At 35.1% G+C, this 71,701-nt stretch overlaps 5 protein-coding genes and 1 pseudogene across 9 annotated transcripts; 3 read left to right on the top strand and 3 right to left on the bottom strand.

Annotated features, from left to right (window-relative positions):
- Nucleotides 1-17,162: 17,162 nt before the first annotated feature.
- Nucleotides 17,163-20,900, bottom strand: LOC115989076 (probable receptor-like protein kinase At1g11050). 3 transcript variants are annotated; one of them, XM_031112741.1, is made up of 3 exons: nt 20,177-20,900; nt 18,801-18,939; nt 17,163-18,038 (listed from the first exon to the last, which is right to left on the bottom strand). In XM_031112741.1, the coding sequence occupies exons 2-3, from the start codon at nt 18,829-18,831 to the stop codon at nt 17,227-17,229; spliced, it is 843 nt and encodes a 280-aa protein (XP_030968601.1). In that variant the 5' UTR covers nt 18,832-18,939; nt 20,177-20,900; the 3' UTR covers nt 17,163-17,226. The 3 variants fall into 3 exon arrangements, with proteins under 3 accessions (XP_030968601.1, XP_030968602.1, XP_030968599.1); XM_031112742.1 differs by having other exon boundaries at nt 18,801-18,980; nt 20,182-20,900; XM_031112739.1 differs by having other exon boundaries at nt 20,182-20,900.
- A 5,547-nt stretch (nt 20,901-26,447) lies between these two features.
- LOC115990747 (uncharacterized protein At3g50808-like) lies at nt 26,448-29,348 on the bottom strand. The gene is made up of 3 exons (XM_031114540.1): nt 29,262-29,348; nt 28,678-28,893; nt 26,448-28,271 (listed from the first exon to the last, which is right to left on the bottom strand). The coding sequence occupies exons 1-3, from the start codon at nt 29,346-29,348 to the stop codon at nt 28,047-28,049; spliced, it is 528 nt and encodes a 175-aa protein (XP_030970400.1). The 3' UTR covers nt 26,448-28,046.
- Nucleotides 29,349-39,170: 9,822 nt separating this feature from the next.
- Nucleotides 39,171-42,376, top strand: LOC115989193. 2 transcript variants are annotated; one of them, XM_031112859.1, is made up of 5 exons: nt 39,171-39,356; nt 40,389-40,481; nt 40,700-40,801; nt 40,903-41,322; nt 42,253-42,376. In XM_031112859.1, the coding sequence occupies exons 1-4, from the start codon at nt 39,261-39,263 to the stop codon at nt 41,122-41,124; spliced, it is 513 nt and encodes a 170-aa protein (XP_030968719.1). In that variant the 5' UTR covers nt 39,171-39,260; the 3' UTR covers nt 41,125-41,322; nt 42,253-42,376. The 2 variants fall into 2 exon arrangements, with proteins under 2 accessions (XP_030968719.1, XP_030968718.1); XM_031112858.1 differs by having other exon boundaries at nt 40,903-41,336.
- A 6,080-nt stretch (nt 42,377-48,456) lies between these two features.
- Nucleotides 48,457-54,549, bottom strand: LOC115990746 (annotated as a pseudogene).
- A 1,194-nt stretch (nt 54,550-55,743) lies between these two features.
- LOC115992781 lies at nt 55,744-59,085 on the top strand. Of its 2 annotated transcripts, XM_031117014.1 has the most exons (6): nt 55,744-55,867; nt 57,122-57,266; nt 57,354-57,595; nt 57,754-58,011; nt 58,250-58,345; nt 58,911-59,085. In XM_031117014.1, the coding sequence occupies exons 3-6, from the start codon at nt 57,509-57,511 to the stop codon at nt 58,953-58,955; spliced, it is 486 nt and encodes a 161-aa protein (XP_030972874.1). In that variant the 5' UTR covers nt 55,744-55,867; nt 57,122-57,266; nt 57,354-57,508; the 3' UTR covers nt 58,956-59,085. The 2 variants fall into 2 exon arrangements, 1 of the variants encoding a protein (XP_030972874.1); XR_004092651.1 differs by lacking the exon at nt 57,754-58,011 and having other exon boundaries at nt 55,744-57,266.
- A 9,509-nt stretch (nt 59,086-68,594) lies between these two features.
- LOC115990745 (serine/threonine-protein kinase SRPK-like) lies at nt 68,595-69,440 on the top strand. The gene is made up of 3 exons (XM_031114537.1): nt 68,595-68,687; nt 68,881-69,140; nt 69,269-69,440. The coding sequence occupies exons 1-3, from the start codon at nt 68,595-68,597 to the stop codon at nt 69,438-69,440; spliced, it is 525 nt and encodes a 174-aa protein (XP_030970397.1).
- The last annotated feature ends 2,261 nt before the right edge of the window (nt 69,441-71,701 follow it).

The following is a 71,701-nucleotide window of genomic DNA, read 5'->3' as shown; positions in this document are numbered from 1 at the left end:
GAAACAACCAATTTTGTCTGTACATGAACTATCAAACCTACGTTACAAGGTTTAAGTGCTGTCAATTTCAAGTATTACTACAAATTGAGTGCACATTACCACAAAAATGCTGTAAACCAAAGCAAATTATGCATATTTAATGACACATTGAAAGGCATCAGTTTTTAGTACCTTTTGTTTACTAACAATATCAAATTTCCTACTATCACTACAACAAGAAATCATGCCCATGGTCTTTAGCTCTTACTATAGCTTTCCAACAAGCTCCATCAAAACCAGCCCGGATTACTACTAGCAAGATCACAACCAACAAATATAAAAGGTAATCATTCCACTAATGCTACATTACCTGTGCACAACAAAATCTACCTTTTCAACTTTGAGAGGTCTCCAATGGAGACCCTCCATCATCAAATCTAATGCCATCTAACTGCAAATGAACACATTAAAGTGCTATATAAATTTAAAACTTCACATTGATGCAAGTTTTGTTATAATGAATTATTTTAATCACCAATAGATTTTGATATGCTTAATCTTCTTTGCAATACCCTACTAAAAAAAAAAAATCAAGTCTCTAAATTGTCCATATATATCACCTATATGTCCAACTTAAGTTAAATAAAGGTATTCATAGTGCCTTTCAAGTTCAACAATGAAGAAGCATTAAAATTCTTTTCAAGTTCATAAATAAATAACCCAACCCATCACACCGCAACAGTGCCTTGTGGGTGGCGCAATGGTGACTGCTTCAAAACTTGGTCCATGTGATGATGGTGGTTTGGCGCAATAGTGGTAGCGGCAACAGTGACTAAGGGATTTTTTGAAAATTCTGAAATTTAGAGAGAAGTAGAGAAGAAAGGAGTGAAGAGTTGCAGAGAGAGATATCAACAGAAAAAAAAAAATTGAGAAAAAGAATGAATGAGAGTGAATTTTTTAAAAAAAATTTCTAAGTCACACGGATTGATGACACGTAGTTGTTTTAGAGCCGTTAGATTAAATGGAAGGCTAGGATTTGAGGTATTGCATCCCGTACAATACCCTAGGTATTGTATGGGATCTCAATCCTGCTATTCCTAGAAGCTTGTTATCAAATGTATCACTTCTAGGGTCTATGTCAATTAATAAGATACACGCCAAGTTCAATCTTTGCCTGTGGTCTATGTAGACCTTAATTCTTAAGTACAATTCCTTGCTAATAGTGAGGTTCTCAGTGCAATAGGTCATCTCATAGGCTTGGCATTTTGGCCAATTTCCTTTAACAAAAAGTCCAGTGGTAACTTGCCCTTTTTGAGTAATTTCTCAACTCTTCCAATTCATAGCAGAAAAGTTTTCCCATCTTAATGTATTTGTGATTCTTCTTTCTTGAAACTTGATTCTCCAATCAGTGGATGTATTTTCTAAGTTTCTCATAGCTCTATCTTCTCCTAGGTTTTTCCCAAACCGTCGTTTATAATTCTTGTAGTAGTGCTAGAATTAGTAGCTTTTTAAGTATTGTTTTGCAACAAACTGACATTGAGTTGGTTTTTGCTATTTCGTTAGGGTTTTAATCTCTTCTAAGTCTTGGGTATAATCTATGATTTTAATACTACAATATTAGTCCCTCAAGTTTATCCTGTGTATGCAATTAGTCCCTCAAGTTTCAAGCGAGTACAATTAGTCCCTCAAAATTTAAAACTAAATTATATTAGTCATTTTCCTAACTATCGTTAGTAGTGCTACTTACGTGGCTAACAGAACAATGATTTGACATTATTTTTAATGATGTGACTTTTTTATTAATAAAAATTAAAAAATAAATTTACACATTAAAAAAAAAAAGTATTTGCAAACCAACCCACAAGAGAAGGGGAGACTGATCGCTACCGGCGACAACCCAAGAACAAAATCAAAATTAAAAAACTCTAAAATTTCTTTTTCCCAAGAAAAGGTCATCACCTCAAAATGTTGTAAGGTTTGGTCAAACACAATCAAACCCGGTTGAGATCACTGAGACACTTTTAAAACTATTGTTCACACTTCCATTGTAGAGATTGAAGACCAAGATGGCATGTTTAGTGACAAGGACAGGGGTCATTGGTTGTTCTCACATAGTACGAGGAGGAGGCTCGTTGTCTTTGAGATTAGAGGCTTTGTTTTTTCCAAATGTACCAGTGGTACGAATGGGTAAGGCTAAAGGTTTGTCGGTGAAAGCAATGGCGGTGGAGCCAAAATTCAGAGGGACACAAAGGAGAGAGAAGCATCTGACGGAGATGATAGAGAAGAAGCCAAATGAATCATCAGCAAAAAAGTTGCCTTAATTTGAAGAAGCTTTGACAGAGAAACGTAGAGGATGAGAGGGAAGAGGAGAATGAGAAATTGAGGATTTGTAAGAGGAAGTGAATGCAGAGAGAGAAGAGGAACGAGAAATCGATGGGATCGAAGCCAAAGGCAAGATGCATAGAGAAGAGGTTTCCACCATTAGAGAGAAAATGAAAGAGATTCCTGAGAGAGAGAGAGAGAGAGAGAGAGAGAGAGAGAGAAATGAAATCACAAAATCAAAGAGGAAAGAAAGTAAAAGAAAGGGAAGTTTGGGAAAGGCGAAAAACTACAAATAAATTAAAATATTGAAGAAAGGAAAAAAAATTTAATAGCAAAATGCTAGTTTAGCAAAAGGACTGACGGCATGACTGATACAGCTTAATTACTACTGAATCAATAATTTGCATGAATCGATAATTTTTTTTTTCAATGTTGTCACTTTCTCAGCTTGCTAAACCAGCATTTTATTTTGAAAATTTATTTTGTAATTTTTATTAAGAAAAAAATGCCACATCATTAAAAAAAATGTCAAGTCATTGTTCCGTTAGCCACGTAAGTCACTCCACTAACGGTAGTTAGTAAAAGGACTAATACAACTTAGTTTTAAAACTTAAGAGACAAATTGTATTCGCTTGAAACTTGAAAAACTAATTGCGCACATAAGATATCAAATTATTATTATTATTGAGCCCAAAACGTATTGACCCCTTGTGATAACTTAATTGATTAATTAGACAAGTTTATTAATTAATCAAATTAACATGCAATTGTACGTGGCAGCACAAACAAATCACCAATTAACTAAAGTATGCAATAGAAAATAAATTGAGACGGTGATTTGTTTACGAATGGGGAAAACCTACTGGCAAAAATCCCACCGGGTGATTTTAAGGTTACCACTCTCGAGAATCCACTATTATCAAAACAAGCGATTACAAGTAAAAAAAATCACAGTACCTTCTACCAACCTACAGTTGAACCCTTACCCCAATACCCAATTGGAATTGTTCTATAGTGACAATCTCTCTTTTTCAATGCACGGCTTCCAGTACGTGACTTACCAATTGTGCGGATACGTACGCAACTTGATCACCAACTTGAGAAGGATGTTGGCTGCAAAATTCTTCAGTTCATCACATGATGAAGATTATGAAGTTGCTTGGTCACAAAACCCTATGATATACAAAACACAGCAGCTTCTTCAAGAGAAAGAAGAACTAAGGTAAACTAGATTTCCGGTCACACTCTTCTTCACACTTGTGGAATTATACTCTTGTGCAACTTGTGTAATCTTTTACTGTCCTCAAAATAATCCTTATATATGTTTAGAGTTGTGTGAAAAGAAAGCCCAAACATATACCCATGGATTGAATTGAAATCAGCTTTGAAAAACTGAATTTCATAAACCTCAATAGATAGCCATCTATCGAGCTAGCTGTTGAGCCATGGGTTTCAGTAGTTTTTAAACCTCGATAGATGCTAGCTGTAGATTTTTAAAATCCTGCACTTTCTTACTTGATTCTTGGACAGACTTGCATGGTTTTAACACTTGAACTTGAAATCTTGTTTCTAGAAGCGTTAAATACATCTTAGATCTACCCAATTACAAGTAAAGTATGTTTTGTCAAAGAATTAGCCAATTGTATAAAATGTTGACATATGTTCCTAACATTGAATCACATATGTCCTAACAATTATTATTATTATTGAGAATGTAAATAGTCAATTCTGTTGTAAAAATTATTTATGATTTTCAAACAACACAAGGTCGGTGAATCTTATTTTTATAGTTTATAAATGAAAATCAGTGTATCAACCAAATAATATAATTTCAACTATAATTTAATTACTAATTATTGGCACAAATTCATGAAGAACTTAAAAATAGCAAGTAATAGGTCTTTGACTAACCAAAATTTATAAAGCACCGTTTTTAATTTGAAAAGCATATCAACGGTAACAAGGGGGATCCCAAAACAAAACCAAAAAAAAAAAAATGTAGTGGGGGGAAACTTTGCCCTACATTTATTTAATGCACACTTTGACCAACATGAACACACTTCAACTACAAAACCTTTCTTTGCTATAATAGTATCTTTGTATCAGTATGACAGATACAACAGTGATAGTAAGACAAGCTTATATGACAATATTAGCTTAGAATCATCCCCTCAGAGACTGTAAAAGAGAAAAGGAAAAATACAAATATACACCTTCTATGAACCCAAGAGAACTGCAAAAGAATTGGGAAAAAATAAAAGTTTTTCATGGTAGACTTACAAAGATTGATCTGTTAAGTCAGCCAAATTGACCATTTACCACTTTTCACGGAAATTATTAGCAACATACCACTGTTTACAAAATAAGTAGCAATATACCAGTTTTTTGAAACTCAAGTCCATGGAACTCGAGTTTGCTGTGTAAATCAAGTTTTAAACACTCAAGATTCGTAAAAATTAAAAAAAAAAAAAAAAAACTTGTTCTAATGTGGATTTTCTTGGTGAGTTGTACCACACCATGTTACTGAGTGACATATCTAAACATGGTGTGCTACAACTCGCCAAGAAAAAAAGTTGCCAAAGCAACTTTCACATCATCAACCAAACATTTAGATGTACAGAAAAAATCTTTCGCATTCCTCTTAGAAACACTGCAAGTCATGAATTTACATATCCAGACGTGGTAAGATGTAAGTTCTTCTTTATATCCGAGTGGTCCACTCTTTCTACAATACTTATCAGTCATATGACCATACAATAATTCGGAACAAGATTGATAAAGTAACAATATGTAGCTTAAACTTCTTTTGGTGTGCCCATGGCTAAAAATGGAGTGAGATTTTTCTTATACATGTTGTTCTAATTTCTCATTGTAACCCCCAATATTTTAACCAATTTGACCATAACGCTTCTGAGAAGTTAGAAATTGATAAGTGTGTTAAAAATGAATGAACAAGGGGTATGAGTGGCCTAAAAATTAATATTTTGAAATTAAAATTTCTATATTTTATAATGCTTCTATTTAAATAAATAAAAACATATGTTTGTGCATTCAAATGAAAAAGAATTACTTATTTTTATGTTTATGTTTATTTGTTGATTATCAAAAAAAAAAAAGGTAGAAGGAACTTGAGTTTACCATATTACAAGGAACTCGAGCTTGTTAAGCTCGAGTACCATAGAAGGGAAAAAAAAAAAAATTAAAGCATTATTCACAAAGAACTCGAGCTTGGTAAGCTTGAGTATTGTGTTGCGTGGAACTCAAGTTTACCAAGCTCTAGTTCCATGTGGCATTTTTCAATACAGAAATCCACATCAGCACGTCTTTTTTTTTTTTAATGAAACTCTAGTGTTCAAAACTCGATTTACACAGCAAACTCGAGTTTTATGAACTTAAGTTTCAAAAAAGTGGTATATTGCTACTTATTTTGTAAACAGTGGTATGTTGCTAATAATTTCTCCGAAAAGTGGTAAATGGCCAATTTGGCCCTGTTAAGTCCACTAAAAATTTAAAATAGTTTTGTGAGAATCACATGAGCTAATGAAATGTCTTATTTTACATAGTGACACCTATCAATCTTGATATTTGTGAGATTAAACTAATACTATGATCAATTGTAATTATTATTTGGTCTTTCACACTCTCTTTCTTTTATTTTTTGATTTAAGTGAAAAAATAATTTTGATCCTTACTGTGGGGCCCAATAATCTATGGGCCAGGCCCATTTGCTCGTGGGGAGTCCGAAGGCCCAAGCCGAGGAGAGCTATGGCCCAAACCCGATAACATAGAGCACAAGACTGTTTTTGGAATACAGCCGAGGACAGTTCAGTCCTCGGCAGATCCAAAATCCCACCGGAATAAAGGGGTAAAACTGGCATAGGACTAAACTTGAAAAGAGACCTAAAATATCTTGGGAAAGTTACCCTTATGACCCTTCCCAGATAAGACTTTGCACCTAGCAGAGCCGTATTCTTCAGCTTTATCAATCATCCCCAACAATTCTGGGATTAGACTGATGGGACAAATATCAGTCTTGTAAAGATTGACCCTACACGTGGACGAAGGACAATTAACGCAGACGAGTATAAAAGAAGGAAGTAAGTAAATCTAAGGGGGAGTCCCATCCCACCTCCAAAAAAGAAAGACTACATGGGTGAGAACACCTCAACAACACCTGACTTCACCGAAAAAGCCCATCGTTGGGTAACTGGGGAAGACCTTAATGGTCCTCGGATCAAGTCCGAGGAGTCCCATCCCATAGGGTGCGACGCCGTAGGGCTTGAATGTTCAAGCCCAACTCCTTTTTCTACAATGAATTCCTCTAAAACCAAGACCGGGCACCGCCCCGTAACCAACGGCTAGTTTTTCAAGCCTACTCTCTACAAATCATATTGTGAGGGATCTTTCATGTGCGAGCCCAACATCATTATTGGGCCGCAAAAGAATTGTGTCCTTACAATTGGCGCCGTCTGTGGGAAGCTTGCGCGTTGGCGTGGGTGGCGTTGGAGTCAACTCTCTAGCAAGCAGAATTTCCTAGGGTTTCCTCCGTCTCCGGCGACATACAGTTGCTGCTCCAGCATAAACTTCTCCTAGGGGCTACGCCTTGCAGTGCCAAGGGCGTGGGCATCTCTAGGGGCTTCCGGCCTCAAGTCAACTTTCCCCGCCCTGGTATAGGGGCTTATGGTCAAAAAATAAACCAAGTAAAAAAAATCTCACAAGTTTTGGACAGAACCAAGACCTTGCATGGTCCTCGGACTCAAGCCTATGGGGAAACCAAGTACAAAAAAGAAAGCTCATAAGTTTTGGATAGAACCAAGGCCTTGCATGGTCCTCGAACTCAAGCCTATGGGGAAACCAAGTACAAAAAAGAAAGCTCATAAGTTTTGGACAGAACCAGGCCTTGCATGGTCCTCGGACTCAAGCCTATGGGGAAACCAAGTACAAAAAAGAAAGCTCATAAGTTTTGGACAGAACCAAGGCCTTGCATGGTCCTCGGACTCAAGCCTATGGGGAAACCAAGTACAAAAAAGAAAGCTCATAAGTTTTGGACAGAACCAAGGCCTTGCATGGTCCTCGGACTCAAGCCTATGGGGAAACCAAGTACAAAAAAGAAAGCTCATAAGTTTTGGACAGAACCAAGGCCTTGCATGGTCCTCGGACTCAAGCCTATGGGAAACCAAGTACAAAAAGAAACTCGTTTTGGACAGAACCAAGCCTTGCATGGTCCTCGGACTCAAGCCTATGGGGAAACCAAGTACAAAAAAGAAAGCTCATAAGTTTTGGACAGAACCAAGGCCTTGCATGGTCTTCGGACTCAAGCCTATGGGGAAACCAAGTACAAAAAAGAAAGCTCATAAGTTTTGGACAGAACCAAGGTCTTGCATGATCCTCGGACTCAAACCTATGGGGAAACCAAGTACAAAAAAGAAAGCTCATAAGTTTTGGGCAGAACCAAGACCTTGCATGGTCCTCGGACTCAAGCCTGTGGGGAAACCAAGTACATATAAAAAATCATAAGTTCTGGACAGAACCAAGGCGTTGCATGGTCCTCGGACTCAAGCCTATGGGGAAACCAAGTACATAAAAAAAATCAATCAAATCACAAGTTTTGGACAGAACCAAGGCCTTGCATGGTCCTCGGACTCAAGCCTTTGGGGAAACCAACTACTTGTAAGGAAAAACTACATTACATGCACTTTAGGATTTATCCGAGGAAAACTCTCCATTAACAATTGGGTTAGTTCCTAAATAGCGAGGATTCTCAACTGCTTTTGGATCTGCAGCGCCAAAGGGACTGATGTGATACGGTGCAATATATTACCCTAAAGCACAATCAAAGTCCCTCGCTACTCGGCTACCCTCTCGGACATTGGTCTAGCATGCATCGCACAGCACTCAGCGACTATCCCGGTTAGTTCCAAGAGTTTAATTTATTGAGGATTACCATTGTTATACTTGATAATATTTGTGAGTTTAAACCAGTAGGAATCTGTGTCAAGGCATTTTTCTGCCCGGAATATCATTAAGGGCAAGCTTACATTTAATATTCATGCACAAAGTAGTTGTTACGGAGAAGAAAAGTATGTATAAAGAAATAGACACATATTTTATTAAGACAAAGGAACAGTACAGTGTACAATGAAAAGCTGAAACAAGCTTACATTGAAGCTAACTACGTAAGTAAAGAAAAATATAAGAAAGTGAAGATAAAACCGAAAAGGTAGCACAGAGGAGAAGTTGGCTACTGCCTCGAGACCTTATTCCTCCTCAATGCTTTTGCACGCCCATAACTCAGGCAGCAAAAGAACCCGACTTAAGCCTCACACCGCTGAGGGAAAGATGCAGGGAGCCGGAAGCTGAGGAGCCTTCACCAAAAATTTGCCTGCGACAAGGCAGAGGCGCTGGGGGCGGAGAATCTTTCTTCTGACACACCAAAATTCTGGCATGAACAGAACCTGCTTCAGATTTTGACTAAAAGAGGGAGAAACACCCTTTCCCCTCTGTCAAACTGGAATATTCTCTTGAATTTATGCCTCCTTTGCCCGTACCTCACTATCTGGAGTCTCAGGAGGACACGGCGCCTTTGTGGCGGAGAGAGTTCCTTTGCCCCAACCCTCGCCTCAAACATGATGTACTAGGAGAGGAGACTGAAGGATTTGTGCGAAAGTAAAGCAACTTTCTCTCCTATTTATTTAAAAGATAAGGTGGAGGCATTTAATTCACACAGCGTCCTAAGGAACGCTATAGACAAAACGTCTCCGGCTCGATTTCCAATGCCGTCTACAACCCTGAGATTAAAGGAGCCTCGTGAAGGCGCACCTCGAACACTGGGACGCCAAAAAGTACCGCATGACCTAAGACTACGGAAATGCCCCCTAATTTGTGGGCCCAGTAAATTCGCGGCCTAGGCCCGTTCAGCATAGGGGGCCCAAGGACAGAACTAAGGCCTTGCATGGTCCTCGGACTCAAGCCTATGGGGAAACCAAGTACAAAAAATAAAAATTACAAGTTTTGGACAGAACCAAGGCCTTGCATGGTCCTCGGACTCAAGCCTATGGGGAAACCAAGTACAAAAAATAAAAATTACAAGTGTTGGACAGTACCAAGGCCTTGCATGGTCCTCGGATTCAAGCCTATGGGGAAACCAACTGCTCGGATAGGGAAAGTCCTCGGCCCAAATACTGTAAAATGTTAAGGCCAATAAGAGTGTTAGGATGATGGCGGGACGCTCCGCTATTCGGCAGCCTAAGGGGGCTGTTCATTTTTGCGGGTGATATAACTTTGAATAATTACTTCCTACACCACGTAGAACATCCAGTTCTAATCTCGGCTTTGTTTCGGGCAAGTATCGCTATTTACAGGTACGCATTACTATGTCAAACAATTCTATTAAAGTTATGGTGACATCTTTTTATTAGCCAGTATTTTGGTTTTAGTTATCATTGATTCAAATGCTATATTATTGTGCCGAGCAGCGTTTGCAAATTTAAAAAAAAAAAAAAAGAAAGCATAGAGACAGAACATGCGAAATAAAATAACAACAATTTTTATTAATACGAAAAGTTATTACAACGTACAAAGAGGGGCTCAAACAAGCCTATACAAAATGTGAACTGCCTAAGCAACAATAACATCCGCAGTACAGATAAGTAAACAGTCAGGCGTCTTTTAACTCGTCTTCAAAGTCTCTCCAATCCCTGCCTCAATACTGCTTGTATTACGATAAAAACCTTCTTTGGAAAGAGATGAAGGAGAAGGAAATAGTAAGGAAGAAATCAATGAAGAAGATGGAGGACATGAGTAAAGAAGGAGGAGAAGAAGAGAGAAGAGATGAAAAGAAAGAAAAGGAGCAAAAGAGGGAGAAGAGAAAGCACCATAATGGATCTGGTGTTGGGAAGACTAAGAGAGAGAGGCGGAGAGGGCCACCAGTGAACGAAGAGAGGAAGAAGCCGAGACACTTAGTCCCTGCCTCGGTCCTGACTCCTAACACGCTGGGGCCATATTAGGTGAGCTCATAAGAGAGCGGTTGGTTATGATGATGGGAGTCCTCGACTCAGTCACGCCGAAAGTTGGACGTGATGAGTCCCTGCTTCGGATTTTGGCTGAAGGGAAGGTGAGACGAATCTTAAGTCTCCGCCACCCTTACCCTGACCGAGCCATTTCGAGCTTTATTAGAACACGGTGCTTTGAGGAGGGGTATGGCTCCTTCATCATTTGTTATGGTAAACGTATTCTGATTGGGTGTATAACAATTGGGTTAAGTAAACGCTAAGGGGGAGGGGCTGAGGATCTCGGATCTCGGAGAGGCAAAAGGGTCTCTGTACGAAAGTGATAGCCTCCTACTTGCTTCTTATAGGGAGGGCAAAATGGAAGGTATTAAATTCGTTCTGGTTTCCAAAAGAATCTGAAAAACAAAAGGTGCGTCCGTTCCACTTCCCCACCTCATCAGATGAGCCGTCAGACGTAAATAAGTCTCGTAAAGGGAAGTTATTAAAGGCGCATCTTGGACAGCCAAACGGCAGGAGCGGGTCACGAGCAAATTAAAGGGAGCGCCTTGTAAGCCGATATATCTTCTGGGCAGGTGGAGAAACCGTCAGCATTAATGGAGGGCTAAATTAAAGGAGCAGTAATAAAGGCTCAGCATTGCCAAAACCCCCCTTTCCAACCGGGAGGTTGGACAACCGGGTTTTGAGGGGCTATTGTGGGGCCCAATAATCTATGGGCTAGGCCCATTTGCTCGTGGGGAGTCCGAAGGCCCAAGCCGAGGAGAGCTATGGCCCAAGCCCAATAACATAGAGCACAAGACTGTTTTTGGAATACAGCCGAGGACAGTTCAGTCCTCGGCAGATCCAAAATCCCACCGGAATAAAGGGGTAAAACTGGTATAGGACTAAACTTGAAAAGAGACCTAAAATATCTTGGGAAAGTTACCCTTATAACCCTTCCCAGATAAGACTTTGCACCTAGCAGAGCCGTATTCTTCAGCTTTATCAATCATCCCCAACAATTCTGGGATTAGATTGATGGGATAAATATCAATCTTGTAAAGATTGACCCTACACGTGGACGAAGGACAGTTAACGCAGACGAGTATAAAAGAAGGAAGTAAGTAAATCTAAGGGGGAGTCCCATCCCACCTCCAAAAAAGAAAGACTACATGGGTGAGAACACCTCAACAACACCTGACTTCACCGAAAAAGCCCATCGTTGGGTAACCGGGGAAGACCTTAATGGTCCTCGGATCAAGTCCGAGGAGTCCCATCCCATAGGGTGCGACGCCGTAGGGCTTGAATGTTCAAGCCCAACTCCTTTTTCTACAATGAATTCCTCTAAAACCAAGACCGGGCACCGTCCCGTGACCAACGGCTAGTTTTTCAAGCCCACTCTCTACAAATCATATTGTGAGGGATTTTTCATGTGCGAGCCCAACATCATTATTGGGCCGCAAAAGAATTGTGTCCTTACACTTACATTTTAAGGTCACAATTGATTTGATTTCTACATTTTGTAAGTAGTAAATTTGATCTTTATTATTTTCAACTCACAATTAATTTGGTCTCTACTGTTAACTTACTAACGGAAAAATGTCTACATGACTGACGGATTGCATAGTTGACGCATTTAAAACTTATGTGGCAAATAAAATAATAATAAAATATTTTAAATGTCCTTTTAAAAAGCACATTTAAATTTAATGATATAAAAAAATTTAAAAATATATAATAAAAAAAGTCTGTATCAACTACCGCCACAAAACCATATGAAGAGATAATTCAAATAACAAGTCAGTACGATAAATTGGATTTCTAATCTAGAATCATCTAAAAATAACATAAGAACACTAGAAAAAAATAAAGGTAAATTGCAAAATGTTGGTGAAATTGCTCATGATATTTATTTGTACATTACCTGCCAATCTAATTGTATTTTTCTATTAAACATGTAATGGTTGCTCGCAAAATGTCAAAGACTAATTTTTGTTGTCCACAAAACAGGGCAGACTGATAGGGCAGTCAAGGCTGTGAAAAAGGACGGGCATGTTGTGACAATAGTAGGCCCTGTAATTCCACCAGCAACTATGTTTGCACTCACTTCTAAAGGGTCTATCTTGAAGAAACTGAAACCTTACCCGGAAAGTGGGAAGGTGAAGCCAGTGATTGACCCCAAAAGCCCATTTCCGTTTTCAAAGACTGTTGAAGCATTTTCCTACCTTAACACTAATAGAGCCACTGGAAAAATGAAATAATAAAACTTTCTAAAAGCTTTGATTCCTTTGAAGTTATTAAGGGTAACAAACTCTAATCTTAATGCTCAAACACATCATGAAATAGATCATTAAAAAAATCAAACCTACTTCTCAAACGGAATCATATCAAAATCTCTTCCAAGACTCCACCAAACCCCCATATCTGTCATGCTTATAATTGGGACCATAGGCACCAATCTGAAAGCTGCCCCAATCTGACATCACTATCCGACGGAATGCGTCGCCTAACCTCTTTACAGTTACAGATGCTGAGAATCTTCAAATGTCCCCAATTAGAGCAAAGATGCGAAGAGGAAAATGGCGAGGATTGGTATAAAATTGCTCACGTCCCATTTTATTCCAATGAAGCATTGGATATGGATGATTTGCTTGGGAATTTTTGGTATGTAATTCAATGTCTTTTTTCAACTTTTTTTTTGCTTTTCTTTTTTGACAACTTTATCTTCTTCAATACTAATGTAATAGTTTAAAAAAGAAACATGAGATAGTTTAGCTTGAATTTTTTTTTTTTTTTTTTTTAAACGTGCGATAGTTTTTCCCCCTTTGTTTTATAACCAGTAGGTTTTTTGAGTTATATTTTTTTTTTTTTTTAATGTTTTTGGACATTGAAACAAATACATTTTTTTTTTTTTTTTTTTTTGACCACATTAGAAATTAGTACAGAGAAAAGTCTATAATTAAAAGGAAAAAAAAATGTAGAGAGATGTGAGGAAAAAAAAAGTTCAAACGCCAAAATAACACAATAAATAAAAATATGAAAAGTAAAAATGATGCACCAATTCTTAATTATAGCAATCATAAACAAATTCTCCCAAAGGTGTGTGAATTAATTTAGATAGAGATAATGTTCTAATTTTTAGCAACTTCCTCTACTTTCTACTACTTTCACACGTTCAAATAAAGAAGGGAAGAAGAAAAACCTAAAATTTAGGTGTTATACATGAGTTGGAAAGTTTTTTTTTTTTTTTTTTTTTTTTTTTATAGTAATGCTAGAAATACAAACCTTTTTATAAAAAAAAATTACAAACTGCTAATGTTGTGAGTAGTGATTGGCAAATGAAAAAATGATATTAATGGTGAGTCTAAATAAAAACCAATAAGAAGCTAGTTACATCTACAGTTTGTAAAAATGTTGTAAAATAGTTTGTGACTATAACATTAATCTTTCTTTTGGATTTTTATTATTGTGTTGTTGTACTTGAGAATATGGCTTTTACACAAATTTTGTTAATTACTTTTATACCGTTGTTTCTTTGTTTGTGAAAAAAAAATTGTCAAGTAAGGAATATTAAGGGTATTTTAGGGAATAAAAAAGCGTGATAATTAATTTTGAATATCCTCTTAATATATAGAGATATAGATTAGGGTACAATACCCACACAAATCTTGATCGTCAACTGTAATAGTTTTAATCTTGGTCGTATATTTAATTTTAGTGAATAGCAATTACCAGTAGAGGAGGTTGCCGAATAAAAGCAACTATCCTCTTAGCACGCGCATGAGGTTCTCCTATTTTTGTATAAAATTTAATAGTATTCGTTTATCATAATTTGGAATTGCTACATTTTTCAATCACAAAAGTATCTAGAGGTGTGATGATATTTATACCAAAAAATATTTCATTCACAAATACATAAATCTCGTCAAAATTCCACATCTTCATAAAAGAAAGGGAAGAGAAAAACTCAAAACATAACTTGTAAGTGAGTAATTTGAGGGAGAGTCCATTTTGTATTAAATAAAGATACAATTGTATAAAGAGAGTTAGTAACATCTTTTCAAAATAATAAACATGTATAAAATAAAGATACACATACAAACATGTGAGCAAGAAAACATTAAAAAAAAGAATGAGTACTAAGAAAAGTACTATGTATATTTGCCTATGTCTTCGTGAAAAAGAGAGGGAGGGGGAGAGAACATTTATTTATGTTTTGTTTTGTTTGGCAACTAGCTTGCCATTCAGAGATAAAAAATAAAGAGACGTGTTACACATTTTTACAACAAATTATGGGTGGTTAGTTATTATTAGTTCAAATTTGAATTTAGCACTCAAATTACTTTTTTAACTCAACAATAACAATCAGTAACAACTTGCCACTTAGGATTTGTTGTAAAAATATTGTAAAATTGTTGTGGGCATATCATTTCTCAAAAATAAAATATAAAATTATGGTAGTGCCTAAATTTAAGGAGATGGATGAGAAGTTATAGTAGTGATTTTATAGTAGGAGCATTTTTTTTTTCCAAAATAAAGAAGAGATTTGGAAAAAAAAAATAACCGTGAGATTAGAGTAAGAAAACTGGAAATTATGAGGATATGTTCTTAAGAGATTCTTCTTGTCAAGCTTTATTTTTATATCTTTGGTTCTTCTTGAAATAGGTTGAGCTTTGCGGTTATGATGAGTTTCTTTGTTCTAGCTTATGATGGGATGGTTAGTTGGTTTTCATCTAGGTTCACTTATTAATGTGTTTTTTCTCTCTAATTTGTGAAATTTACTCTGAATGCTTTAGCTAGGGATAATATTCGAATCTGCATTTGTTAAGTGGCAGTCTGAATCCAAAACTTTGTGAATTTGGTGAAAGTGTAGACGGTCTTATGTGTATGATAATAAAGTAGGCTATAGGTGTTTGCCACTGCTTTATTGGTTTTGTTGGTGCTTACAAATCCTAAGGGCACACCCAGTGAAAAAGAGCATTGGAAATCTGCTTCTTAAATTACACTCGCAGGAATCAGTTTTGATAATTTATTTATGTAATGTTTGATAATGTTGTGAGCATCATTTTAACTTCTAAATTCAATTGGGCCTTCAATTATTTTTAGTTTCAATTGTAAAGAAAAACTGTTATTGGCAATTTGGCACATAATATGAATTAGAATGTCCACCTATGCATTTTATAGTGGTGGAAGGGTTATGCAGGTGGTTGTCACAATTGGACATTAATGTAATGGAGAACATTTTTTCTGGATGCTTTCAAACATAATTAACTTTATGAGAAATTATATGTCCACAATATTTTTACAACAAATCTTAAGTGGCAGGTTGTTATTAATTGTTATTATTGGGGCAAAAAAGTAATCTTAGTATTTGGTTCAAATTTGTACCAATAACAACTAACTACCTATGATTTGTTGTAAAAATGTTATAGACATAGCACCTCTCTTAACTTTATACCATCTCCTGTATAAAACCTTAACATTAAAGGACTTCCAGGAATATCTATTTGAATGTAAAAATGTTGACTTGGTGTATTTGTTGAGGGTTTAGATGATCTAATTATTTTTATTGATTAGTCTATGAGTCTGTGAATTTTAGGGGCAACACCAAGATCTTTGGGTTCCAACATTAAAGTTCAAAGTTGTCAAAACATGACTTGATTATTGATGTTCAATCATACTACTGCGTGAGTACAAAGCAAAAACATTTTTGTGCATGGTATCAAAGAAAGTCTAAATTTTGGAGATACTGTTGCTATGTGTGTTAGGCTTATCCTCTTATTTGATTCTTTTGATTATGTTCTTAACTCTGGTCTTAACAGATTTTGATCATGTTCTTATTTCATAGATTTGGCTGTTTTTACTTGGTTCCTTTTTTTTCCCCTTTTTCAAGAGAGATGTAGAATTGTAGATAATTAATGCACTGGAGCAAAAGTCCAACAACTATAGATCAAAGGGAAGAGAGAATCAAGTTATCTTTGTGTTTATAAAATCCTGTTAAGAGAAAAAACAGTGTGGTCCAAGGAAATTTAGTACTAAACATTATAAAAATTCGTTGGTTTTAGAGTTGGGATTGTCTAAGACTGAAATTTTGTAAACTCCTGTTTACATATGAACGTTGTTATTCCTAATTGGGACATTGATATTATTTAACGTGAAGATGATACCAATGCGACTAAGGAATAGTTTGTTTTATTGTAAAATATTTTCAAAAGAAAAATTCCACTGAAACATAAAAAATATAAATAAAACTTGACTAAACCACCCATGAGATGTCAAAAATAATTTAATTGTCCCTTATACCTCTAGAGAACACAACCAAAATACTCTCGCAATCCCTAAAAAAACCAAAATATCACTCTAATACCATATTGAGTGGCTTTGATGCTATTATGGTACTTTTCAAAGTTTCAAAGTATTTTAGTTTAGGACAGAAGTAAAACCTTTAGTCATGCAGGAAAATTCAATTCAGTTTTTTTTTTTTTTTTTTTAATTTTAAACTTAGTTTAGGTTTCATGGCATACTATGTGGCATTTTTTTTTTTTTTTTTACCGTTAGCCAGGTTAGATGAAATAAATAACCACATGAGTGTTTTTGAAAAATGGTTAGATAAAATAAAAATTAAAAAAAAAAACGTAAATTTCTACAATAAATTTAGCTAAAATTTTTTAAATTAATTATAAAAGTAAAAATGAAACTAGAAATATTGACATTTGATTTGTGTGTATATGGTTATGTGAAATAAAATATGTTTAATAAGTTTTATCCTTTTTTTTTTTTGTTTCTAAACAATAGAAATAAGTCTACTTGCATGCCTCAATCATAATAATAGTAAAATTAAAATGAAAGAAAACCAAACCTAACACGATTGATGAATATTAGTTTGTCCAACTTCATTAAAAAACTTAAGTGTAAGCACACAAGATCCATAGCGTAATTTTTACATAATCTTACACTTCATGATAACCCAATCTCTAAAAGAAATCCAGGCCCCCAACACCAAGAGTATGGCAGAAGGCAAAATTACATATCTACATACATATTTATGTTTAGTAAGAAAGCTATGATAATGCATGTTTACAATTGGACCATTCAATTGAAAAATACAACTTGCAACATCTTTGCTCTCAGGGCCATGGACATTCACCGAACCAGCTGCATAAAGCTGAGCTAATAGTAAGCAAGATTTGGCATTAGAATGGTTAATCGGCATTAAGTCATTTTGATAAGTTATTCTAATTGCTTTCAAACAATTGACACAATGATTATTAGAGAGGTTGAGGTTATCTTTGCAAAAAGAGTCAATTGGTGTTTTCTTGCCTAAAATCCTAAACCAATCATCTAATGACTCAATCCTATCACAAAAGCTAGGACTAGATACAAAATATTCTGGGTCCAAACAAGTAGAAACCCAATGAATTGGGACTTTCAGGGAACCTAACTCTACTTGGAAGTCCTTCAAACAGGACACAGAAGTATGGTTTTCAGGAAGTAAAAACATTGAAGAAACATTTAAGTGTCGTGCTAAACCTAAGGAAAACAATGATTTAATTGTATGACAGCATTGACTTTCATTAGAAACTATAGAGCTTGCATTAAAGCAAGTGGGATCATACCAAGTTATATTCCCCACATATCCAAAATTAATTGGACATGCTAGGATCATGAGGGGGACCATAGAAAGAGAGAATATAAAAACAATATGCATGGTGAAGAAGGAAAAGTTGGAGCTAGGCATGGGCTGGTACAGATCTGCACACAATTAAGTAACAAAAAAAAAACTTAGATATATACCAAAACTAATAAAACCTATCACTTGCAAATTAATAAAATCTATTTTATATATATATATATATATATATATATATGTATATCAAATTAATAAAATCTAATTTATATATATATATATATATATTATTATTATTATATGGAGGGCGTCAATACAATTTTATTTGGGTGTATGTAATTTTTCATTACACTTATTAAATAATTATAAGAGTGGTTCTATATGGTAAAAGTGAATAGCTAAGTATAAAAAATGATATTTGATATCATTTTTTCAAAAAAAAAAAAAAAAGTGATATTTGATGATGAGACAATTCATAGAAGAAAAATGCATAAACAGATGTGAATCGTTGCTCTAAACTTCATGTATACAAGATAATGCCCAAGATATTTCTCTTTTCTTTGGAAGTAGGATTAGGATTTAGGAATATACAACGGTCTAGGTTTATTTCAATAGCGTAGCAGCAAGCAAAGGCTTTTCCTCAAATTAGATGGTCCAAGTTCATTTTTTCAACATTTATTTAAAGTGGCAACAAAGAATAGTAAATATCATTAACAAGGAGATTTGCAAGAAACTACTAAGGGTAAATAATGTATTTGGTCCATAACTTTTAGGATGTATATATGTCTATTAGGTCCATAACTCTCTATTTTGAGATTTTTAATGGCATTCAAAATTTCTAGCAAAGTGCATTTTGAGAGAGAGAGAGAGAGAGAGAGAGATTATACCAATATCAGCGTCACCGTCGAAAATCACCATCGTGCCTCACTGCCACTTAGTGATCTCTCTGTTAGGGGGTTTTTGATCATGAAAGTTGAAGGAGCCCAGGGAATCGTCTAGAGTTTAGAGCTTTTTTATCCCAAATCTCTGCTAATCGTAGGTGTTAGTATTGGGGTATAAACTATAAACTGAAAATGTTAGAGTGAGTTATGAAATTATACGATAAAATAGATGAGAATGATATGTAAAGAGTAATTCTGGTGACAATTATTTGCATAATTTTATGCACGACTCGTCCATATGATGAGTTGTGATTGGTGGAAGGATGACCCACCATCACTCCTTTATCAATTATAACTCACCATACAGACAAATTGTATATAAAATTATACAAATGATTATGTCATTAAAATTTCCCATATGCAAAATGACAAATGTTTGAAGAATGTACTGACTCCCAATTAAAGCAATAGTAATAACATGCCAACCACCACTCAAATATGATAAATAATCCAAATGTAAAATGACAAATGTTTGAAGAATGTACGAATAACATGCCAACAACCACTCAAATATGATAAATAATCCATATGTAAAATGACAAATGTAATACTGGCTCCCAATTAAAGCAATAGTAATAACATGCCAACAACCACTCAAATATGATAAATAAATAAAAAATACAAGTACAAAAAGACCGCCAAAAAGAAGTTCAGACACACAAGCATACGGCAATAAAAGCTATATTAATATCTCTCACAGTGGTTTTTGAGTGATAGAGGACTGCATTGTTAGAGACGTGAGCTTTAAAAATCTTACACGTGTATGTAAGGGTTTCTTCATTATACGTGTGGGCCAAAGAAGAGAAGATAAGGCAGAACTCATCAAATCAAATAATAAGGACATAGAGTAATAGACTATGTAGCTAGCACAGTTTTAGGAGTGTTTTTTTCCAGATAAACAAGGGTAAGACTTATTTTCAGTGGAAAACACTTGAGATGATAGACACGTGTCCACTATTTAATGTGTTTAGTAAAAATTTTCACTAAATACAAACCGTGTTCGATAAACAATATGGTACTAGTGTAGAGTTTAGCTGGTTTTGGGTTATAATTATTGTGGATGAATATATATATATATATATATATATAATATTTTTAAAAAAAATTATTTTGAACACTTTGCAATACAAATTTACACCCCCTCACTATTAACTTGACCACTTTGTTTTTTAAAGTTCAACTTAAACTCCAACAAATAAAAAAGTCCAAAAGAAAATTTTGGTCTTTAATCTAAGAAATAAAAAGCTCATAAGTCAAAATTTGAAAAATCATTAAAAAAAATAAAATAAAGGGTCAAGTAAAACTTGAGAATTTGTAGATACCTAACCTCCAAAATCTCTAATTATCCTTCTTTGCTCTCCAAACTCAAAGGAAAAAGGTTGTTTATACTGCATACACACAAAATCTACCGCCACCTGACTGTCCTTAATCTGCCGCCGCAGCCATTTGGTCTGCCTTCTGTGGCCGCTTGATCTGGTTTTTTAGCTCTCTCTCTCTTTCTTTCACTGTGAGAGTGTGTTTATAGTGTTTTGATATACTATTTCACTAGATCTATGTGCGTGTGTTTATAGTGTTTTGTTCCGCTGCCCCTGTGTGGTGTTATCTTTTGATTTTATGTTGTTGAGTTTTTGAGAGAGAAGTATGAGAGAATAGAACAAAGAGATTTGGGAGAGCTGGTAGAGAGGAGACGGAAGAGAAAGGTAAGCAGCAGACTTGAAATTTTTTAGGGGGTGAGTTTGAGAATGGGTGCATTTTGCATTGGGTCGGATACTATTTATAGAGGCAGATTGCTGGGCAGTTGCGCTCATAGATGTATAATTTATTGGGTAGTTGTGGACCTGTGTTACATACAAATTGGCTTCAAATTTGCTGAAACTCTAAAGTGTTAGTCTGAACGGTTATCTTTTTTGTTTGGCATTGATGACTTGATTGGTGTAACAGTAGTAAATCTAAGAGAGCTCTTCGGACAGAAGGAGGTAATTAAGCCATGTAACTTAGCATATGACATCAGCTCTGAGAATTGAGGTTTTGTCATCATACACATCACACAGAATGTGACATTCTGCTTGTTCTCTCATAGCACAGGGAGTAACGTTTGAGATTTCAAATTTGTTTCTAGAAAAGTTCAGGGCATTTACTCACGTTATTTCACGTCAATATCACAAGTCATAACTCAAAACGAATTCAGATCGATTTCTCAGGTACTCTATAAAATAAATTTTCTTAAATCTTAACTAGTTTTTAATAATTTAATAGTATAAATTTTGTCATATCAGTATTTTAATAATAATAATTTTAATTGTTTTATTTGTAACATTATTTTCTTATTTTAAGAATATTATTAGTAAATTATTAGTAAAATATTAACATGGTAGAATCTAAATCATTAAACTATAGTTAGAATTTAAAGAAATCTATTAATAAAGTATCTTAAGAAAGGCTCATTCTACCATACCCCAAAAAAAAGGGGGGAGGGGGGGGTTACGGTACCCACCTATATCTGAGCCATTAATTTATTCTAGTTTTGATCTTGATCGTTGATGTAACTTTAAAGGTTTTTGGTTACCGGTTAAACCGGTTTTATATATAAACAAAAAAATTAAAACATTCATCACGCTTTTCAGCCTGTCCTCCTATCTCACGTTTGCTTCTCTACCTCTCAACTTCGTTTGCTCATTGCTCTATTTGCCTCTCAAAACAAAACCCTCAAATCAGACAATTGATACCACATTTGCAGTGCACCCACAAAACCCTCAGAGCCCGGCACACCCACAACCTCAAATTGGAGGCGCTTCTTCTCATCCAATCCAAATCATCGACGCCATTCTCTAGCTTATTCTCTTCCAATCCATATTCAAATCAGCGGCACACTCATATCCAATCCAACTCGGCGGCGATTCATCTCTTCTCGTATGACTCGTCGGCCCTTCTTCTCTTCCATTCTAAATCGGCGGCACCACCCACAATCTTCAGGTTCTCTCTTTACCTATGATTAATGCTTATATGGGTTTATATTATTTCTCTAAACTTTGTGGGTTTATGATATTATTGTTTTGTTTGAGTTTCAGTTCTTATATATTTGACAAGTTAATCTTTACACCGAAGGGCTTTGGCAAAGAAATCTCGGGTTAGGCTAGAATTAGAACATTAGGTTTGGGTTGAAGACTTACCTAGGGTCATTATCCTCTTTGCTCTATTTGATTAGTTTTCTTATGTTTTAATAAAAGCATCGATCTGTCTCATAGACTGGTTTCTCAAAAAAAAAAAAAATCTTTACTATATGGCACCGAGATCCCAAGACCCAGATGGGCCCTGGGCCCAGGCCCAATGGAACGGCCCCATTGCCCTAAGCCCTTCTTGAAGCTACCTTCATATAAAACAAGCTTTGGACCTCGGATCCTGAGATGTGTTCGGCATAAACTTTCTCGAACAAACATATAAACCCTGTCTGGGCAAATCATGAAATGCTCGGGGAGCAGCATTGCCAAGCACAATCGACTAAGTTAGAACCAAGTTCCAAAGCCATAATTGTTGCATCCCACTCTCACCTAAACGCCCACTTAAAACAGATAATATTGGACCTTCAATTGCACTAGCGGTGGCTGTAATCATAATCTCCCCATTAACCTAAGTTATAAATAGCAGAAGTTAAGGAAGAGGGAGGGGTTCAGAAAAAAGGAGAAAAAAACAGTCGTTAAAGAAGAGAGGAGGAATATTACTTTGAGTTTTTATGCCGAGATCGACCCAAAGTAGAAAATCTTGAAGCCCACTCTACAAATAAATTATGAGCCCAAGTAAGTTCAAGCCCAACAGTCTCATTTCCGGCACCTACATTTACACTTTTGAGTTTGATGTGAAACTTGAGTGAGACGTGGGAACCCTTATCCATAAGTTGGGATAAAATTAGCTCTTTTAGAAAAATAGTATGTGGCTGAGGCTGAGGCTGAACCTAGCTACCAACATATACTCAAGGTATGGTCTCTCTTATATAAATTAATTCATTACAAGTGTCTTTTAAAGACTTTAGAAGGTTAAGAATATTAAATGCAGACCATAAATGATTTGAGTCATTTGGCTGTTTGAATGCGATACATGCTACACACTACAAAAAAAGTGCTTTGGAGCTACGTTTTTCAAAAACCCAGCTTCAGGGTATTGTTTGGGCTGCATCTCACGAAAATGCAGCTCCACTACTAGACCTATAGCTGCGTTTACTAAACGCGGCTATAGACCAGCTCTGCAGCTGCATTCTGTTATGCTGAGGTTCCGTTTAGCAGGGTCCGACTTAGAGCATCTCCAGCCGGCCTTGGAAATGTCAAATGTAAGCAACATTTGGCATTTAGGCCCAAAATACACCCAGCAGCTGGAAGGCCAAAAGTTGGAAATTGCAAATTTTTTTGGCATAGTGCTACAGTGCCATCTTACATATAAGATGGCACTGTAGCACTATGCCAAAAATAATATTAATATTTTATTCAGTTTTTTTTTCTCTCTCATCTCTCATCTATCTCTCCGTCTTTCTCTGTCTCTCGCATTTTCCTTTCTTTCTCCCTCTTCTCTATTCACACTCTCAGATACTCCATGGCGTTGAGCATCACGCACCACATCAGAGCTCTCGCCGGAACTCCGAGCCAATCTCTCCGTGACACGAGCCGAGACATGAGCCGATCTCTCCTTGATGATGCCGTTGGATAGCGTGACGATGAACAACGCGGTGAATAGGTGGAAAGCGATGAACCCGAGTTTGCAGGTGCTGAAGAGCGCTGGAGTGGAGGGGATCATGATGGACGTGTGGTGGGGATTGGTGGAGAGAAAGGTGGCTGGATCGTACAATTGGGGTGGGTATGGATCGGTGCAGATTGGTGGGTTTCTCGGTGGAAATTGGTGGGTTGCCAATGTCGCCGATGATGTTTTCGCTCAAGACCGCTGATGATGGTTTCGCTCAAGATCACTGATGTCGCCGATGATGGTTTCGCTCGGTGGATGTGGCAGTGATCTAGTGGGTTTTTTTTTTCCTTAATTTGGGTTTTTGGTTCCGGTGGGATTTTGGTGGGCATGGTGGCGTGGTAGGAATGGTGGTGGTGGTCGGTGATGATTGGGTTTTTTGGTTGTTGAGAGAGGGACAGAGACTCAGAGAGGCAGGGAGAGGGATGAGAGAGAGAGAGAAGGGATAGATAACTTTTAAATATTATTTTATTATATAATTTATATTATTTTAGTAAGTAGGATTAGAAAATAAAAGTTGGGATGTTGGAAGTATTGAAAAATGGTATGGTATAAGTAGTAAAGTAGCTTTTTGAGATTGTAAAATAGGATGAGATAGCATTTCCGGATGGAGATGCTCTTAAGTCGCATTTTTAAAAACACGGCTACATACCCATCCGGTTTTTTATTTTATTTTTCATCAATATATCCCAAAGCTGCATTTATAAAATGCGGCTCAAGAATGTATGGAGCTGCGTTTTGTTCAACGTGGCTTAAACATGTCCGGAGCTGCGTTCAGTTAAACGCGGCTTAAACAGGGGAAGAGTTGTGTTTTATCAAATGCGGCCAAGGTTTGAAATAAAAGCAAAAAAAAAAAAAAAAAAAAAACCCTCAAACGAAAAAAACCCTAAATTCACAAAAACTCTCAGCTCACTCTCAACCTATCTCTCGATCCCTAATCTTGCCACCGCGCACTGTGCCATTTCCCTTTCCATTCCCTCTCCATCCAACACACTCCCCACTTCGAAATCGCCTTCTCCCCTCCTTCCCTCACTTCCACCCTCTTTGATTTCCTTTCCACCCAAATCTCCAAATCCCCTTCCTCCCATCCGAATTTGGGTGACATTCAGTACATCAAATGCCAGGTCTATGAAAAGCTCGCAGCATAGTTGTGCCACCAGCTTCGGAAGAAGCAAGCTAAGATCAATCCCAAGAAGGTAACTTTATTGTATTTTTTTCATCTGGGTTGCTAAATTTTAAGAGTTAATTATGTTGGTTTTTGTTTATTGCATTGAATTTGATTTAGTGGTTTTGGTGTGTTGTTGTGTATTTGGGAGGTTTTGAAGAAAGCTGAAGCGGCTGGATTTTACTGATAGATATAGTGGAATAAGGGAATAAGTTCAAGGTAAGAATAATTTATTATCTGGGTTTGTTTTTCGAGCAGTTTGATGAATTGGGTATTTGAAAGTTCGTGTTTTTACTTGGATTTATTAGCTATTGCTTTGGATCTTTGTGCATCAGGTTTCCCCTTCTGTTATTCAATTTCGAGGAAGTGCTATAGGTTTCCCCTTCTCTCCACATCCTCTGTGTATGCCCCTCACTCTCTCTTTTTCTCTGTCTATGTGAGTTTGGATTTTGTTTTAGAGGTATCAAATGGATTGTGGTGAGTACAATTTTTTTTATCACTTGAGCTAATGCCCTTTTGTTTTTCTTTCTCTTTTTCTCAAGGTCACGGTCCCTTCAATCGGACCAAATCAGTGCTGCAGATCCTTAGGGTGTGGTCAGGAAGGCGTCGTCCTTGGCGGGTGGCGTTGGTAGGTAATTATCTTAGACAATTTGTGGTTTTTTGCAATAATGGGTGAATTGGGTTTTGGTGTTCTGTGTTGTGCGGGAATATTTTTGGGTGTAATTGTGGTTTTGTTTTCAAATTTGGACTTTGAATTTTGGGTTTTGGTGGGTTTGATTATGAATATTTTGAGCAATGTGTGCCACTAGGAAATCAAAAGGAAATCACACACACACAGACCAAAAGGAAATCAAAAGGTTTTGGTTTGATAGTGTCTTCATTTTTTTAGATGATTTGTGAAGGGTTCTAAAAGGAAATCACACACACACAGACGAATCACTCTTCTTAAGTTTAATATGACAATTATTCATTTTTCCTTTGACAATTTTTGTAACTTATGGGAACAACCTTCTAGAATATCAATTGATATAACCATATAATATGCAAAATACTCTATTTTGTTATTGTAATACATGAATTATGCTAATATTTTGGTAGGTAGGATTTTTGGTATTCCTTCTAAGATTCCCCATTTCAATGTTAATTGGTATGATCAGATCATGTCATGTGCTCTTAACGTTTGATGCTACCCTAGCTTTCTCTTTTCATAGAGCTGATAATATAGACTTTCATTTTGAATACATTACAGGCATTGGAAGTCCAACTACACTCTGCTCAAGCAATTGAATTTTTAGGTCAGTTGCCACTTGAACCCCATGTCGCTACAGAGTTTTTCCATTGTTCAAACATTGCTTCTAATCTCCACCGTTTTAGATTTAAGAACCATGCACATCTCAATTCTAAATAAACGAATCTTCCATATCACCAAGCGCATTTACTGTTTGCATTGGAGCTCGCATGTTTTATTTCTCTAAGATAGTGAGAGATGTCTGTTTTTCTCTACTTTATTCGTATAGCTTAGAAAATTGCATACGAAAACAAAGATGACAAGGTTCTCACTGTTTACAGTGTAGAGGTTTTTCTTTTCCTAGAGTGCAGCTAGTGATTGAAATTTGAAACTAAGTAAAAAATACGCGTTCTGTGAGGCAATGCAATTAATTAAATAAATTCTTCAAAGTGGTCCCAATGATTTTTTTTAAAAAAAAAGTATGAGATGAAAATCTAAGAGAACATAAACTTAGTTTATAAGATATGGTCATATAAAAAAAAAGATATATAAATATGCCATGACAACTAGGGAAAGAGTGTTGTTTTCATCGGAACAAAAGATTAGAAGCTTGGAGTCATGTAAAGAACATTAAAAAAAAAGTATGAGATGAAAATCTAAGAGAACATAAACTTAGTTTATAAGATATGGTCATATAAAAAAAAAGATATATAAATATGCCATGACAACTAGGGAAAGAGTGTTGTTTTCATCGGAACAAAAGATTAGAAGCTTGGAGTCATGTAAAGAACATTAACTGCTAGAGAGGGAAAAGGTCTGTGGGTTCCAGAACTACAAATAATTTTAGTTTCAATCTCTCTTGAAATGAGATTCCTTTTAATAATCGTTTCATTTTAGCTTCATGTCGAATCTCATTAACTGTTTCACATTAATTTCTTGGTCGGTATTTTTACTATTATTATATAAGATAAATTAATTTAGTATAATAAACAAGTAAAAGAAAAAAAAAAAAAATCCAACAGTGCAACATTTTTCATGCAGCTAGCAATGCCGTGTATTACTGCCCATACCAATGAATAACCTTTTGATCCAAAGTAGATTCTGTTTGAAGCATCATTTTGTTTATCATTATTACTACTCTTGTTGATTTTTGAGCTGATTTAATGTAGATGCTCGCTATCTATCATATAGAAATATTGAAAGACCTTTTTGGCTACCACAATAGAAGGTCTCAAATAATTTAATTAAGTTGCTCTTAATTTTCATTTTCTCATGCGCTGGGTGCATGGATTCTGTTCATGTTCATGCTTACTCTTATCTTCATGTGTCATGTCTGTTATACCGCGTTTGCAATGGGGGCATCAATTGAATTGATTGGTAGATGAGTCTAAAAGGTAATATGATTTGCATTGTGTCATGGTGAGATCAGGATGCACATTTTTGACACACATCTAAACCCGTACATAGGAGTTCATACGGTACAACATTTTTTAATATTAGACTATATTCAATATCTCTTTACTGGTGCATTTAAAAAAAAAAAAAATCCACCTTTATATTATAGTGTCTTCTTATACTCTATATAATTGTGAAATATCAATATAAACAAAAATTTTATAGCTATATCATTTATAAAATCTTTAAATTAATTTTAAGTTATTTTAAATTTAACATTATATGCAAAATATTATATTCTACCAAAAATAAGATGCCAATTGTGACACACATGTTACATAGAACCAACCATCAAACATATAAAGTTTGGGTTAAGTTAAACCTCTTATAACTTTTGTTAATGTTAAATCACTCAATATCTTTTTATTCCCCTTTTCTTTGGTCAATAAATTTATGATAAGATGTTAAGATGCTTGCAAAAGGTTAAGATGATTGGAGATCAATAACTTAACATATAAGGCTCACATGTTAAGATGATTGGAGATGTTACAGTAACTTCATAATTAACATAAAAAAAGACACTGCTTAGAGTACCACTTTAAGAGGCAGCAGTGACACATTTGTGGTGTTTTGAGAGAGGTATATTGGTAAGTAATTTAAAAAGCCCTATTTTTCTTTCTTAGTATTCTATAATAAGGCCTCCCATTGGAGATCTATGTGGAACTCCCTTCCTCCTCTTGGCAGTTCTGTAATTCACTGTTGGAGGTGGTGTTGATGGTGAAAAACTTTGAATTCTGCTTTTAACATATCCATTGCTAATGCCATTCAATGATCCTTCAGCGTCTGACCCATCTGTGTCCATGCACATTTTCCTCTTACGGAAATTCTTTGATGTCCCTACAATCTGAAAAATTTACAAATAGAAATAATAATCACTCACTGAATCACATTCATTTCCTACCCAAAACCATAAAAAACTGAATAAATTAATGCCATTATATGGAATGCTTAATGTATGTTAAAGTTCTATAGAGCAAGTCTACAGTATTTCCCTTTTAATTTTTAACCAAACAAGGAAACGAAATCACGAAAAATTGATAACAAAAAAAAAAAAAGGAGAAAAAGAAAACCCACTTTGATTTTTTGGAAGAAAAAAGACTTTAGATATAGAATTAATGGTTGGAAATTGGAGTAAAACACATGAAGTAAATACAGAAAGTGCCTTCTAAAACCCTCCAAAAGAACAAAAAAAAAAAAAAATAGTAAGAATAAGAGTGTGGTGGTAATTTGTTTTTTAACTTATACAGTACCTTGCAACCAAGTGAGCAGAAACTGAAGGAATCAAGGAGGCTATGCTCACAGACTTGGCAGGTATTGGAGACACCTTTACCAGGCCTAGGCTGAGGCCTTTCATTCAAGAACACAATTCTGGCACTGTTTATTATGTATGTCTGTGCGCCTGTAATGTCCAAATATTTATGAATCTCAGACACCATTATCACATCATGATCTGATGATCTCCTTATCTACAAACAAAACCCAGCACAAAAATTTTAGCAAACACACAACACAAGTGACAAGTCTTATAAAAAAATGAAAATACCCAAAATAAAACCTACAAGTCAGGAGAGAGAGAGAGAGAGAGAGAGAGAGAGAGCGAGAGAGAGCTAGCTAGTAGAGGACTATAGAGGCCTCAGTTCCAAAAAACCATGTCATTGGTAGAATCGAAATATGACCATCTGATTAATTTTGAAGGTTATGAATTATAGCTAGAATTTTTGACAATGTAGTGTGTTGGGTTATAATTTCACCATGTTTACCTACTTCAAGACCCCATCTTTAACAAAACTATGAATCAGTTGCAGAATCTCAAAACACAAACAAAGAAACAAACCTGAATAGCACGATGGTCTCTATGAGAGCCCAGACAAAGAGAACAAAGGGCACCATTCACTCGGGGTCCAAGCAATACGTATTGCATTCACTCTTGTGAGAATCACCGTGAACTTTGCATTGAACAAAGAAGCTAGTTTGGACAAGTGGCCGAAGCCATAGTGGCCACTTGTTGTTTATTTTATTATAAAAATATCTTTTTAGTTTTTAGTCCTTATATTTGGGTCATATTGTCAATTTAGGTCTTACGTTTTTATAATATTTTTTTTTTGTCTGTATATTTTCAGATTTACTGTCATTTTAATCCCCATTGCCATCTCATTACAGAAAACGCAATTTTAAGTTAGCAGTTAGGGCAGAACCACTCCCATGGCCCCCCAAAATCTTGAAAAACAATTTTATAGTATGTAAAAATATTAGCACTTTGAATATTTAGCTTATAAAAACGCGAGTTGGACCCCTAAATATTTGAGTTAGCACAATGGTCTTCTTAAAAAAAATATGTTTTGCACGCTATATGTTAAGAGGTGTGACAAATTGAATCATGTAATTTCATAAGTAATAAATTAAATATTGGAATTTCAAAAGGAAAAAGAAATAAAGTAAACCCTATGTTAACAAGCTTCAGAACCTAGAATCTGCCTGCAAACCTTAGGCATCACACTGAAAAAAAAAAGGAGCACATTCACAACTCATAAAATTCTTATTCCAAGTCAAACTTCCTTTCACAATTACAAGAGCATGATTTTAATATGTTTTACAGATTACACCAATATGGAAAATACCTAATTAAATTCCTTAAAACCCTCAACATTAAAAAGCTACATTGAAAATTAAAAAAACAGAAATAATTTCAAATTCAAAATAAAATCTCAAATGATTTTGGTGCTTCTTGCATCAGATAAGCCTTCTACTTGTAAATGTTTTAGACCTTGTTAGTTTCTTGCTTTAAGAAGCAGATGTGGTCTATATAGTGACATCAAGTCGAAATCTTTCAATTGTGTATAATACAATATACCAATACTGTCTAAGCATGGTTCCTATCAAGTGTATAACTTCATGTATTCCTTATGTTAGGGTTGGACTTCTTAAATTCTGTCCTTGCCATGGTCACCAAATCACCATTCACTTTATTTTGGCTATTATTTTTTTACTTACATAAAGGCGCTGTGTGTACTCTATCTCTTCTGCCACTGACAATTTTTAAAGGAACATATATGTATATCTACATATATACACACACATACACACACATATCTGATATGAGTAATTTAACAGTTGCCACTTAATTTCTTTCTCTCTTTCTATTTCTTCTATTACTATTGCTAGGCGCACGCTTTGCAGTGATGCGCTGAAACCTTTGGTGTAGCACTGTCAAAAGGTAATATATGTATTTTTGTAAAACTACTCTTTTTTCTTAGCACTACTCTATAAAAATTTGAGCATTACAATTTGTGTCATATGTTAATATGATTGTGAAGATTCAACATATAGTAGCCCAAACACCTACATAAATGACACATTGAATCACAATCTTCTCAATACTCTAGTTACAATAAGTGAGTTTATCTATTCTTATGAAGCAGAAAATACTTTTTTTTAATCAATGTGGTTAATTTAAGGGTGTTTCTCACTTCCGGAATTTTTGCCTGTGACTTGATTTCGTTCTTGCTTGTTCCTCCTTTTGGGTGGTTCATCTTCACTATATGTGCATTTGTTCTAGTATTGTTACTTTATTGAGTGTACAAACAGATTCTCCAATGCTGTCAGGAAACTCTTCAACGAATGTGGCAGTCCACTTCGGAGGCATTCCACAGTTCATGTGATTGGTTCCGACATAGTTTCCAATCAGTCTGGACAACAGCTTCACGAGCATCCACTGCATCCTCGATGCCTACTCCCAATGTGGTTGGACCAATAAATAATGTCTAGGGAGATCACAAGTTTCTAATTTAGTACATTTGGTGTACTACTATTCAAATATGATATCATATTTGAAGGCAAAGGAATAATTGAGTTTGTGTCTGAGGAATTCATCTAGAATATTTATGTAGGGTGATACAGAGGGCTTTGTGATTTGTTAAGAATCCATGATTCTAGTCGGTAGGCTCAGTTCTGGTTGGAGCTTGACCTTGGTTGTGTATGGTATCAAGAAGTAGTGTTCTAGGACTGCATAGTCCTTTTCTGTAGGCTGAAATTTGTTTGTAGCTTTGCCACTAGCTGCTGCTGAGTTTTAAATTGTTTGTATTTTCTTTTTGGTTTAATCATATTATCTTTTTCATTCAAATTCTTTTTTGGAATTTGTTTATTGTGTTTTTGGCATCAAATCCTCAAAACACAATTACTCAGGTTATTGATAAAAACTGTGGGTTATTATACTATTGGCATTAGAAGAATATGAATAACCTTGGTTTGAAAATATATCCGAAACTCAATCTGTCTTTTACATTATATTTTTTATAAATCACATGAATTTAAATTCGCACTGTATTGATTTTTTTCTTTTTTGGGGGTGCGAAAAAAAAAAGGGGGGGGGGGGGGGGGTGTAAAACTCTATTGACATAAAAGATATAAAAAAGATTTATTGGTTATGGAGTTGGATTAGTTTTGTATAGAGTCTATAGACCATAAACATAGGCTATGGAGCCCAATTTATCTAGATGAATATATTGAGTGTTAAATCCCATTTCGTAAAGTAGATGTAATCCATCATATCCGTCTTAGTGGATAAAGTGAAGGACTTGAGGCGTACTTGTTCAAATTGAAGTGATTGAGCTTATTTGATAGCCCATTTCACTATTTCAAAATTTAGGCATAAGCCCAACTTGTACAGTTAAGCATAAAAACAAAGTAGTGTTTAAAAATTCTACCCTTAGTCTCTACCTGGTTAAAGAAGTGAAAGTGTGAAACTAGCTTGATAATTATATAATTGCTCATATAATTAACTTGATATTTATATGACTAATGTTACTTTAAGTCATCAAATAATAATAATAATAATAATAATAATAGCATCTAGTAAATATAATTTTACTTCCTTTTGAGACCAACATATGAATTTTGTTTTTTTAAATGAAACTAAAAATTGGGTAGACTTTAGCTGATTGTCTTGTTTAACTTGTAAATGTCATGTATTATATAAATATATATATATATATATATATATATATATATATATCAATATAACTAGTAATTGAATGCAAAATGAGTACTTCTCAATGTATCGGCTCTCTAAATGGTTCATTAACTCTAGAGATTGGTCCGCATAGAGAAGGAAAATGGGCTGTTAAGCCCAATTAATATTGAAACCCATTTGGTGCAGTAAAGTAATCTACTAGACTGTCTTAAGTGGATAAGTGAAAGGCTCAGGGCCTACTTGATCAAAGTGCAGAAAGTGGGCTACTTTGATAGCCCAATGAAGGCATCCTAAGACGAAAAAAAATCCTATCCATTTTAGTTGAAATGGGTTGTCCATTATATTGTACAAATTTTATTTTTTGAATTTAATCATGTATAACATATTATTTCAATTAAAAATTTGAAAGAAATGGCCTTAAATTTGTAATGTTAGTCTAAAATTTCTAATATCAAAACTAGAAATATCTTTAAGGGAAGTTATGAAAAGTTTTAGAATTAATATTTAATAACTTATTTTATTGAATAATAATTCATCTTTGACCATTCATGTTTTATTGACAAGGCAATAAAAGTTACAAATTAGTTAATAAATATTTAGATCATATGTTACAGGAAATATAAGCGATACATAGGCATGGAAGACTAAAGTTTAAGAAACTTTAGTATTGCTTAATTGATAAAAGAATTTGTAAAGCTACCTAAACACAATGTTTGTAAGAATTTGTGATTCTATAAAGGAATTTGTAATTATGATTTTTAACCATATAAAAGATATAAAAAGAAATTTCTTAAAGGAAATTGAAATGAATGTTACAATATATGTAAAGTGTCAAGAGTCTTGTAATTCAGCTAATACATTATGATATTTGATTTCAAACGAGATATTCACGATTCAAATCCTAATTCGCTCTCTTAACTATTGAATTTTTAAATTAAAAAATAAAAATAAAAAAGCAACAAATACCACATCATTAGTTATGATAAAAATAATGATATGTATTCCAAAAAAGGTGATATTGCACTACTCATCTTCCAGAGGGGCGGAGCTACATGTATGAATGCTACATGTATGAGTGCTACTGCTGTAAAAAGAAACTTAAAGATTGACTTTTGTGTAGGTGAATCAATAAATGGATATAATAGAGTTGCTCAGTTGTACACTATATTGATACCAAGCTTCAGAATTGTTCACCATATATATGTCATCTTTATGTGATGTATGAATGTATGTTGGTATGCATGAACACATATACAAACCCCAAGTTGCTAAGTAAGTGGTTCCAAGGGCTCATGAGATCCATGAGGGTTTTGAATTCAAAACTTCTAGCCAGCATCTTGGGGCTACCTCTAGGTTCCTCTTTGTAATTACCTAGCGTGTGGGATGGTAAACTACACACAGCAGGTGGAATAGTTGGGGTGCTGAAAGAGTTGTGAACACTCACATTAGCGTGTGGGCGCGCATATATGTATAACTTTATTAGTACAGACTTAGGCAATTATAACCAAATGATAATAAATGAGATTCTAGGATTTTTCATTTCTGAGTTAGATAGGGCTTTTTGAAAAAGTCTTTTTTTTGTCTTGTAAATGCATTTTTTTTTTCTATTTAGAGAGGGGGGCTTCAAGTTCTTAGGAAGAGCCATACGAGGCAGCTCACGTACGGTTCTGGAGCCAAGCCCCAGCACAAGGGCTATGTGGGTAGTTTGGACAATGTTTTAAGTGCATAATAATGAATGTTTGCAAGCCTATGATTTTTTTTGGTGGGGACAGAAAATTTTTAAGTCTAAAAGTTTTTCAAGTTTTTGTTTCTGGAATTTTTAGAGTTTAGACTCATGGTTTCGGATATTTTTGTTTACTGATTGTTTTGTGGTGTTACAAAAGTTTAGGAATTTCTTATGCACATGTTACTAATGTCTAAATTTTCTCATTAACCAAAAATGAGTTCCCTAAATATGAGTTCCGATGAAATAACAATTAATGATTCTTATTGAGGCCAGCGATGACTTCCATTATGTGGTTGCAAATTTTTATTACAAATTAAAATAAAAAATACTCATACTTGGTGTTTAATATAATATTTAGCTTTCTTCTACATCTTATAGGTGTACATGATTGTACTACATTGTGTACATGTGGTCCAATCTTCTACATTTTACTGCACTTGTTCTTTATTTTTGCTTCTTAATGGGGTTTTCAGGTAGGAAAACAATGAGCCGCCTGCGATTCTTCTTCATCTTCCACTACTTGCTGAAGATAAGGCAGTTTTCTTTTCATTACTTGCTTTGTGGGAAATGCACCTGTGTGTAATATATTATTACAAAAAATAAAAAGAGTATTCCTTAATTATAAATACAGCTAAAACGATATACCTGTAGTTGCGTTTTTAAAAATGCAGCTATAGGTCCCTCTGTAATAAGTTTTTATTACAAACAGAGGGGACCTATAGCTGCGTTTTTAAAAACACTGCTACATTAGTTAAAGTTAAAGATTTTTGGATATATATATATATATATATATATATATTTATATTTATATTTATATTTTACATTTTACATTTACTTAAAAAAGTGGTAAATGATCATTGAGATTACGTTTGGATGACCTTATTTTGATTGTCTTATTTGTTTAAAAATACAACTATAGTTACAATAAGTGAGGCATCAAAAAACTTTACATATCACATTAAAATATTCCAACAATTATGCTTAAAATATTCCACAACAACTCACATTAAATTAAGCTTGATTTAGTGTTATTATTTACAAAATTCAAAGAATAATTTACTCTTGAAGTAGTGTTATATATATGTTTGTGAATATCTAAGCATAACTAAGTATGTCTGTTCATAACAAATCACCTATTCTTAACAAAGCACCTATGAATCTAATTTTAAGGTTTATTGGCTCCTCATTACTAAATGTTGTTGTAGGTCATATTTTGTAAATCTTGTATACCAATGGATAAAAGTTGGAAGAAGAAGAGGAGGGGTGACAGGGAATATATTGAAGGTGTACTTAGCTTTGTGAAATTTGCATCTTTACATGCACACGGTGGGAAGATCTTATGTCCTTGTACCAAATGTATGAACTTGAATTTAGTACCGCCCAGGGTGGCACAGGCCCATCTGTGGAGTCACAAGATGCTTGGAAGTTACACACACTAGAAATTTCATGGGGAATCAACGGTTGCACCAACGGCCCCCCGAATGTGGGAGTAGTCATGTGCAAGACTCTCATAAACAATATGGTGACTTCCATGGGATGTTGCATGATTTGTGCCCCACGCATGAAATGGCAGCCGAACCAATAAGACAAGGTGAAACTACGCAACAACATGCTGAAGGTTCGAATGATGGTGCATAAAAGTTTTACAAAATGATAGATGATGTGGACAAACCTTTATATGCTAGTTGTATGAAGTTTAGCATATTCTCAACCATCGTTGTGCTGTTCCAGTTGAAGACTCTTTGTGGTTGGACAAACAAGTCATTTACTATGTTGCTTCAAATCCTGATGGATATGCTTCCTTTAGATGCTAAGTTGCCAAAGGACCATTATGATGCTAAGTTGCCAAAGGACCATTATGAGGCTAAGAAGATAGTCTAAGATTTGGGTTTGGATTATGAGAAGATTCATGCTTGTCCCAATGATTGTATGTTATTTTGGAAGGATAATGTTAACCTCGAGGTATGTCATTGTTGCAAAGAAAGTAGGTGGAAAATGAATGAGGCATCCGTTACAGGTAATAATGCCTCATCCAGTAAGGGAAAGAAGAAATCTGCAAAGATCTTACGGTGGTTCCCCTTAAAGCCAAGATTGCAACGACTGTTTTTGTCACCCTACCTATCTAGTCCTATGAAATGACATGTTAATGGTTGTACAGATGATGGGATAATGCGGCATCCTGCTGACTCGGATGCATGGAAAATGTTTGACACCATGCATTTACAATTCTTGTCTAAGCCTCATAATGTCAGACTTGGATTAGCTGCGGATGGGTTTAACCCCTTCGGAATTATGAGTACTATTCACAGCACTTGGCCTGTCATGCTAGTCCATTACATTCTCCCGCCTTGGCTGTGCATGAAACGGTCATCCTTGATTCTATCACTAGTTATTCCTAGTCCTACATCGTTAGGGATTGCGATAGATGTGTACTTGCAACCCTTAGTAGAAGAACTTTGAGAATTATGAGATGTTGGAGTAGAAGCGTTTGATGCATCTTCAAAAAATGTATTCCAATTGCATGCAACATTGATGTGGATCGTACATGATTTTCCTGCATACATAGATGTGTTGGGTTGGAGTACAAAGGGTAAGTTTGCGTGTCCTTGTTGTGCCTTAGAGACCGATTCTTGTTATTTAAAACATGGCCACAAGTTCTGTTACATGGGACATAGGCGATGGTTGGATAATGACCACGAATTTCGGGACAAAGATACGTTATTTGATAGATCTACTAATATGCGAGTGGCTCTTGTGGCACCAGTTGAATCAGACATACTTGTGGATACTAAAATTTTAGTTTCCTGTGGTAAATTTTACACACTCCATACATGGTCGGGAGGAAATTGTGGATGAACCATATGTCTTGGCATCTCAAGTTACACAAGTTTTTTATGTTGAAGATAAAAAGCACAAAAATTGGTGTGTTGTTGTAAAAACTAAAGCTAGAAATATGTTTGATGCCGGTATTGGTCCCCATTGTGATGAGGATGACACATACAGGTTTTATGAGAACATTCCGTATAGTGTAACTAGTAATGATGCTGATAGGGAAAACCTTCGTTAGGATTGAGATGATGTGGAGGGAATGACAATTGACGCCTCTATCATTGGAGAAAGAAATCTTCAAGAAATGGACAACTTAGATGATTGTGAGTTCATTGATGATGAGTCCAACGATGAAGATGACAACAAAGTCGAGTATAGCGATGATGAGTAGTGCAATAGGGTACTGCTGTTGTATGTGTAATTATTTTATAGAAAATTATTGAAATTGTAAGTAGAATTTGTAAAGGTCTATTGCGTGAAAAGTTGGAGAATTTTGCATATATATGTGAATACTGTGTTCCTCTTCATGTTGTTGCATATATATGTTAAAACTGTTATTTCTTCATGTTGTTAGTATAATATTATCTTCATGTTGTTAAAAATGTTATTTCTTCATGTTGTTATTTCTTCATGTAATTGGTTGTTGGCTATGATTATCTTTATGTTTGTGTTGTGGAGGTGTTGGACACAGTTATGGGGAAGAGGAAACGGCAATTGCCGCTTGTTTACGTTGGTGAAGGATTGTCACATGGACAACAGAGGGTGGAGACACAAGATGAGGAAGCCCATATTTCTCAGGAGGCAAGACCGTTTGCCTCTGATGACGATGAGAGAGAGGCCCTTGGTACTTAAACATGTCTTCGAATAAAAATCCTATTGATTTTTCTTTTCTTTTACTTTAACTTTTCTAGCAGACTATGCTTTTAATAGTTCGGTGTAGTGTAAAAATAGTTTACAATGGTTGAATTTAGTTAAATAATATTCTAGATATTTAACTAAAAGAAAGTAATAAAATACTCACAAGCAAGTTCATCATACTCATCTTTGCCCACAACATAGATGCTGACATCCCCAAGTATTGTGTAGACAATATAAACTAATTTGGTGCATACAACAAAATTCCCAGCAAGTGAACTTAGTAAAACAATTTTCTAATAAACTCAGTCGTAGAAATAGTATTTATATGTGCTGTGAAAGCTAAATTGTCCTTAAAGAACTAGAGAATGTGGTACTGTTATTCATTTGCATGTGGATACTTGCCTACTCCTACACTCTAATATTTATATTCAGCAGTATAAGATTTGTCATATGAGTATGATTTAGGCTTCTTTCACACAAAACTACCCAAGAATTTTACAAGACCAATTACACTTTGTCACATGAAGGTAATGGAGTGATCTTGGGTTGTTTTATTAAACAAAGGCACTATTCTGATAAACTTAATACACCTTTGATGGTGAAACAACAAACTACCCTTTATACTTAAAGGGCAGAACTCGAGACAATAAAGAAATCCTATTGTCAATATTGCAATGAAGTAAGGATTGCTTTTCCAAATGCTGCATCACATAGTCTTAAACATTAAGTAAAAACAACAAAATTAGTGCAATTTGGATATATATCTACTTCAAATAGGGTATGGTTAGAATTGACCACATAATCTTTATTTTTCTTATTTATTTTTTATTCCTAATTTCTTTTAGGGTCAATATATATATATATATATATATAGATTTTTGTAGTGTGCTATGTTTCATTACTTGTAAGAATTGATAATTCAGCCCTAATATTGGTGGTTTTGTATATATAGATGATTATGATCAACAAAGCCCAACAGTGGAAAATAGGCTTAAAAGACGTGGTCCTTCAAAGCTATTTGAGATATGGGCATTGGATGGATCCTGGAAGATCCTGTTGCCGTTAAATGATCAGGGCAACTGATTGGTCTGGGCGGTAAAACGTTCGTTTGATGGTTGGGGAACTTTTTGTTACAATGGGTTATTATACCCACTTGTCCCTGCTGGGTGGCCAAAAGTCCCTAAAAGTTATAAAAATGATTATTGGACGAAGATTGAGGTAATATGAAAATAAAGTATAAGTAACAGTCATTTACAACTAGCTATTGTAATTAAATGTCATATTCAGTAGGGTCCATGCTTGTATTTTGCTAACTCCACTTTTACATTTTAGAAACAGTATCTCATTGACCTCGATGTTGTTAAACCACCCGATCAAATGGGATGGGCAATGCATATACTCGAGGTCCTCAGGAGAAATCGGAGGACTAAGTTGAAGAAGGTTCACATTAAATGTGGGGTGACAAAGGAACAACTATTGGCCAAGACAGGGTAATGGACGACCAGTGGACGGAGATAGTTACCTATTGGTTTGATGAGAAAACTGTGGTACTGCTACTTTATTCGTCTATCTCATTTTAGTCGTAAGTTAGTCAATGAAATCATGTTGGCCATATTTCACTCTAATATCCCCTCCTTTTAACCTAAATCTTTTGGTTATGTATAATATAATTAGTGTAGCTCAAAGCACTTTCTTGTAGACGTGATAGAGTTGTTTTGCCCTCATCAACAACATAAACTTAAGGTAACTATTATTTAGAGATTGGTTGGGGACTACGACTACTAACAGGGTATGCAAGTTCATCATATTTATGCCAGGGATCTCAATAAGAAATATATATAAATAAATAAAAAATAAAAAAAAATTGTCATAGTAAACAAATGAAATAGTAATTTTATCCTAGCTCACTTATCTTGTTGCATTGGCTAATCTATGTAGCTTAGGATGTGGGCAAAGGCTTACATATTTATGCCAGGAATCTCAATAAGAAATATATATAAAATAAAAAAAAATAAAAATAAATTGTCATAGTAAACAAATGAAATAGTAATTTTATCCTAGCTCACTTATCTTGTTGCATTGGCTAATCTATGTAGCTTAGGATGTGGGCAAAGGCTTACATACTCCTTTGTTCATTTTCTCTCATTTTTATGTCATATTCCATGCTTGGGTTATGATGCATCTTGTAGGCCTTTAATACTAAAAACATGCTTTTTAACTAGTTTATGTTGGTACTTACAAGATCACAACTTAGAAGGTCACAACGCAATTCTTAACGTATGACTTAAATGCACACAATACATAATCACACCAATAAACCATCCAGATGAATGAGCATAACCAATTTAGGTAAACTAATAGAAAACAATGAACAAGTATATTCAGGTCACACACATGCTGCAGAACCGAATTGTATCAACTCCTATTTTAACACAGAGGAGGAGGGTAATTAGAAACATAAATATATTATGAATGCACAATGACAAGCACAAAAGAGACAAAAACTTACATTAAGTAGTAAAATACCTTAGTTAAGAGATGTTTAGTTTTTATATACTTTGACGGTAATGTGGTTGCAGACATTGAGTAACAAGAACAAGGTCAATCGAGGTTTACGGAAGGAGATTGCAACGTCTGGGGCTCAAAGTTTTGCACAAATTTCTGATGACATGGTAAGAAATGCATTACAAATGCTACTATATTCGTGTATCACATAAGTTGATTTTATGCTTTTGAATCGCACTAAATGTTGAAAATACTCTTTTACTTTCTTATTGGTAGTAGATATAAATTTAGAATTCATGAACACCTGAATCAATGCAAATGATAAATAACATGACAAATCTGAGAGCAACTGTGTTTATTGTATGACATTTTGTTCATCATGTAGACGAAAGCTAACTGGGCTCCAGTCGAGCGTGCAGACGTGTATCTAAAAGTATACCATAGGAGAGATGGGACTGCTGTTACTCCCCACGCGCAAGAGAACATAGTAAGCACAATTTGAATAGAATAGAATATCAACTTGCCTTTTGTGTTTGTATTGTTTATAGTCTGTAATATGTTATTTGGTTCTTGTGGGAAAACATACAGAATAGGATGGAAGAACTTTTGAGGCAAGAGGGCATGCAACTACAAGGAGAGCCTGGTAGCGGAGATCTCTGGTCCAAAGACGATGCCTATGCTCAGGTGTTTGGTCCAAAGTGCCTCGGACGTGTATGTGGGGTGGGATTTGGAATCACTCCATCTGGAAGAAGTGCCACGACTGTTTCACAGTTTACCTCGACTCCATCGTTGCTAAGCAAAACAACCTAAAGGATTTTGGAGTTCGAGAACAACTCCTCTAGACTGACTGAGCAACTAGCCCAAGTACAAGAACAACTCTCCCTGTCAGAAGCAAGACACCAAGAATTAGAAGCAAGGCACCAACAGCAAATGGCCGAAGTGATGAAGCGCATGAATGCAATGTTCGCCCAACTTAGCCAAGGTGCATGTGATTTGGATATGTCTCAGGTACCAAATTGAAGGTATATTTAGCAAAACTACTCTTTTTGCAATGCATTGTTATGTGAGATTAATATGATGCCTTACATATATTCAGGGTGGCATGCTTGATGGGGACTCTCCATGGGAATGAAACTGTGAATCCTCTAGTAAAACAAATACAACTATTCGTTATAACATATACATCTATATTAGGAAAAAAATAAAAATGAAAATCAGATATACTTCTTCTTTGTTGGTTTTATTCCAATTTGAAGGTCCCACATTAGTATATATGAAGTAAGAAGTAGAGAAGTAGATGTACTATAGGACATAAAATCAAATTAGAAAATTTCAACCATACCTTATTACACTTGCTAAATGTAGCTAATAGTTCCCAAAGCAATTTACATTATTTATTTAATTTTTTTAAAGGAAGGATAATAATAGCAATGTGTTTAATTAGAACATGGTAAATTCGACATGGAGTATTGTTCGAATTATATTGTTGAAACTTGAAAGAATTTAAATTTGATGACTAGTGAGCTTGAATATGAAGGGATCTTACTGGAAGGTAGCTTTCCATCTAAGAAATTATGACATTTGTTGTTATATTTATAAAACGGCAGTGAATATGGATTATGTAAATGTATGTGTATATATGAATTTGAAGAGAGTGGAATCTATGATACTGTATAGAGTTTGGAAAGATTTAAACCTTTAAAAGTGCAGCTAGTGAACTAAGTCTCACTCTCAGTCTTGTTTTAAGATGCCATGCTTTTAAATGGATACTAGCAAAAAGACTATGTTAACTAGCTCATATATGATAATGACTCTAAAATTTTAAGGGATGTTAACCTTGTTAATAGACTGACTGAGAAAAATACTTGGTTATTTGTTTAGAGTCTGTTTGTTTTAGCTTAAAATGTTAGCTTATTTTCGATGTTCTCATTGTCACAGGTAATTGGTTGTACCATGATACTTGCTGGGAACTAGATGATGAAGTACCATAATGCTTGCTGACAATTTTTTGTGATGTAAAAAATCCTTGAGGGATATGCATTTTGTGATGTAAAAATCTGTTGTTGGGAACTTGTTTCTAATTATTTGTTTATGTTATTAATCTTTTGGCAATGAACTTGTTTTGTTTATGTATTTAATCTTTTGGCAATTGGTTGGGAATTGTTGAGCGTTGGCAATTTGTTTTGTTGGTTTCAATTGGTTGCATCTGAGTGTTGGCAGGAATTACAGGTCTTATTTTGAGCAGGAATGTGTTAAGGAAGAAAAAAAAAAAAAAAAAACTAAAACCTATGGCCATGTTTTTGAAAACGCGACTACAGGAAAACCCAATGTTGGGGTCTTTAGCCGCGCTTTTAAAAACGCAGCTCTATAGCTACATTTTCAACCCCACATAGCCGCGTTTTTACACACCCAAAGATGCCAGACCTCTAGCCGTGTTTTAAATGGTTTGGGCTACGTTTTTTACCCCCATAGCTGCATTTTCCACACCCATAGCGTCAAGACCTATAGCCGCGTTTTATACAAAACGTAGCTATTGCTCCTTAGCGTATACCGGGTCTTTATGGTGTGTAAAAACATAGCCCAAACCAGGTCTATAGCCGCGTTTTCTATAAAACGTAGTTATAGGTCTTGCATTTGTGCATGTGAAAAAACGCAGCTATAAGGGCTAGAAAACGCAACTATAGGGTAATCTGTAGCCACATTTTTAAAAACGTAGCTCTAGGTCCTGCAAGGGGCTATAGTCGCACAGGATAGGCGGCGTTTGAAAATGCAACTATGGAAAACGCGGCTATATCCTATAGCTGCATTTTTCGAACGCGGTTATAACCCTCTTTTTTTGTATTAACATAATGATGTTAACATGCACCACCTAGTGGGTGAATTCTCTCCCACAATCAAAATGTCTGAAAAATAGTTTTAGAAATCATTCAATTCACATTTGAACATACTTTAAAGTGGTCATTTGCTTCCCCATTTAATTAAAATCTAAGTTAAGCCTTCCATGCAAAGTATTTGATTACCAAGATATAAGTGAGCCCTAGGATTTTTCTAAACTAGGAGTTGTAGAAGATGTCCTTATTAGTTGGAAAAAGAGTCTAACCATCACATATTAAATTTTATAACTAAGTTTATTACAGGGTAATGCACCATTTGCTGGTTCTGCCAACTTCTTTGGCATTTTCAAGTTTTGATGGCAGAGATTGAATTTTCAACTGATTTGGTTGGGAGTGTGGGGGAGGACACGATACTATGAACCTATGGACTTAGGAGATTTATTTATTTTTTTTAAACCACCTTGGCAGTAAGAACACCAATTCATACTTGTGTGGAGGCAGACAGAACACCTAGAAGATAATAAGTCATACTGTCTGATTCATCACATCACTTCAAGCAAAAATTCCACGGTAAACATAAATCAAATCTCCAATAATCATATACAAGAAGAATGTCACATTTTTTATCAGATTGATTCAAGTAGAAAAGTTCTGAAATTCAGAATGTTTTTGATTTCTATAATTTTAGCAGAGACAATTGCTCTTCAATAGAACAACCCACATGATAAGACGAATGTCAGGAGGAAGGAATGAGAATAAGACCAAGGCACCGCTGTTCCATTGGAGAAGTAGAGGAGCGTCGGGTGCTACGGTACTCCACAACATCTTGGAGAATGATGTTTCCTTGCTTGTCCATGCAATGGAAGGGGCCCAAGCAAATCTGCCATCTCTAATTCCCACCAACATTCGGCGAAACAGCAGTTTCCTAACACGAGCTACAAGATCTGAACTGTTTGAGTTTGGCCCATCAGAACTCTCTGCTTGAATCTAGGTTTTCTCTTCCTCTAGTTCCATAACCGTGCACTTGAATCTATAACTATTTCTGACAACTAAACAGAAAAAGAAATTGTAACTCTATTGCTTGTCGATGAGCCAAGTTAGTTAACTAAATAAAAACAAGCTGACGCTTGTTTCACAAAATCACTATTGGTAATGTCCAGCCCTGGAAACTACTTTCATGGCAGGTTACACATTACTCAACCAAAGAGTACTATAATTTACTAGGATTACTGAAGAAAGAAAGGTTCCTCTTTCTAATATCTAAGAAACAGATTTTTATATTTTGCTTCTCATAAACTATCCTTACAGCATGAGAAGTAAAACTCAAGTGTCAATTTAAAAATTAAGTGCCAATCAATAAAAACTTCATAAGAGTTATATAGTGGCTAATAGAAGCTGAATAACTATAGGCCTATAGAAATAAAGCCCACCCAGAGGCTGCATTAGAATCGGCTGGGCTGATGTAGTATTATATCAAAAAAAGAAAGATTTGATTTTCAATTTAACAAGATATATTTTGTCTTCATTTTATCAACCACTTCCAGGAGACAATGGAAAGGGGATTTCATTGAGAGATTCCAATTATTTTGGAGGACTACCATCATGTATGCAAAAAGCCATTGAACCCCAAGTAGCATAAATTAAATCAAGAAAGAATGACTAACTCGTTAGCATAGGTAGTACAGTTGTTGGCATGTAAGAAAAGCTTTGGCAGCATCATAGAGCAAGATTTGGCATGTTGTTCCCTTTTGGCAAGAACAAGAGGCTCTAGTGGCAGGGGGCTTTTAGTGATCAAATTGCTGTCTCTATTGCTTAGACCCCTTTATGAGTGGTCAACATTGTCAAGAAAGTATCTCCTTGTCTTCATTCTGGGACTTTTGTATCATTTAAACTGTAGATTTCGGTCCTAAATTTTTTCATTTAATCTTTCTTATGGAATTTCTCTTATTTTGGGAAACACCTTTGATGAATTCTACAACTTTTCTATTAAATAAATTAAGACAGAAAGCATACCTAACTCCTCCATAGAAAGATACTTTGTTTTAATAACTATGAAGAATAAGAACAAGAAAATAAATTCTTCAGAAGTAGCTATTCCATACAGAACTTAAAATCATCAAATCCTAGATGTTTATCTTGACCTATATTTACCTTTGGTATCTGAGAGAGAAATGCATAAAAAAATTGAAATTGATTTGTATTACCCCTCATAATAGAAAAATGCAAGAATAAATTTGAATTAAATACTTTTTTTATTTTTATAAATGATACATAAAATAAAAAAAATAAAAGTAGAGGAGGAAACTGGAGTAAATAGGTTGTTTTGGTAGTATAGATAGCAGCAGACAGCACATAATGCCAGTCTTTTGGTATCAAGGCAAGAACTTTCCTACCTCACACAATCTATACAAAGTATAAGGGATCAATGATGTCACAACCAGCCCAAGTAGAATGGACATATTCTGGCAATTGGTACTGGAGTGCTTAAATTATAGTGTATATTAGACCGAACAAGTAACATAAGAGGGTTAATCAAGCAGCATTATGCTATTAATTCTTGACAAATTCAAAACACTTACTACTGCTGACTAGATCAGGTATTTATCATCAAGTACATTACATTAAGTCCAGAATAATAGATTGGGTCTTAGGCCAATACTTGCAAGGTATAAAGTTCAAAAAAGAATAAGGACCAGCAATAACAATCCAAAACAGCTAAGAGAGAAGCATATTAAGAACATGATTTTAGCCATAAGAATTAAAAAGCAAAGAGAATTATCGGTCAAGTTTCCAATAGGAGTGGACAATCTTATGTCCTGAAAAATTCTTCTATTTCTTTTCTTCCACAGAGATCACATAAAACAAAGAGGTTTGACTTATCATATATCTTTGCTTAAAATTTTCAATTTATTGAACCCAAATTTTAATGTGTATTAACTAGATTGCAACATGCTTGAACTCCACAAGTTCATGAGTTCAAGACCTACCCAATGGGCATGCGTAACTTATCAATTAAAACAAAATTTAATGTAGTGGGAAGAGTAAGAAAAAGAGGAATATGGAAAATTTAAGCAAACAGACTTGTCGCCTTTGCATCACTGCTTCAAGAATTTGACAAATCCATCGGAGCATTCATTTCACTCACAGCCTTCTCAATTCAAAAATAACATTTTTATAGAAAGTTAATAAGCCATAATATCCTACTCCATAAAACATGACTAGTATAGCACACAACAGATACTTTCTCATCGCTTAGAGCTTTGCAGCTCAGTGGCACAACCTGCTCTCCCTTTTTAGAAGACCCATGGAACAAATCCCCCCTCCACCATTGTTGTAAATATTGAATAATTAAAAAAGAAAAATAAAAGATATCTTCTTCTCAACCAAACATTTATGGAAATTCACAAAGCAATCCACTGGAACCGCCCTAAACCATGCTGACCCTATTCTACTCCAATTGCTAGGTCCTCTCCAATCTCTCCCTTGCCGGGGATTGCAGTTCTATCTATGCACAAGCAGTTAAACCAATACATACCCAGTTCAAACACAAAATAAAAAAGACTAAATAAGATAATTCTTAGAGTGCATTAGGAAAATCATCATTCTTCAATATGCAAAATCCCCACTAACATTACATACCTAGCCTATGCTATTTTTTTCAGTCTCATCTTTACAGTGGTAACAAAAAGCTCTCAAACACTTGCATATTCATCACTTTTAACCAAATGGGGAGCTCTCAAACGAGCCCCGGACCTATTCCACTATGATTTTGTTAACTAATTAATAAAATTAGAACAAAATGCACAGAACAAAGAAAAAAACTGACCCAAAAAAAAATGTGTATGAATTTCATTAAAATAATAAATCAAAATCAATAATATCAGTAAGGTGGATTTACCTTCAATTTGCTTTTGTTTTTTCAGAGAGAGAGAGAGAGACAGCAAAGTTTGGTAATTCAAGGACTTTTGGCAAACGTTGGAGCCACTAAAAAACATCAGCAAAGTTTAATGAGTCAATGTATGCATGTGGATACAGTATATTAGTTTATAACATCAGATGGAAAGAAAGGAACTAACTTCATCTGCTATAATATCAAACAGGCTAGAACGTCTCTTTCTCCGAGATACATTGGTTTGCCTGATGAAATTTTTTTGAGCATCGCTGGCCACTTGAGTGGGTGTCCTTGATATAACATAATTGCGAGCTATTCCACGCCAATCACCTTTGCCAAGCTTCTGTAGTCCAGGTAAAAACATCCTATGTTTGTCTTCAGTCCATGGAACACCTAAAGAACAATAACCAGTCATTTTATAGACAAATGGGGCAAGTACAGTACAACCAACACACAGAGATAAGATTAAAAGCATCTCAAGAGGTCATAGCCTAAAAACCACATATATGGACATGAATAAGAGCACAACACTATGACAACACAGCAATTACTATAAATATATATATATATATATATATATAATGAATTTTTATTCTATTTTTTAATAATTCAATAGTTACAACAATGGGATAAGAGATTTGAACCATAGATATCTCTATTATAAACACTAAGAGGTGCCAGGGAATTAGAAAGTGAAACCGATAGGAAATAAAAGGAATTTGGAGCGATGTGAGATCAAGACGACAATAAACACCTACAAGAGCTCGCATAATTTATAGCCACAACTGCTCCAAATGAGTGGTTAAGTAGTTGGTAAACAGTAAGACAGTGATTAACGCCAATTGCTATACCAGGCCAAGAGAGAGAGAGGTTGATCTAAAGGTCGACCCATTGAGTAAGAATTTGGAAGAAGCAACAGATCACATCCTTTCCAAGCTTTAATCGAGTAGACAGCCATGTACTAGAAGAGGAAAAAAGAGATCAACAATGAAATCGAAACTGATCTAACTGTTCTGATTGGATGGAGATCAAATGGGAGAGAGCAGATCACATGTCAAATCTGAGAAGTATCCTCTTTCTTCTCCTTGAGACTGTAAGATATTTACATTGACCTTCAATAAACTGCAACCTCAGTGGAGTTGAATCCTGACATGAGCAAATTTCTTCCTTAACAGTTTTCTGTGCCTTCAACAAACAGAAGATTTGGATGAAATGCTGGCTGGATCACAAGAATCACAAGAAAGCATAAAAAATATCCGAAGACTGCTGGTCCCATCATCTTTTATTGCAAGACTATTCAAGTGGAAGGCTTGTAAAGCATACTTCTACAACCCTTAACCATAGAAATTTCTTCTCATAAACTAATACCACCTTCAATGAGTTTAGTTTTTACTTTTTATCATACCAAGCCACTTGTCACAATGCAGTCAGACTTTGGCTTGCACATGCGCCAAATTTTCTCATAAGCTCTACACTCTCTGCAATAGTAGACCCCGCAGTCCCAACAAAACCAAGTGAAGCGCAGCTGCAAACAGCTTCCTCTATGAATAGAAGTACATCGAGTAATCTCTCAGAAGGGCAATGGTTTTTTTAGTCCACCCATGCTCTCTGGAACAAATGCAAACCTCAGGCTATGCTTAGCAGCCACAACTTTTTTGGATGTTTTTATTACTAACTCATCTTCTTCTCTCAGAAAATGCAGATTAAAATGATGTGAATCTCTAGCCAAATCCCCCAAGTAACTTCCAGTCCAATTACCTTCGGGAAGATCAGTCCTCATAAAAATATGAATAGGGAGTGGACTCTGTCCCAAAGATTCTACTTTCTGTTTTAAACTTAGAAAAGTAGCTTTCCAATGATTCTTGAACTGCCCATCTAACAATCTGAGCTGTGCACCAAGAAAATGGGCATTTATGTTCTTATCAGCAAACTCCTTTCCTGCACTCAAAATTTCAAGGACAAAATGAAGAAATTCAATAATCAAAGACTGTATCCGCTGATCTCTTGGAGCTTCATGAATATCGATGTACAGCTCTGAACCTCTATATGGAGAGGTGAAAAGACTTCCAAATGCCAGCAAAGTGGCTGATTCAACTGCAGAACTTGGTCCAAGAGTTTGATATACATCTCTTCGTCTCCTAACAGATGAAATTTTCTTCTTCCTCTTGAGCTGTTCATCAGGTTGGAATGAATCTAATACCCCATCCTTTTCACCAATTTGGAAATTCCAAACTGTAGTCCTACAATCTTCACCTACTGCATGTACACATTTATCAACATTACCATTTAGTCCGGATAGTAGAGATCCACATTGCTTTAGGCTATCAAACAAAGACGACTCCTCAAGAAATGCAGATTTTATGTCTTCTAATCATTTGCCATTTTATCTCCTTTCAAGCACTTTACAGCTCAACTAGTTGACACTGCCTAGTGTTTTAAATGGAAACATTCATGATTCAAAATTCAACCTCTTTCAATTAATTAATTAAAAAGAAAAAGTCAGTATTCTGAAGAACAAAATTTCTTTTCCAAAAAACGAGTTATTTGTTAGAAAATATTTTCCATTTAAAAAAAAAAAAAGAAAAGAAAAGAGAAGAAGTGCTGGTCCTACTTGTAGTGAAAGAAACATAAATACAAAATTGCCAATTCCTTTTTTTTTTTATCCCTTTCACTTCTCCAACCAAGAATGCAAGACCCATCACATACTCTCTCTCAATAAAATTGCAGGATAGGCTATATAATGTGTTAAATACAGCGTTTATGGGGGAAAGAATTGCAATTAATGAGTCAAACAATTTTGGTGTTTCATATTCTCAAATTTATTGTGAACAATTATAAATGATATATGAATCGACTATAGCATCCAATCATTTTAGTGGCTCTTCTAACCAAATAATTAAACTTTCAATCGGTAAAGATTGCAAACATTAGATTTTGTCAACATATGTAATCAATTAATGATGCAAGTTGTGTTAATGAACAAAAACAAATTTTCCATTTAAAAAAAGAAAAAAGAAAAAGCCAAGCACTACAATGATGTCCAATTAGCTTATTTAAATGGTTTTGTAGTCCATAAATTCTTGAAACCATGAACTATAACGCTTCCTAAAGCCATAAAAATAAGGGCAATAGGAAAAAATGTGCGTTACAAGTTAGGGCTACATATCTGGTAGAAGAAGTTGCTTCGCACAAATGGGCCACCACTTAAGACATAAATTCCTAGAAAACTTAGATGCACTTTTCAGCTTCCAAAAATCTTATAAATTTGATTAATGGAAGTTACAAAAACCCATCATCTCCTATTAACTCCTTTTTGATTAACACAATTAAAACCCCAGTATCATAACAATGGTTAAACATCGGGCAATTCTTTGCTTTCCCTCATCACTTGCTCTATATATAGCCTCCCACTTCTCAACTTTTACGTATCTCTCAGTCTCTCCCCCTCTCTCTTAACACACATACACACATATCATTTTCCAATGGCTAGCCAAATTGTGTTTATGTTCCTGTCCCTTGCATGTCTCTTAGCAGTGACAAATGTGACTGCAATAAGGGATTTGTACATTAAGCCTGGACTCAGGCTTGTAGCCAGGCTTGAAACCAATGAAGACATAATCCCTTGTTGGAATATGCTCTATTGGAGCGTAAATCTTGCTCAAATGAAATTGTCACTTTCTTCCTTAATGGCCAAACCAATATTGGCCCAGATTGTTATCGTGCCATTACTATCATAATAAATCATTGCTGGCCTGCCATGCTCACTTCACTTGGTTGCACAGCTAAGGAAGGCACTATTCTAAGAGGTTATTGTGATGCAGAAGCCTTGGTTCCTTCTGTAGCTCTTGCTGCCTCGCCACTGCCTCAGGCTTAGACATTCTGTTCATCATGTCGTTTATTAATTAATAAAGTAGTAAATTATTCGAGGCAAAGTTTGTCGCTTAGTAGTTATTAAGACAGTTTCAATGTAATTTCTGTATAACTACATTTTTTATTTAAGTGCTGACGCTTGCACGTAAAAATTCATGCTACATCTCACGTGCAACCCATCGCAACACAAAAGGCAAGAAGGGTACATAAAAAATAGACAAAGTTTGACAACAATTAACTACAACAAAAGTGGACTATAGTGACGAAATCTAGTGAGGATAAACAATTTTGTCATTGAATGTTAGCATTCGATGGGGAAAAGAAGATTTCGTCACCAAAAATTTAAAATGGGTGACAAAATCAATATTTCGTCACTAAAGATGTTCAAATTGGTAACGAAATATTTATTTCCTCACTATAGGTCATAAAAAAAAATAAAAAAAAAAATAATTAAAAAAAACACAAATGTAAGGACACAAAATATTTGCATCACCAAAGGCCTATCTCGGGTGATGAAATTCTATATTCGTCACCCAATATTAAGATTTAGGTGTTTTCAGTGACAAAATAAAATTTTGTCACCTATTACTACAAATAATGAGGTTTCTTTTTATTTTAAAAAGAGTTAAGCATGCCAAGGGGGATCGAACCCATGTGCAACGGTTATTCCACCTAAGACCCAACCAGCAGATTGTTACACAATCTGTTCTATTTATATGAATATAAAATTATTTATTCTAAAACTAGTAGATATTTCAAGTGTTAAAAAAAAAAAAAAAAAAAAAAAAAAAAAAAAGACCAAATACCCCTGAAACCTATAAAATGAACAAAATATCACTAAAACCTAAAAATTGATCAAAATTAGGGGTGTCTAATGGGTGGGTTTGGGGTGGGCATAATTGGGTTGGGTATATAAAACCTATTTACCTATTAAAACCCATTTAACTAATTACTTCTAACCCAAACCCAAACAAACCAAATTATTATGAGTAAATTCCAACCCACCCAATTACTCAATTATCAAAATTATCAAAATGCCCCTAAAGTGAAAATGACCAAATTAATCTAAAATATTAAAAAATGACCAAAATACCCCAAAAAACTAAAAATTACCAAAATAACCCCAAAACCTACAAAATGACAAAACTAATCCGGAAACCCAAAAATTGACCAAAATACCCCCCAACACCCAAGAATTGATCAAAATACCCCCAAAACATAAAAATTACCAAAATACCCCTAAAACCTAAAAAATAACCAAAATATCTCTGAAACCTGAAAATGACCAAAATACCCCCCAAAACCCAAAAAAAATGACCAAAATACTCCCGAAACCTAAAAAATTGGCCAAAATAACCCTGAAGCTTAAAAATTGACCAAAATTACCTAGAAACCTGAAAATGACCAAAATACCCCCTAAACCTAAAAATGACCAAATTACCCCCTAAATCTAGTAATTGACCAAAATACCCTCTAAACCTAAAAAAATGATAAAAATACTCTCGAAACTTAAAAATTAACCAAAATACCCCCAAAGCCTAAAAATTGACCAAAATAACCCCGAAATCTAAAAATTGACCAAATTACTCCCCAAAACTTAAAAAATGGCTAAAATAACCCCAAAGCCTAAAAATTGACCAAAATAACTTAGAAACCTAAAAATGACCTAATATCCCATAAACCTAAAAATGACCAAATTACCCCCTAAACCTAAAAATTGACCAAAATACCCCATAAGCCTAAAAAAAATTATCAAAATACCCTAAAAATGGGATATTTTGGTCGTTTAAGAGGTTTCAATGTATTTTTGGTAATTTTAGAGGTTTTGGGTTGTTTGTGGCCATTTTAGAGGTTTTGGATTTATTTGGGTCATTTTAAAATTTTAGGGGTATTTTTGTCACTTTATAGGTTTGAGCGTATTTTGGTCATTTTTTAGGTTTGGGGGGTTATTTTTGTCAATTTTTAAGCTTTTGGGTTATTTTGGCCTTTTTTTAGGTTTTGGGGGTATTTTGGTCATTTTTAGGTATTGGGGGGTATTTTGGTAATTTTCAGGTTTCAAGGGTATTTTGATCATTTTTTGGGTTTTAGGGGTATTTTGGTCATTTTTGGGTTTTAGGGGGTATTTTGATAATTTTTTGGATTTTGGGGGTATTTTTGGTCATTTTTAGGTTTCGGGAATATTTTGGCCATTTTTTGGATTTTGGGGGAATTTTGGTCATTTTTAAGTTTTAGGAGTATTTTGGTTATTTTTTGGGTTTCGGAGGTATTTTAGTCCTTTTTTTAGTTTAAAAGGTGTTTTGGTCATTTTTTGGGTTTTAGAGGTATTTTAGTCATTTTTAGGGTTTTGGGGGTATTTTGGTTATTTTGTGGGTTTCGGAGGTATTTTGGTCACTTTCTAGGTTTCAAGGGGCATTTTGGTAATTTTAAGATTTTAGGGTATTTTGGTAATTTTTGGGGTTTTAGGGATATTTTGGTCATTTTTAGTGGTTTATGGGGGTATTTTGGTCATTTTTAGTGGTTTTGGAGTATTTTAGAGCTTGGTGATTTGTAAAAATGATACTTGGATCCTAATTGGGTCTAATTGGATACCCAATTAGAACCCAATAAACATTAATATTAATTGGGTTAATACCCATTTAACCAAATTAATAATTGGGTGAGTTTAGGTCTCATTTAAGTGGGTGAGTTTGGATGGGCAAATTGATTTGGGTTGATATTGCCGCCGTTAATCAAAATACCCATAAAACCTAAAAAATGACTGAAGTACCCTATAAACAAAAAAATTACCAAAATATCATCCAAACCTTAAAAATTGACCTAAACAGCCCTAAATGTAAAAATTTACCAAAATACTGCAGAAGCCTAAAAATTGAGCAATATGCTTTCAAACCTAAAAATTGAGCAAAATACCTCCGAACGTTAGAAATTGACCAAAATACCCCTGAAACCTAAAAACTACCAAAATACCCCATTAGCCTTAAAAATGATTGAAATACCCTCTAAACCTAAAAAATGCCCAAAATACCCTCGAAACCTAAAAAAACCAAAGTACCCCCTAAAACCTAAAAAATGACCAAAATACCCTAAAAGTGACTAAAATACCACCCTAAACATTAAAAATAACCAAAATACCCCTAAATTCTAAAAAAATGACTAAAAATACTCCAGAAACTTAAAAAATGACCTAAATACCCCTTAAACATAAACATGTCCGAAATACCACATAAATCTAATTGAATTTCAATTAGAGTTTAATTTTGCGCCACGTGTCTTATCTAATCTAAATTTTTTTGCCTAATCATATGTGTGTGTGTAACGATAATTAGTTTTAAATGTACACATGCTTATATACGGGATTACACACTAGTTATACACATAATAGCAATGTAATGAGAAAGTTGACGTACCTAATATCATTAAAATTGAGAAAAAACTATTTTTGCACATCTAAATATCTTTATTGAACTAATGTCTTATATGTTTAATAACTCAAGCTAACATTAATAGTACCACTTTAATTGATCAATTCTGTGCGTAAACACAGGCTATATTAGGGGTGGCAATTCTTGTTAGCGTGTCGGGTTCGTGTCGTGTCAACTCATGAGTATCCGACTATATGGGTCAACACTAACCCGACATGTTTATTAAACGAGTCAAGATTCCTCAACTTTAACACAACCCATTTATTAAATAGATCAATCGTTTATTAACCTAACCCGTTTATTAAATGGGTTAGTCGTGTCAACCTGAATATGACATGAACCCATTAAGGCTCAACCCATAACCTGTTAATTTCGTATTATGTTATGTCGGGTTCGTCGGTCGTGTCCAATTTTGCCACCCCTAGGTTACATACTAGTATTAATTAATTTAAACTATAATTTGACCTCAAAACTATAATTTGAATTTACTATTTTTGTTATCATAACTATCAATTTTTTGAAAGCATATTAAAAAAATGTGTGTGTGTTTTTCTTTTTATGTTCTTGAAAACTTTAAATATCTACAGTGTTAGAATACATTAATTTAGTTCCACATACAAATGGCATGTTGTTTAGTAGTCTACTGGTATCACTTCTTTGTGGAGTAACACTACCTCAAGGGTTCATTATCAGCGGCAACATAATTTTCAGCATTTTTTTTTTTTTCAGCGCCATGCCCACTCAGTGACAATTTTAAGCGCCATGCCCAATTTTCAGCGCCAATTTTTAGCGCCATGGCCTCTTGACTTTTCAAATTTTCCATTTATAATATTGATAAAATGGGAAAAATGATAAATTTTATGGAAATTAAAATACCCCCCAGGATTTGAGATTAGAAAATATCCAAAAAAAAAAAAAAATCATTTGAAACAACCCAATGAAATAAAAGTTTTAGCCTATCCGCCTATAACAAATTCCCAAATCTAACTCCTTAAAAAGCTCCATAATAAATATTAAAAAAAAGAAAGAAGAAACCCAAATCAACAAGGAAAAAGAAAAAAAAAAAAAATATATATATATATATATATTTCTAATACATATCTCCAATTACTAGAAAAGAAAAGAAACACCCCCCCCCCCCCCCCCAGAATTTGAGATTAGAACATATCCAAAAAAAAATAAAAAATAAAAATCATTTGAAACAACTCAATGAAATAAAAGTTTTGCCTATCCGCCTATAAAAATTCCCAAATCTAACTCCTTAAAAAGCTCCATAATAAATATTAAAAAATAGAAAAAAAAAAAAAAAAAAACCCAAAATCAACAAGGAAAAAGAAAAAGAAAAAGAATATATATATATTTCTATTACATATCTGCAGTTACTAGAAAAGAAAAAAAGAAAAAAGAAAAAATTCCCTTACGCCGTTGCCATTGCCTCCACACTGCAAAGTTTCAACACTATGCCTCCACAAGTTGCTGTTTTGTGACCTCAATTGTGGCTGAGCCATAGCTGGACTTGACAAGCGTGCCCAATGGTAGTATCTCTCTCTGTTGGTCTGTTTTGGCCCTTTTGGGTTTCTCGTTTCTGTAGTTAGTTTAGGATTTTGCGTTTAGTTGTTTATTGACTACTTTATTGATTTTGACTACTTTATTTATATTTGTAATATATTGATATATTTTATTATGTTTATTATATTTACAGAGTGGTTAGCGCTAGCATGATTTATAATTTACAATTTGTATTTTATTTTTCAAATTTCATAATGGTGGGCGCTGGCTTGTTATGGTTTATTTGATAAATTTTTTTGAGTATTTGTATATATATAATTATATTTGAACAACTAGCAGTCTAATTATTTTATAGATACGAATTTACACCTTAGTTGCTTGGTTTTATCTGACTGCACGTAAGGAAATTACTAAAAATTACTAAAAAATCACTTTAGAATCAATTATAAATTGTCAGAAAGTCTTATTGTTCAATAAATATTTGTTAGTGTTTTCAACACAGTCTAAAGCTCAAATCTTTCATCCCCAACTATTGAATTGCCAAATTATAAATAATCAGTTATAAATTATTTTGGTATAGCACCCAAAAACATAAGCCAAAACTTTAGAATTAATTTTTATTTTTGAAATAAAACTTTTTTTTTTTAGTTATGAAACATTTTTCATACTTAGCTTGGGCCCCCTAGGAAAAATTTATGGCTCTGCCATTGCCTAGTTGACTACCTCCCAACAAGACTTAGGATTATTGAAGGGGCAGCAGATCATCACTTAGGTGATCTCTGCTTTCCAATTAGATTATGCAACAAAAACACACTAGGAGCCCCTATTGTAGTCCCATTGCAACAATCTGTCCCAGGTAGACAAACTATTGTTGAACACAAGCCAACCAATAACCACATGCTTGCACACAACTAAAGGAAACTAGACTATTTCCCAATATGGAGTTTCTTGCTTCTTCAATCTAACTACATTCCAGTCTTCAATAGAATCAAATTTTCTTGATTAGGATGGCAACCACAGAAACTGAAGAACTTTACCACCAACTTCAACCAAGCTTATCAGGCCTTGATGTACATTTTCAGATTGTAATTAAAAAAAAAAAATGTGAAATATACTCTTTCTAATATATACATGATTTGGTGCCTGAGATACTTTGTAATATTGTGCTTGGAATGATCAATGAAAATCATCGATTGAAGATATTTTAAATGATGAATAACTTGTTTATATCTTAACTTGTAATGAATTTAGATGTCTTTATATGCTTTTGCATGATATAGATGGCTTGTTATAGGCGTGAGGAATCTACCCCAGTAGTCTAGCATATCGGCACATCATCAAGCACACATCTTGGTGGAGATTCTCTTGCCCAAATTTCTACTAATGTAAAGGCACAGGTTGTGGGCACACCGTCTATCACAAATGGTGAGATATTTAAGTTTCATTACTTGATTTCGTAATTACACTATATTTGGTTTACTCGTTGATTTAATTTATATTATGTTTTGATAGCATCGACTAATAGACGTGCCTATGGCATGATGCATGGATTAGGGGTACGAGGACTTGTTGAGAAACATAGGAAGCTACCGGTCCTCATTGCCCCAAAGTTTTGTGCTCCTGTTGGTGAACATGCATGAAAATTTGCTAGCCAAATTGGTGTACACATGCGTATGAACTTGTCCACTATGAATGCTTATAGTTGGAAGAATGTTGATAGCAGTGAAAAAGAGGCAATCATTCAAAATGTGGTGGTACTTTAAAATTTTATAGTTGTCCATGACCTTGATTTTGTTGTTTTCATAACATTGCTTTATAGTTTATGTTGTATTTTTAGTGTATTGTTGATGTTGTCACTAAGCATATTGAATTCAAGGAATAATATTTTCTTTATACATACCTCACTTTGCAGGATCAATTTGATATACAAGGAGAATCTGTACTTGTCAACAAATCTCTAAATACAAAGTGTGGTAAATTAGTGAGCAGCCATCACAACAAGTTGTTTACAAAATATAAAAAACTTGTAAAGGATGAAGGAAGCACATATGCAAGAAACCACCCATCAAAAAATGTCACACAAGAAAAATGGATTGAACTAATTGATGGAAAGTGGAGTGATGAAGATTGGCTAATAATTAATACTTCGAAAATTTTAATTACAAGTGAAGTATGTTCTCACCTTTCACCTAGATAATACCTACCTATATATGCATTGGATTAATGTTTTATGTAAACCTTATTATGGTGTCATGTCTACTAGATTATTCGGTATATCAAATTTGTTGGATTAATACTTATTTGGAAGGTGGAAGATTTATATTGTAATATATATATATATATATATATTTATATATATATAACTTATGTCAAAACTCTAATATTTTCTTGGTCTTTATTCTTTATAGAAAGTCTCAGCAAGAAACGGAAATAAAGAGGGAATGCTTGACAAACACATTCATAGATGTGGAAACAAGTCACTTGCAGTTAGGGTGGATGAGGCGGTGTGTTATTCAATTTTTCAAAAGCTTAGTATATTACTTGTTGTAATTAATTAACTTGTCTTCTAATATTAAATCAGAAATGGAAAAATGGAGGTCATATTCCTAAGTTGGCATAAGTCTACCATGATACCCACTTCAATATAAAGACAAAACAATGGGTACACCTTGATTGCGAACATACATATATATGTATATCAGTACATGCCTTGGGGGGTTGGGTTTGTGTTTATGATGGTGTCTGGGTTTTTATTTTGGATTTCACTTTATTTGTTTTGTTTTAAATTGGGATTTTTCTACATGCTTTATGATTTCTCCATGGTCTGTAATGTAGGTTTGGTTTTTATTTGATGAGAATGTTGTGGGTCTTCTTTCTTTGACAGTTTGGCTTCATATGATATTGCATTATAATTATTTTGTCCAGTTTGTTATTGGGTATTCTGTGGACATTTTTTGCATTGTCTTACTAATAATAATCTTTTTTTTTTTTTTTGGTAGTACATCTTATTAGGAATATAGGTTTGTAGTCTAGTTTGTTATTAATGTCTTTTCGTTTATATTTGTGCAGAAATGGAATTGGTGGCAGAAAGATAGCTTTTGTGGGACTACTTGAACTAAAATAATTTTTTGTAAAGTTTGGAAGTTAAGACATCATTTGTATATAAATGGTTGTAACTTTGTGAACTTCTTTATTGCATTTTTAGATTGTATGGATGTATTTTTTATGGATTTGGTTAGAAATGAATGGATTTTTATTTATTTTTTATTTTTTTACGTATTTGGTTAGAAATGAACAGGTTAATGTAATGACAAGTAAATGTAAAGAATATTAAAAAAAAAAAAATTGGTGATGATAATTTTCGTCACCATATCTGACTATACGCAGAAATTGGTGACGCAATAATTTGTCACCTAATCTATTGAAATTGGAAAAAAAAAAAATACATTTGGTGACGAAATATTCCATCACTAAAAATAAGGTTCAGTGACGAAAATATTAAGTGACGAAAAACTTTCGTCACCTATCATTATTTTATTGGTGATGAAACATTTTTGTCACCAATACATTCTATGACGGAGCTTAGTTGACGAATGCTGTTTTGTCACCATTTCGTCGCCATATGTATTTGGTGACGAAATAAGGACATATTGTGACGAAAGGTTTCATCACCATAATCCACTTTTGTTGTAGTAATATGGTTGTAGCAATTTCATATATATATATATGAAATGGGTTCAAATTACACCTAATGTAATTGAATAAGAGTTACACCTTTTTCTAACCATTGATTTATATTAGATCTAATGGTAAAAATACACTAATTAATAAGTGATGTCAAAGCATTAAAAGTCATTAATGCCTTTAAATATATATATATATATATATATATATATAAATATTTATATATATTAAAAGTCATTAAGCTCCACTTTCTCTCCCCATTTTCTTCTTCTTCTCTTCTCTTCTCTCTCTCATTTGCCTAGACCTCTTTGAGCTCACCTACTCCTCCGCTAACCCAATCAACTCACCGGAGCTACACGTTAAATTTAGCTGGTTAAATTCAGAAGTATAATTTAGTTTTAGATATAAGTCTAACACTGATCTGTTAAATTTTTTTACTGGTTAGAGTCCTCTGTCACTTAACAATGAAATAGGGGTGTTCTAGTAGTCTGAATGAAAATTTGATAAAAAAAATCAGAGAATTGAAGCTCAGTAAGAATTGGGTCAAAGTTAATTGTTATGATGATTTTAGAGTTGCATTGTTTTAGAAATAAGAGCCACACATGTGACATGGCATAACAGCCTCATTATTTAGGATATATGAAAGGCCATGGTGATCAAAGAAAATAGTGTGAAAGATATAAAAGGACAAACTAATCTATCAAAATACTCCTCCACGCAAAATGCATTTTCTATGGTTTTAATTGTAGTAGTCATTAAATAAAGTGCGAGAGTATGAGTAATTTTGGAAAGTTAAAAGGAGGAAAATCATAGCCATGCCTAAATCAAAGAAGTCTTTTTTATCTCTTTAAACGAAACTTAGAGAAAATGAATAAAAGTTTCTTTTAAGGCCATTGAGATTGGGTCTGCCTCCTCAAGCTCCTTCTCATTCATGCCACAATATCGCAACTAGCTCCATATTCACCATCGAAGAGGGTGGCATCGAATTTGCAGTTTTTTTTTCCATCTTCCTCTCAGTGTTTAGATGACTGTAAATGTAATAAATAGGGAGAGAAAAAAAAAATCTACCATTGGTTATGCAAGATGAGGTGGACATAAGAGATTTCTAACCATTAGATTTAATAGAAATCAATGGTCATAAAAAGGTGTAAGTCTTGTGAAGTTACACTAGGTGTAACTTGAACCTCTCTCTCTCTCTCTCTCTCTCTCTCTATATATATATATATATATATATATATATATATATTAATGTAAATTTTGAAAAATCCGTCATTGGATAATATTTTCTTCTTATATCCTCAGTTCTTCCAAAATTTCCAAAGGATCAATAGCTATGTCATCAATAAAATTTTTAATTTTCAAATTTTTGTAGTTTAAAATTATGCATAAAAAATAAGTTTATGGATTGAATGGTAAATTACATCTCATTGACACAAAACTTAACATGTATGTTTTGGACATAAAAGAACATTTAATTTAACGGTTAAATTTTCAAATTAAATATAAAGTCATGTTAATTTTTAGTGGGAATTGTTGTCCTAGGCTACAACCCAAGTTTGTAGCCAAATTTTATCCAAAAAAAAATTAGTGCATGATTCAGTAACTAATAAACTTTTTTTGATTGGAGGGATGGAAAATGGTGGAGGACTAGAAAATTAGAAGAAAAAAAATATTTTAATTTTCCCTCATATGCATTTTGTCAAGAAGATGGAAAACTCATTTGTTTAGTCGAAAAGAAAAGTTAAAAGATGGAAAAGTAGTTTACATAAATTAACTCTCATACACTTATTACATAATATATACAAAGTAATTTGTTGGTAATCATTAAATAAGAAAATATTATTTATTATGAATAAAATTCAATTTATAAAAAAATCACACATCACACAAATTATATTTATTTTATTTTATTCATTATTATTCATTTTTTGATCAAAGCATTATTTTTTTAATTTAAAAAAAGTAGAAACACTATAATATTATTTTACTCTACCTTTTTCTAATACACTAATTATTATATACCACCTCATTTGGTTGTGAAATTTATTTATGTCACTGGAATTATTGAAAAGAAGAAGCTCATTACTTGGCACTACAAATTATATACCACCTAATCGGTTGTGAAATTTGTTTATGTCATTAGGATTATCGAAAAGAAGAAGCTCATCACTTGACTCTACAAAAAATATTTTCCTTTCTACTGTCCTCTTAAACATAACATGTATTTTCTCTTCTCTATACTAATTTTGGTTTATTTCTTATTTACAAATGAGCCACAAAGAAATTGCACACACAACCATAAAAATCAATTTACAGTAAGCACATGCTCAGATGTTAATATTTACTAATTTACTTAAAAGTATTTTTTTTCCTTATATAATTAAGGAAAGTATTATTTATTTGTACTTCAAGAAAAAATAACTCAATTAATAAAGGCATAATAGTAAATTTGCTAAAACTACTTTATTTTTTTTCATTGGCACATATTTCTTTTCAACCAAATAAAATCAAAAGAAGGTAATGTTCCTATAAAAAAAAACTTTCTTTTCAACCAAATAAAATAATAATAAAAAACTTGTTAAGTGTAGCAAAATTTGTAATATTTTTAAAACTACTCTTAATGGAAAGATATGAAATGAAGGATTGTAAATTGAAACGAACCCTAACATTAGGAGACCAAATTAAAATTCTAAAATAAGTAAAATACTATTTAGGTTTCTAAAATTTGCTAAAAAAAATGTTTTTCTTCTCTAAACTTTAGAAAGTTCCTTTTTTGCCCCTAAACTATTTAAAAGTTTTTTTTTTTTGTTCTTAAACTATTGAAAATATTTTAATTTCTGTATTTAAACTTTACCAAAAGTTTGTTTTTGTCTTTAAATTATTGAAATTTTTTATGTTAATCCATATTTTTGTCTCTAAACAATTAAGAAATATCTTTACAAAGTTTAAGGGTGAAAAAGTAAAATTTAGGGACTAAAATAAATTTTAAGACTTTTACAAGTGCAATTTGCACTTTAGTCTTTATTTTTTGTTGGCAAGAGAGGGTAAAGTGTCCGTTTTGGGAAAATTTAATTTCTTACAACTTATTTGCATAATATGAGATTAAAAAAATAATTATTTGAAATAAAATTGAGTAGTAAAAAATTAGATCCAAACTTTGTGTTTGTTTAAAAAGAGTTTATTTAGCTTTTATTGAAAGTGTATTAAAGTATACTTGTTGTGGGGCCAGGGAACTTATGATCCGACCCACATTCTATTAGGGTTCGGGCTGATGCCGAGGAGGGTGTGTGTCGAGGACAAATGGGGAAAGGCCGAAGTGTCAAGGGGAGCAGCCGATGACGACCCTGTCCTTGGCACTCCAGGACTTCAGGGGGAAGAGCAACGTCTCGATGAAGGCTGCCCCTAAAAAGCCCCCCGAAGGAAGTGCGAGTAGAATGGGACCCACGTGGGGGTATGGTGCAAAACTGGTTCAGGGTAAATACGTTCCCTCCGCATTAAATGCACCCACCAGCGTCCTGACCATGTTAATGAGAAAAGACGCCTGGACAGGGTGACTTCGATCATCGCAACTAACAAAAAGTAAGGGGGGACAGCTGATGGGACGTGTACAGAAGTGGGTACCTGCCTGACTAACAAGTGGAGGGCTAAGATCAACCAAGAAGGGCTATATAATGTAAAGATTAGTGCACTAAGAAGGAGGCTGGGAAAAATGGCCAAAAACCAGAGCCTCCCAGCCCGCCTCTAGTAGAAAGACTCTCAGGACGAACACAATTTAAATCATGTATGAACACCACGAAAAACCCGCCGTCTGGTGACTAAGGCCTAGCCTTTCAAATCCACGCTCTATAAATGATATTGTTTGGGCCTTTACACGTGTGAACCCAACACTATTATGGGTCGTTACAAATCGTGTCCTTACAATTGGTGCCGTCTGTGGGAAAGGTTTGTGTTTTGGCACAGGCAGTGGGTGGAGACAATCTTTCACATTGTTTTCAATAGCCGGATATAGTGTTTTAGAAGTAAAGTCCCACTAGGGGCTACATTTCTTCACTAGGGGCTGCACTTTGTAGCGTCAGCAGCACAGATGGTTCTAGGGGCTTGGCTGAGGAGCTAGTCCCCTTAAACCAAGGAACCACGCCATAGTCGAGGGGGTAATTTCCCTAACTACTTATCAAAATCAAGTTTTGGACAGAACCAAGGTATTGCATTGTCCTCGGACTCAAACCTATGGGGAAACCAACTACTTATCAAAATCAAGTTTTGGACAGAACCAAGGTATTGCATGGTCCTCGGACTCAAACCTATGGGGAAACCAACTACTTATCAAAATCAAGTTTTGGACAGAACCAAGGTATTGCATGGTCCTCGGACTCAAACCTCTCAAACCTATGGGGAAACCAACTACTTATCAAAATCAAGTTTTGGATAGAACCAATGCATTACATGGTCCTCGGACTCAAACCTATAGGGAAACCAACTACTTATCAAAATCAAGTTTTGGATAGAACCAAGGTATTGCATGGTCCTCGGACTCAAACCTATGGGGAAACCAACTACTTATAAATATCAAGTTTTGGACAGAACCAAGGTATTGCATGGTTCTCGGACTCAAACTTATGAGGAAACCAACTACTTTAAAGAAACTTGGATGCTAAGCAGGGCCTAGCACTACATGTGACATCTTTGATAATGCCTATATCTTCATTGAAGGAGGGTCAGACGTGAATTCGAGGCTTTACAAGTGCAGGTAAGTTAACGTTCTGAAGCATGATTCTAGATATATCGCATGCACAGCTGCTCATACGTGTTAAAACAATTAGTTCAAAATTCATAAACAATAGTAAGTATCGGCAAGGGCAGCTAACAAGTAACCAAAAGGAAAAAGGAAGAAAAGAATTTCATATACGTGCACAATAGGTTCAATCTACTAGCAGATTACAAAGTTTTTAAAGTGAAAAAGAAATAAGTTAATCGTTAAACTAAAAACAAATACGAAGCCTGGCCAAGGTTTCTACTTCTTTAATTTTGCATTAGCCACATCCTGGGAAGGCGGAACGGGATCAGCTTCGACGCCCTGGAGGATAGTCCCTTCTGGGGAAGGCTGAACAGGGTCAGTGTCAGTACTCTTGGGGACCACAGCAGGGGGAATTGCCTATAGGGGCTGGGCAAGTGTGGCTGGCTCCTCAGTATTAGGCATCTGAGTTCCAACCGCGGGCTCATCAACCACTTTGGGTACCTCGGGATCCGTATGCTGAGATGTTTCTATCACATCCTGAAGTTCTCTCTCTTTGAACATCTCGCCAGGAGAGGCGCCGACCTGTACGGTTTCCGATTGAGTGACCCCTTCCTCGGGTTGGTCGCTCACAGCCACGGAGCTGGTGGAGGTGGCCTCACGAATGGCTGCAGGGTAGAATATGTTCTCCGCTTTCCACAAATCGGATGAAGCATTCACCCCAACTCGCTTCAAGGACTCTTCCCAAACCTGGGAGCAGTATAGCCTGCACATTCCAGGAATCTGGGCTTTAAGGATGGCTTGGGTTTCAGCTACCCCCGCATTATAACCATCATCCTCAACTGTTTCCTTGGTAGTCTCAGCCTCGTTTCTGGCAAACTCGGCCTCCCGCTTGGCCCTTATGGCTTCGTCACGGGCATACTCTGCCACACCTTTGTCATGCTCGGCCGTGACCAGTTTTTTATTTAAATCCTTGATTAGTTCTTTAGCTATTTGCAACTGATCCTCGGCTTCTAGCAGACGTTTTGTTTGGTCCTCGGCCTGTTTTTAGGCGCTAGCTAAACCCGTCGAGGCGCTATCCCTTTCTCGGATAGCGTCTGTTAGGTCAGCCTTGGCCTTGGCGAGGTCCTCCTCAGAAGCTTGGAGAGTCCTCGCAGCCACTAAGTGCTTGGAGCGTTCACTCTCAGCCGTCTTACTCTTATTGTTCACCTCTTCCTCCATCCTATAGGTGGCCTGGAGAGCCTGGCAAGGGAGATAAATACATCGTTAATGACAAACTGGGAGTGAGAGTTAATAAAGTTTTCGGTTTCAAGAAGCCTTATCATGCCCAAATACCTTTTAGTACTGAGGAAGACCTCCTACATCCTCATTTTCCTCAGTCCATCCACGTCAGTGGGAAGTAGCATGGTTCTCCCTGGTGCGTCTGCCACGTAGCCACCCTCGCCATCTCCAAGGTCCCTCATGGATGCAGTTTCCAGCAGTGGACCCCCGTGAAGCATTGGGGCAGGAAGCCAGGCGCTTGGCGAGGACTGGGCGTCAATCCCCTTTCCCTTGCCTTGGGAGGATTGGACTTCAGTCTCTTTACCCTTGCTTTGGTGCCCAATCTTCAGTTGTTTTGTACACGGAGCCTCCTTCTTCTCCTTAGAAGGTTGGGACTTTCCCCCGTCCATGGTTTCCTTGCACTTGGGGCTCCTCTTTCTCTTTGAATCAGTGCCTTTCGGCCGAGGAGGCAGAGTTGGTTGGGAGGGAACAGGAAGTTTGGGGCGGGGGGATTGTGGCTGTGACTTGGTGGAAAATGACCTAGTCTGGACAATTTGGGGCTGAGGTGGTGGGGAAGGAGCATTGGGTTGTAGCGTTCCTTGCGCATCCTTCCCTGGTTGACCCTTGAGGAGTTCGAATAGGGGGGTTGGGGACTTTCTCTTGAGTCCCATCTCGGCTTGGGAAGAGGTGCCTAGTGACGACAATTCTGCCTCGGACAAGATTGGGTCACCTATATCACCAGAAGGATCCTCGGATTGGTTGGCTAGGTCAAACACTCCAAACCCTTCCTCGGGCTGATCTAACTCGCCTTCGTCCTCCACTACTTGATGAGATGAGAAGGGGCCCACTAGTGGGATGCTCTCTAGGGCAGATGGTACCTTGGAGATTAAAAATCCTGTCTCGACCACGGTAATTTTTGGAAGCCGAGGACAGCTGGCGCTGATCACGTGCCTTGCGTCCGCAAATGACTTCTGAACAGGAGGGTACCCTAATATTTTGTGAGTGGCTTGGACTTGACCATCTCCGTCATTTACGAAAACTGCCGCTTGTAGAATAGTCTCCAAGTCCACCCGGTTGACTAAGTGAAAATGTCGTTGATAAGCGTGTGGATCTACAAAAGAAAAACACATATGCATGGTTAATTACCGAACAACATCAGATTAGGATGGCGTAAAGGGGTCAGCGCCCTTCCATTCCCAACACCCCACTTGGTTTTCCTTCTACTATGGGGCACGGATCGCCATCATGCCATTCACCAGAGACGATAAGGAAATCCTTGTTTAATCCCTTGTTGGAATCAGGGAGGCATTGGATTAGTCAAACCCTCTCGTCACTCGTCTTCATGTAGTAGGATTTTCCCTTCAAATTTTGGAAATTATAGCACCAATTCACGTCATGGTGGGTCAGTCTTAGCCCTATCTTTTCGTTTAAAGCATCCACGCAACCTAGAATCCTAAACATGTTACCGGCGCACTAGGTAGGGGCTAATTGGAAGTGCCTGAGGTAAATCCTCGTTACCGTCCCCATAGGGATTCTCATACCCTCCACTACAAAGGTGAGGACGGGAATTACTATCTCGCCCGTTTCCCTCTTGTAGTGCCACTCCCCCATCTTACAATGCCTCAAACTTACGTTGGGAGGAATCCTGTAATCGGCGATGAACTTGTTCATCGCCTCTTCCGTGTCGACTAATTTCCTCAGTCTCGATTTAGCCATTTCTATGATTTACTAAACAAACTCAACCAGCAACGGGAGAAAAAAAGGGAACCAGAGAAAAATAAACCCAGAAAAGAAAAAGCACGAGTTAATGGAGGCAGGGAACTTACATAAGAGAGGCAAGACGCTTCGGATAGGCTTTTTGTGCTGGAGATAGACTTGAGTTTGGACGAAAGTTCAGATGAACCTAAGGTGTACGCGCTAGAACTCTTAAGTGCAAAACTGAAGAGGTGGATCCGTTCCAAAAAGTCATTTATACTTTCTAGGGTAATTGCACAAATTTTCCCGCCCATAAAGACCAAGGAATCACCACCTTTTGATCTTCATCATGTCGTAGAACGTGGGAAACACAGAGCCGCCCGTATTTAATGAGGCCACGTTTCACCTTCCAGGGACTTCAGAAACGTGTCTCGGGCAGATGAAAAGTCCCGGAAACTGATAGGTGACAAGGATTGACAGGCATTGACAGATGTCTGATGTCATCAAAGCCCTCCTATCCGTTCGAGGAGCCGGATAGCAAGATTTTGAGGGGCTATTGTGGGGCCAGGGAACTTATGATCCGGCCCACGCTCTATTAGTGTTCGGGCCCATACTGAGGAGGGTGCGTGTCGAGGACGAATGGGGAAAGGCCGAAGTGTCAAGGGGAGCAGCTGAGGACGACCCTGTCCTCAACACTCCAGGACTTCAGGGGGAAGAGCAACGTCTCGATGAAGGCTGCCCCCAAAAAGCCCCCCGAAGGAAGTGCGAGTAGAATGAGACCCTCGTAGGGGTACGGTGCAAAACTGGTTCAGGGTAAAAACGTCCCTTCCGCATTAAATGCACCCTCTAGCGTCCTGACCATGTTAATGAGAAAAGACGCCTGGATAGGGTGACTTCGATCATCGCAACTAACAGAAAGTAAGGGGGGACAGCTGATGGGACGTGTACAGAAGTGGGCACCTGCTTGACCAACAAGTTGATGGCTAAGATCAACCAAGAAGGGCTATATAATGTAAAGATTAGTGCACCAAGAAGGAGGCTGGGAGAAATGGCCAAAAACCAGAGCCTCCCAGCCCGCCTCCAGGAGAAAGACTCCCCGAGGCGAACATGATTTAAATCATGTATGAACACCACGAAAAACCCGCCGTCTAGTGACTAAGGCCTAGCCTTTCAAACCCACGCTTTATAAATGATATTGTTTGGGCCTTTTCACGTGTGAACCCAACACTATTATGGGTCGTTACAAATCGTGTCCATACACTTGTACTTTGAAAAAAAATATTTTTTAAAAAAAAGAAAAAAATACATTTACCTGTAAAAGTTAAAAGTTAAAGGTAAAGTTTGTTCCATAATTCATCTAAAACCCCAATATGCCTGAAATAATGAGTGAGAAGAAGAGAAAGAATGAGGGAGAGGAGGAAGAATCAGTGCGAATTAATGATACTTTAAACCGGTGTTATCTTGTCGTGAAGAATGTTCTCATCGGCACGAGTAAGTCCTACACACTATGGCTCGCCCGAGACACCCAAAACTAAGTAACCTCTCTCTCCTTCTTTTCTTGCTATTTTTTGTTTTTTTGTTTTTTGTTGTTGTTGTTGTTGTTGTTGTTGTTGTTAATTGTTGATGTTTTGTGATTTAATGTAACGATTGGGTGGCATTTGCAAATAGGAGAAGCGAGAAGTGAAAATCAAAGAGCAAAAGAGTGGTGAAAAGTACACAAAGGCGGCGAAGAGGGAGATAACAATCTTGAAACGGATTGCTGAGGGTGACAAAAAAGATGAAAAATGCGTGGTGAAGTTGTTGGATGCTTTTATACATGAGGAGCATGTTTGTATTGTTTTTGAGTCTATGGGGCAAGATCTTTCGACTCTTATCAGAAATAGCTGCAGCAAAAATGGTAGTGGTATATTGGTATACCCATTCTTAGAGTGAGGCAAATCTGTCATGATGTCTTAGTGGGATTGGATTACTTGCAACAACTCTCAATTATACACACCGACTTGAAACCACAAAATATACTATTGCTTACTGAAAACTCATCTGACAGCCTGTGCAGGTTAATCGAATTTGGGAAAGCTTGTGGGGCGGGCGAAGAGTGCGATAATGTGATTCAGCAAAGAGAATATAGGTGTCCAGAGGTGACCTTAGGGTGTAAGTATTCTACTGCAGCTGATCTATGGTCCTTTGCTTGCATAGCTTTTGAGCTTGCAATCGGAAACTCTCTTTGAACCGGGTGGCGACATGGTATATACTCTTAATTTCAGTCTAGAATATCGAAACTTAAGTGTCTTGAAATTAATTATTGTGCGAATCATTGTATTATTTCCTTTCTTAGATTTTCTTGATTGCTATATAATTTTCTTCAAAAATTTAGAAACCAGTTTTGTGCGCCCTTGTGGTTGTGGTGGTGGATTTTGATCTTTCGGACCGGTCATATACGAATACAAGCGAGTTTTAACCTTTTTAAGTTCCCACTCTTTTATTTTAAAGTAAAAAAAAAGAAAGTTTTTTTTTTTTTTTTTTGAGAAACGGAAAAATTAAAATCTCATAATAATTTTTTAAAAAGAAAATCTTAATACCACAATTCTATGTATCATATTGCGAGATGGTGGAGAAAAAAATAGCAGTTATATGTGAAATTAATAAGTAATCATTCACAATTAGATACATCAAAAGTTGTGACACAACAAAAAAAAAAAGAAAAAAAAAAAAAAAAAAAAAAAAAAAAAAAAAAAAGAAAAAACCAAAACCATAACTCTCTAAAAAAATTCTTGAAGGCTAAAAAAAATTATTGCATCACTTTAATTTTCCCTTCCCCAAAAAAAAGGAGGGTTTCTATAAAGTCCTTAGTAGTTTCAAATTTATAAAAATAAGCACAGATACTATCAAATAGGCTATCCTTATATAGTACAACTAGGTGTGGACTATGTGGTATCTAATATCTATTATCTATTAAAATTTGAATCGTTTATAGCTTAATCTTTTATTTATATCTATAAAAGGAATGGTGGAAATTAAAACACCTAAAAATACATGATTATGATTCTATTTTTTGTGGATTGGATTTGGAATGTATAAAGTATGTCTTGCATAGACAGTACTAAATCACACATCAATATAAACTATTTAAACGATTATAAGAAACATTAAATATTTTTATGAATAACACCAATAGACATTTATTTAAAAATAAAATAAATGGAGATGGGAAGATTCAAACACAAGTTTTCCCTGTAGAAAAACAAGGCTTCACAAAAGGCTTATAGAATTTCTATGTCCTCAAATCTAAGATACTGAAATAATCAAACGTCACTGTAGTAGTAGTACTCATCATTGAGTTCTCAATGAATCCATCTGCCATAATTTGTTCTTGGCTTTACATCCGTGAGCTGACCATGTTAAGTGCCTAATTTATCACCTTCGAACATTCTATGATAGTTTGGAAGATCCAGAATTATCATCTTATTTTAGATTTCAATCAAACATATAGATTTGTACAATACCTATTTAAACATCTCGGAAAAAGGTACTTAAAAGTTAAAACTGACGATTAAACTTATTTCATCAAGTTGATTTTCATACATAAAAATGAGCATGTAAGTGTCAGGAAACTAACATGCAAATAACAAAACCAAAAGCTTATATCAATTTCTTGTTTTTCTTGGGTTATCAGTATATCAAGCCTTTTCAATTAAAATGATCCATTTTCTTTAAACATCAAAATAGTTCCAAATAGGAGACAAAAATCAAAACCAACAATAGCTCTTAATGGTGAACATAAATCAAATTTCAACACAAACTGTGTAAAAGGTCTAATTCAAAACCTCAATTGTAGAAGCAACTTTGCTTCAAGTATAAAGTTCATAATTAAACCATAGTACAAAATATTCTAAACACTCATATCACCAACCACCTATGGAAAAGCAAAATAAACAATGAAACAAACACTTGTGTGGGTGCAGACAGAGAACACCTAGAAGATAATAAGTCATATTGTCTGATTCATCACATCACTTCAAGCAAAAATTTCATGGTAAACTTAAATCAAATCTCCAATAATCATAAACAAGAAGAATGTCAAATTTTATGATTAACACCAATAGACATTTATTTAAAAATAAAACAAATGGAGATGGGAAGATTCAAACACAAGTTTTCCCTGTAGAAAAACAAGGCTTCACAAAAGGCTTATAGAATTTCTACGTCCTCAAATCTAAGATACTTAAATAATCAAACGTCACTATAGTAGTAGTACTCATCATTGAGTTCTCAATGAATCCATCTGTCATAATTTGTTCTTGGCTTTACATCCGTGAGCTGACTATGTTAAGTGCCTAATTTATCACCTTCGAACATTCTATGATAGTTTGGAAGATCCAGAATTATCATCTTATTTTAGATTTCAATCAAACATATAGATTTGTACAATACCTATTTAAACATCTCAGAAAAAGGTACTTAAAAGTTAAAACTGACGATTAAACTTATT

The sequence above is a fragment of the Quercus lobata genome, chromosome 5 (assembly GCF_001633185.2).
Source record: "Quercus lobata isolate SW786 chromosome 5, ValleyOak3.0 Primary Assembly, whole genome shotgun sequence".
In the NCBI taxonomy this organism is placed as follows: Eukaryota; Viridiplantae; Streptophyta; class Magnoliopsida; order Fagales; family Fagaceae; genus Quercus; species Quercus lobata.
Note: the sequence above shows the minus strand (reverse complement) of the source record. Positions and strands in the feature narration are given on the sequence as shown.

Excerpts from the sequence above, each read along its gene's own strand:
- LOC115990745 (XM_031114537.1), top strand. The coding sequence starts at position 68,595 with ATGAGTGAGAAGAAGAGAAAGAATGAGGGAGAGGAGGAAGAATCAGTG. Across the intron at positions 68,688-68,880 it reads GTTATCTTGTCGTGAAGAAT|GAGAAGCGAGAAGTGAAAAT; the intron begins GTTCTCATCGGC and ends ATTTGCAAATAG. Across the intron at positions 69,141-69,268 it reads TTGGTATACCCATTCTTAGA|GTTAATCGAATTTGGGAAAG; the intron begins GTGAGGCAAATC and ends CAGCCTGTGCAG.
- LOC115989076 (XM_031112741.1), bottom strand. The coding sequence starts at position 18,831 with ATGGTGATTTTCGACGGTGACGCTGATATTG. Across the intron at positions 18,039-18,800 it reads CGACGGTGACGCTGATATTG|ATCTGTACCAGCCCATGCCT; the intron begins GTATAATCTCTC and ends AATTGTGTGCAG.
- LOC115989193 (XM_031112859.1), top strand. The coding sequence starts at position 39,261 with ATGTGGGGTGACAAAGGAACAACTATTGGCCAAGACAGGGTAATGGAC. Across the intron at positions 39,357-40,388 it reads GGTTTGATGAGAAAACTGTG|ACATTGAGTAACAAGAACAA; the intron begins GTACTGCTACTT and ends ATGTGGTTGCAG. Across the intron at positions 40,802-40,902 it reads CCCACGCGCAAGAGAACATA|AATAGGATGGAAGAACTTTT; the intron begins GTAAGCACAATT and ends GAAAACATACAG.
- LOC115990747 (XM_031114540.1), bottom strand. The coding sequence starts at position 29,348 with ATGCAATACGTATTGCTTGGACCCCGAGTGAATGGTGCCCTTTGTTCT. Across the intron at positions 28,894-29,261 it reads GAGACCATCGTGCTATTCAG|ATAAGGAGATCATCAGATCA; the intron begins GTTTGTTTCTTT and ends TTTTGTTTGTAG. Across the intron at positions 28,272-28,677 it reads TCTGCTCACTTGGTTGCAAG|ATTGTAGGGACATCAAAGAA; the intron begins GTACTGTATAAG and ends TAAATTTTTCAG.
- LOC115992781 (XM_031117014.1), top strand. The coding sequence starts at position 57,509 with ATGCGTATGAACTTGTCCACTATGAATGCTTATAGTTGGAAGAATGTT. Across the intron at positions 57,596-57,753 it reads CAATCATTCAAAATGTGGTG|GATCAATTTGATATACAAGG; the intron begins GTACTTTAAAAT and ends CTCACTTTGCAG. Across the intron at positions 58,012-58,249 it reads AAATTTTAATTACAAGTGAA|AAAGTCTCAGCAAGAAACGG; the intron begins GTATGTTCTCAC and ends TATTCTTTATAG.